The sequence below is a fragment of the Mastigoproctus giganteus genome, chromosome 13 (assembly GCF_048544385.1).
Source record: "Mastigoproctus giganteus isolate SK-2022 chromosome 13, ASM4854438v1, whole genome shotgun sequence".
Lineage (NCBI taxonomy): Eukaryota > Metazoa > Arthropoda > Arachnida > Uropygi > Thelyphonidae > Mastigoproctus > Mastigoproctus giganteus.
The window spans coordinates 27,446,488-27,518,576 of record NC_143587.1 but is presented as its reverse complement, the minus strand read 5'-3'; the positions used below and the strand labels follow the sequence as shown (position 1 = coordinate 27,518,576).

General features: G+C 36.7%; 1 protein-coding gene across 1 annotated transcript; it reads left to right on the top strand.

The window, feature by feature from the left end:
* The first annotated feature begins 15,377 nt into the window (after positions 1–15,377).
* On the top strand, positions 15,378–66,267 carry LOC150075879 (uncharacterized). Its single transcript, XM_090388137.1, has 3 exons — positions 15,378–15,442; positions 30,155–30,319; positions 65,969–66,267. The coding sequence occupies exons 1-3, from the start codon at positions 15,394–15,396 to the stop codon at positions 66,241–66,243; spliced, it is 489 nt and encodes a 162-aa protein (XP_090244263.1). The 5' UTR covers positions 15,378–15,393; the 3' UTR covers positions 66,244–66,267.
* The last annotated feature ends 5,822 nt before the right edge of the window (positions 66,268–72,089 follow it).

The window sequence follows — 72,089 nt, the reverse complement described above, 5'->3', positions numbered from 1 at the left end:
GGGACAATCACCTTTTTTTCTCTGCAAGCAAAATTCCTGTATATCATTGACACAACCTCATGACCTGCTCTTGCAGGCTGTCTGCATTGCTCAGAAAACTTCATATCTCTTACACAATTACTCCCAGGTCTTTTTCATTTTCTACCACCCTAAGTGTAGTACTGCACAGTTGGTATGTTCCTCTGGGGTTACTTCTACCTATATGCAGTACTTTGCATTTGTCAATGTTAAACTTCAGTTTAACATTGAACTCATTAATAACCCTGCCAACCTTTGTATCTTCTGCAAACTTGGACACTAAGCCTGATATACCTTCATCAATATCATTGATAAATATACAAAACAACAGTGGACGCAACACTGAACCTTGTGGGACACTACTAATAACTTTAGTTAATGAAGAGCAACACCCATTGATTACCACCCTCTGTCTTCTCCCACTCAACCATCCTTTTATCCATTGTAGCAACTTACCCTTAATACCATTCTGTTCCAATTTGTACAGTAGCCTTCCATGTGTAACAGTGTCAGAAGCTTTCCTGAAATCCAAGTATATGATATCAAAATTATTTTTTGCATCCAGTTCCTTTGTAACCATATCATAATATCCAATCAAATTTGTCAGACAAGACTTTCCCTTAACAAACCCATGCTGTGTCTGAATTATTGCTGCAGTCTTGTCTATATGATCCTGCAATGCATCTGTAACCACTGACTCCATTATTTTACCCCGAACAGAAGTTAAACTAACTGGTCTGTAATTACTCGTGTCACCCTTCGATCCCCCCACTGTGAATTGGGGATATATTTGCACATCTTCAGTCTGTGGGGACCTCCCCTGAGTCCAAGGATGCTCTCATAATTATGGCTAAGGGTTTGCTTAGTTCCTTTGCCGCCTCCTTTAATATAACTGGATAGATCCCATCCACCCCAGGTGCCTTTCTTATGTTTAACTTCAACAATTTCTCCTCCACTTTGCTCTCAGTTATTATAAAATCATTAAGCACCCTTCTACAATTTGATAACCTTCTGTAATTTTCAATCCTTAATAACTGCTCGTGTGTGAATGTAGATGCAAAATACTCATTTAGTTTTTTTGCTATCCAAGCAGGATCATCAACAGTCGAACCATCGATATCAAGTGTACCAAACTGATTCATCCCCTTCCTTTTAGAGTTTATATAAGTAAAAAAATCCTTGCTGTTTTTCTTAGCATCCTTTGCCAAAGATTTCTCGTAATCTGCTTTCACTTGCCTAAACTCCTTTATGACTTAACTACAGACTAGCTTATATCTGCCATAGGCTTCTGTGTCACCTGATAATTTATATGCATTCCATATGATGTCAGAGTTAATTTTTTTCATCCAGTTCCTTGGTTACTGATCCACTCAAATTGTTCAGACAAGATCACCCCTTAACAAGTTCATGCTGTGACTGCGTTCCTGTCTAGATGGTTCTGCAACTCTATTATTTTCTCTGGAACAGAAGTCAAGCTGTAATTACTCATATCAGCCTTTGTTCCTTTGTGAATTGGATATACAGTGGCAGACAAAAAAACTGCATCACCTTAAAAAATGTAGCATTTGTAGTGAAACGTATAAGATAATTGTTTGATTACAGTAATTTTGTTAATTTTGCGTCAGATAACGCTTTTATTGTATCAGACAGTAATTGCAAGGTATTGCATCAACAATTTCTATAAATACGGCATTGGAATTTTATACACGCTCACTTGTAGCCTGTTTTGCAGAGGTGTTAGCATAGCGCCATATTTTCAGTTGACACCAAGAAAAAAACAAGTGTAGCTGTTGCTCTGTCCCAGGAAGGGCTTTCTGCATGTGCTATCACTGATAAAATAGGCTGCCACCAGTCAGCAGAATCCCGGGTCCTGAAATTAAAGGGGGAAACCAGTGGTGTGAAGAGAAGACCTAGATCAGGCTGTAAGAGAGTGACTACGCATTCTCAAGATCGATATTTGAAAAGGCTATGCCTTCGTAATCGCCATGCTAGTGCTTCTGATCTAAAACTGGACTTTGAGATGGCTTCTGGTGTTGAAACAAGTACACGAACTATCCAAAGACAGCTTTTGGAATGTCGTCTGCATGCCTATCGGCCCAAGAAGAAGCCTTTGTTGACCCAAAAAATGAGGAAGAAGCAACTTGCTTCGGCTAAAACGCATGTTTCATGGACAAAAGACAATGGGGCACCATCTTTTCTGATGAATCGAAATTCAACCTGCATGGCTCGGATGGGAAGTGATATGTCAGAAGATGAAAATCAGAGGCATACCATCCTGAATGCATAACACCAACTGTAAAGTTCCCCGCCGGTCAGATGGTCTGGGGATGCATAACAAGCAAAGGGGGTGGGGCAAATTAAGTTTATTATCGGAATGGTGAATGCAGAAACCTAAATTGCTATCTTGGAGGAGTGCCCGAAACCTGTTATTTGGGATCACCACACAGACGTTTGATACTGCAATTTTCAACAGGAAACAACAGCTGATGATCCGTTCGTCTGTAAAGTGTTGCCTTAGCAATCTTTGGACATAACGGTGAATGTGGGGTGGCACACCATCTTGCATGAATATGGTATCCTGAAGGCACCCACATTTTTGCAGCTCTGGTATTGCGAAATTTGCCAACCATTTCATAATATCACTGTCCAGTGATGGAACAGGTGCAGGGTCCAGTCGGTGTTACCTGTTCAAAAAAATATGGCATGAATGTGGCCGTAAATCCACACCACACTGTCACTTTTGGAGGGGACTTCTTGAATAACTCGAAGGTTTTCTGTTGCCCAAATGCGACAGTTGGGCATATTCACTTGTCCATTTAAGCAGAAGTGAGCTTCATCACTCCAAAGGACGTTCCATGGCCAAGTGATATCCACTGTCATTCGCGCCAGAAACTGAAGTGCGTATGTGAAACGAATATCTGCATCACCATGCTTTAGCTGCTGTAGCATGTGTATCTTGTAAGGATAATACCGCAACACCTGACACATTACTAGCCTTACAGTGGAATACAGCATGTCCACTTCACAAAAAACAGCTGGCACACTTGTGCTACCACATGGAGATTGACTTGATAAATCCACCACAGCCATAGCCACATCTTCAACACGAGAGGAGTCCACTCGTTTTCGAACTCTACCTGGTTGAATACCAAGATGTCCTGTTTCAGATTTTACAATCATTTTGCAGACAGCACTGTTTGTGCTGTGTGCAAAATGATTGTAAAATTTAATAAAATAAAATTGTAAAATAAAATTATTGTAACCTTATGCACTTCTGATGCTGGAATTCTCTGATAGCCGCAGCTGCATCATTGCTGTTCTGATAGTACAGCTTCACTAATAGCACCTTTTCCTGCGAAGTTGTTGGCATTGCTGCTATAGTGCAGGCAAACATCTACTGTATGATTTTGAAGAGACTGCTTTGCTTTTATACAGTACAGTAGAGCTGAGTAGTGGCGCTGTGGCAATAACTTATGATTATGCAAATAACTTAAGTTATTTGCATAATCGTAGCTAAGATAGTTACGTGCCATACAGTGACAAATTTTGTAACTATTTTTTTTTTTCAACAAATGGCGGGCGCATTCTTTATTGTACCTGTTGTCCAAATTTCTCTTCAGTATGAGCCTTAGAACTCGCTCTAGAGCCCTCTATATAGGGATACTTTAATTTTAACAACCCTCTATATGCATATGCACCTATTGTCTTCACCATGTTTGTCTATCTGTCTATCCATCTATATGTAACAGAGGGATGTCCAGTGGATGAATTTTCATGAAATTTTATATTTCAGCTTTTTAAAAATTTTGGTTTTAGCCATTCAAAATTTTATTAAAATCAGACCAATAGAAATCCAGCAATTAACATCTTTTTTCCATACAAGTGAGTACAGAAAGGACAGACAGGATAGAAGTGGGGGTGGGATTTTGCTCTTCAACACGAGAGGAGCACTGCCTTAAATTTAACATGCCTCTTAGTTAAGAGGCATGCTAAATTTAAGGCAGTGCATCTAGTTGACTTGGGTGGCTGGTGCAATGTTGAGTTGAGTCAGTTTGGTGTGACATAAGCACTGGGAAAACAAAAGGTGTTATGAGTATAACAAATACCATACAGAAAAATAGAGTGGGCCAATAAATTGGAATGTGTTATAATGGAGAATTTTATGAGTAACTTTCCAGGCACCTCCGTAGCCAGTATTGTAACAGCAGTGCATAGCACACACTTCTTGATTAGACCAGGGTTCGAGCCCGTGACCACCAAATACAGAGGATGCGGAAAGGTCAGGGAGTGACCACTGCATATCCCTGGAGCAATATGGCCTTAGTTGCTAATGCTCCTAAAATCCATATAACAAACAAAAACGAGTAACGTGGCAATGAAATTGGCAATTGACCAAAGGGTGCTCTTTGCAAGAAAGGCTTCAGTTCTGCAAATTGCCACATCTGTAGAGTAGATGCCTGATTGAGGTGTATAAGGCTTTGAATGGCTTGAGCAAGAGCATTACTGATGGGATTCTTCCTCTTGCTGAGATTACACACCTGGGGAGGCATAAATTCAATTGAGGAAAGACGATTGTAGAATAGATATTCCAGATATTGACTGGAGTTTGTGGGTTGATCATTCACACATGGAAGACATTTGTGGATTTATTGGATGACTGATTTCTACAGCACCATATTAGTGAGCCAACAAAAGAAAGCAATATTCTTGATCTGATTATCAACAGCTATTCTTTGTGCATTAAGAATCTGTAGGGAAAACACCCATTGGATGGCAGTGGACATAGTGTATTTATTTGGGATTTACTTAAAGACATCACTACTGCAAGGGTAAAGGGAAGGGCTTTAGCAATACTGTTCAAAGCTTAGGCCTAAATGGATGTCAGATGAACTGATGAGACCTGTAGTATAGAAGAAAAATGCTGTCAATAAATGCTTTGTCAGTAATATACAGGAATTTTGCTAGCAGTTATAAAGAGGTGATTATCCCATTGTATAAGGCAATGGTCAAGCCACATCTTGAGTACTGTATACAAGTCTGGAGACTTCATTTCAGGAAGAATGTAGAGCTGCTGGAACAAGTACAGAGAAGGGCAATGAAATTGGCAATTGACCAAAGGGTGCTCTTTGCAAGAAAGGCTTCAGTTCTGCCAATTGCCACATCTGTAGAGTAGATGCCTGATTGAGGTGTATAAGGCTTTGAATGGCTTGAGCAAGAGCATTACTGATGGGATTCTTCCTCTTGCTGAGATTACACACCTGGGGAGGCATAAATTCAATTGAGGAAAGACGATTGTAGAATAGATATGCAGAAATTACCCTTTAGCCAGCTGGTGGTTGATTGCTGGAACAAACTTCCTAATCTGCCTTAGCTTGCCTAACCTCCTTTGTGACTTGATTACAGACTAATTTATATCCACTATGGGCTTCTTAATCACCTGATAATTTATATGCATCTCATGCTCTTTTCTTCTCTGCCACTTTTCTCAATAGTTCATCTGATATCCCTTTAAGTTTATGCCTTGAACAGTATTTCTTCATTGGTATGAAAAGCATAGTAGCTTCTTTGATTACTTCTCTGAATGCTTCCTGTTTACAATTTGCTGTTGGTAACATAATCAGTTACTCTCATTGCATAGAATATAAAAATTGTCTGTGATCACCCTTACAAAAGCAAAAGGCTTCCCTTTTCCCTTGACTGTAGTTATGTCTTTAATTAAACTCCACATTAGTACACTGTGATCGCTGCCACCCAGTGGGTCTGCCTGCAGATTCTTAATGCATGTCGAATCACTGCTGCCGACCAGGCTAGCCGGGTAGGTAAAGTGCCTGCCTGGCAATCCAAAGGTCGCGGGTTCAATTCCCGCCTCGGGCTGGATATCACGATGGTGCCGAACCAATCGGTTGGTTGGATATCCCGGCCACAATACACGAAGGAAGCAAGAAAAAACTAGTTCCTTCGTGTATTGATCACATCATACGAAATAAATAAATAAATAAATAAATCGCTGCTGATAACCAGATCAAGAATATTGTTCCTCTTGTTGCCTGTAACATGCTGCTGTAGAAAAGATTCAACCAAGAAATCTAAAAAAGTTTTGCTATTGTGTGAGTAACCAACTCACAAATTCCAGTCACCATCTGCAAAGTTAAAATCCCCCCGTTATATGACATTCTGATTTATTTCACTGGTCCATTATTTCTCTGTATTGCTGTTTGGTATACTTATCACAGTCATTAGGCCTATAACACAGGGTCCTGATCTGGATATCAACATTCTTTTCTCTTTCTTGGTGATCTCTCTCTCTCTCTCTCTCTCTCTCTCTCTCTCTCTCTCTCTCTCTCTCTCTCTCTCTCTCTCTCTCTCTCTCTCTCTCTCTCTCTCTCTCTCAGGGTAACTCAGAATTTTTTTTTTTTTTTGGCCAGTGCAGCATAAGCTTCAGGCTTCCTTGCACCATATGGCTAATAACAATAATAACACACTTCTACACTTAATTTTGTTTTCCCAGTCGTTATATCACACCACGCTGAATCAACATTGCACTCGTCACCCATGTCGACTGGCACTACCTTCGACAATATGCTTCTTAACTAAAAGCATAACCTCTTCCCCCTCCTATCTTGTCTGTCTTTCCTGTATTCATTGTACTCCCCATATTTAAATTCAGCATCACATGTGTGAGTGACACCATGTTTCTGCTATCCCTACAATTTCTAAATCTGATGACTGAATGAGTACTTCAAATTCATCAAATTTCTTTACAGTGCTCCTGGCATCAGTATACATGCCAATTTACATGCACATGTTCTTACTCTTAATTACCTTTACACGGCCCATGCATTCACATGTTCCACAATGACCCACAACAGGACTTGAAATTCCCAACAACTTTCTTTCCATGGTGCTGCATTTTCCAATATCACCTTTGCCTCTGCCTGCAAATCTGGTTAATCTAAAAGTCTGTCCCCCCCCCAATCTAGCAGTTTTCCAACCAACCTATCACTGCCTCGAGAGCATACGCAAATATTCTTGCACCCCCTTCTATTTAATAAATCTGATGACTGAATGAGTACTTCAAATTCATCAAATTTCTTTACAACGCTCCTGGCATCAGTATACATGCCAATTTACATGCACTTGGTCTTACTCTTAATTACCTTTACACGGCCCATGCATTCACATGTTCCACAATGACCCACAACAGGACTTGAAATTCCCAACAACTTGCTTTCCATGGTGCTGCATTTTCCAATATCACCTTTGCTTCTGCCTGCGAATCTGGTTAATCTAAAAGTCTGTTCCCCCCCCCCCCAATCTAGCAGTTTTCCAACCAACCTATCACTGCCTCGAGAGCATACGCAAATATTCTTGCACCCCCTTCTATTTAATTGTGTCTTATCCCATTTAAAGTCTCTCCTGTTAATGAACATAGACCACACTGAAAAAAAATTCTATCCCATGAGCCTTGCACATTCTCTCTAGGGCAGAATTGCAGACACTTTCAAATTCAATCCTAACTCACGACTTTTACCCAACATTGCCCTGTACTTGTTAAGTAAGTCCCCAAATCTCCTACTATTATTAGTGTCAATGTGTACAACATTACCTTTTGTGCTCTTAAAAGATGATATCTGCTCCAATGTCACCTGTTTTTGCCACCAGCAGACATACCTCGGTCCTGTTCCACCTATCCTTCTTGCACAACACATTTCCCATTTCCCTGACAATAACCTCTGGAATCAATGGATTCCGCCTTGGAGATTGCCTCTGTGTTGCCTGATATACAAGTGAGCTGTGGCGTTAAGTTGGACAGCTGAGAGCTTGATGGGGCCCCATTTCAATTCCTTCAAGGGCATCTCCCCCACTCTTCAAACTCTCATCATAATGCTAAGTTGGTACCAATTTCTTCACTCTCTGCACAGAACACATACAAAGACATCCCATTGGCTGTATCATGTCCTGTTCCAGAAGGATCGGTAAACATTGCATAAGCTGCACATTTTTCTAGGCTGTGATTCTAGCAAGATCCAAAGGGAACAATTCTAGAAGAATTGTCCCCTTCAGTTCTCACTAAGCCACGGCATTTCCACTACTTTATGCACGTTACTTTACTGCTCTAGTCTAGGGCATAATTTCCATTTAAATACAATTTAATTGATCAACAATGAAAATTAATCAATTTAATTGATTAATTTACAATACTACATTGAACTAATAGAGTCCTAAACACAGTGATAAGTATTGAGCTATCAATTTTTACATTACATCTTACCAGTGCTTTTTTTGGGACGGTACGCAACGGTACGGCATACCGGCACCTTTATTAACAGTGACATGTGACATTTGGATGCAGAGCACTTCGAAATTTGTAATATTCCGTAAATTTTTTTATGTGTTTACCTAATATTCAAATAAGCTTAAAATTATTTAACTAAATTTGCATTTTTTACTGTCTATTTTTGAGATATTTTCTATATAAAACTGTATAACCATTTTTATAATTCTAAATTACTCAGTTGGACTTCTGTTTAACGAAATCCTTCTATAGCGAATTATTTTGACTTCCCCTTGGATTACATTTAAAACACTTTCCGTTGAGCGAAGAAAATTTTCATATAGCGAACGGATTAGGAGAGAATTAACTCAGTACGCACTGTTCGCATTTCTGGCCTTCAGGAAATGTAGGCAATTAGTGCTGCTGCACGAATTAAGAGAGCTAAAGCATTCTACAACTTATTATTATTATTATTATTATTATTATTATTAGCCACATGGTACAAGGAAGCCTGAGGCTTATGCTGTACCAGCCAAAAAAAATAAATTCCTGAGTTACCCTGTGTGTGTGTGGGTGTGGGTGTGTGTGTGTGGGTGTGTGTGTGTGTTAGAGAGAGAGAGAGAGAGAAGTAGAAAGGCATCACCAAGAAGGAGAAGAATGATGATATCCAGCTCAGGACCCTGGGTTTGCCAAGCCCATACTCACCAGATGTGAGCCCCCGGGGTGGTGGTACCTTGTAAAACCTATCTGACCACCTGTCCCACATAAGGAGTCGTCGCTAGTCAAGAGTGAGCAGATCAAGGTGTATTCCCAGTGGGCTCTGGCCCACCTTCTATTGCAGTGGTGTCAAACCTTTTCCCGTACAGGGGCAATATTCAAAAAAATTCAAAGTTAGATTTCTTTAGTGTGTTACATTTTCCATATTTTGTTGCATGTAAAAGTAAAATTGAAAATATTCTAAAATTTTATTAAGTACAATACACAATTACATTTACTGAATAAAACATTTAATGAGAAAAATTTTTTGATAATTAACAAAATTTAAAATGCTGTTTTAGTTCACTTTCCTCGTAGGTTTGGACACCTTTGTGAATCAAACGTAAGCACCCCGTTTGAGAATTAGAAAAGTGATTTTCTTTTACCCGGACAAATAATCATCTGTTGTTTTGCGGAAGTGCGTTATCCACATTTTTCCGTAAATTTTCCCTATCTCTGTTTACATGGTCACAGTACCTGAATATCCAAATGACACCGACATTTTGGACAGTTTCAATAAAAAAAAAGAAAAGAAAAGAATTCAAATTTAAGAACTAGTGACAATACCGATGACGAGAGAAGGAAAACGAGGACAATGAAGGTATTAATCCATCTAAACATGAAGACGCCTCCGAAGCCAGGTGGGAAGGAGCAGCAGTGCGTAGCACACGCTTCTTGATTAGACCGGGGTTCTAGCCCATCACCACCAAATACGGAGGATGCGGAAAGGTCAGGGAATGACCACCGCATATCCCGGAGCAATATGGTCTTAGTTGCTAATGCTCCTAAAAAAAAAAAAAAAAAAAAAAAATTTGAACATGAATTGTTGGCATTTGGTGAAAGTTAAGTTAGAAAATTGGCAATTGGGTTACAGTTAAATGAAAGAAATGCAATTCGTGGATTTCGGGGACACCTAATTGATAAGAAAAATTCAAATTTAAGAACTAGTGACATAGTGGCGGAATCGATTAGTCCCAGAAGGTTTCAGAATAATTGAGGCATTTGATGAATGCTCTGAGTAAAATACAAATTTCATCAAGTGAATGTGAACGAGGATTGTCACAAATGAATCTGATCACCAGCGCTTCGTTAATGACAAAAACAGTTTGTTCACTATAGGCCCACCGCTGACCCGCTTTGATCTAGCGAAATATGTCAATTCGTGGCTGCTTAGGAAATGTCATTCAGCAACCGACACACAAAGAGGAAGAAAACAAGTTGGCAAGGACAGAAGTCGGCAACCTGCGGCTCGCGAGCCACATATAGCTCTTTTAACATGTAACTGCGGCTCTTTAACTTTACACCTCATATGAAGCATAATTTGAAATAGAGTTAGAGCAGTGGCGTAGCTACCATGTAGGCAGGCAAGGCCATTGCCTCCGGGCCCTTTAGAGGCCCGGCGTCTTTGGCTGTCTCCTCTTTTTGCAATTTTCATTAATTAGGTAGGGGCCTGAACATGTTCTTTGCCTCTGAGCCCGAAAAAGGGTAGCTACGCTACTGAGTTAGAGGACTTAAAAATCAAGGGCATGTGGAGTGCAAGACTGCCTTAAAACTGATATTTTGAAGATTTGGAGAGGCAAAAGGCTGCTCTTGCAATTCTACACAAATCAACGGTGATCAATGACTAAAATGCAGACCAAATTTTGTTCGATGCGTGGAGTAGCTTACCTGACACGTATATAAATTTGAAAATATTTGCATTTGGACTTCTCTTAGTTTTTGGTTTGACGTATTTCTGCGAGCAAATATATTTGAACATGAACTATATTAAAAATAAATCAAGAAACCGTTGTCTGAACGATGCCAGCATGTTTAATTACGACATACTCGCATGATGTTGAGAAACACTTGCTCAAGAAATTCATCAGCAGAAATCACATTAATTTGTACCTAATTGGATGTTTGTTACGTTTTTTCAGTATTAATAAATAATATATCAAAAAAAATTTTTTTTTAATAAACACCTTCCCACTCTATTCCATTGCTTAAAAAACTCTCACTCCCCCTCCCCCCTCCCAGCTTGAGCTGAGGTGTGGCTCTTCGGATTCTCTCTTTTTTTTAATTAGATCAAAAATGGCTCTTCACTCAAAAAAGTTTGCCGACCCTTGGCATAGAGTGTCGGGTGAGAACTTAATAAAAATTTGGAATATTCTACAAAAACTTTATTATGAAATTATTTTTACTTATGTTATATTTACTTATTTTTTTTATATACTTAAATAATAAATTTATGTTTAATAAACTGTTAATACACTTAATTTGTTGTTCTTATTCTAAAAACATTACTACTAAAGTAACGTTATCAGGGGAAAAAAATTTTCAAAGTACTTTTCATATTCTTTTAATTTTCAATTTTTCCTGATAGCAAAGAATGAGTACCGGCACCTATTTTTTTACAAAAAAAAAGCACTGCATCTTACACTATCAAGTATGAAATGTCTTAGCTAAAAATGAAAGAAAATAAGCCTAACAAGTAATTAGAACCTTCAAGCTGCTTATTTATCACAATTGAACTCTACTATTCCACTGCACTACTAGTTGTGTTACAATATTCATGCCGAAACACAGATAAAATAGCTGTACCAATAATTAGTAATTTACAAAATCGTTAGCTTAATTTAAAAATAAACTAGCAAACATGACTTAGACTATTAAACATTTGTCAACCACAATTTAATATCTTAATTAATCAAAAAGATGGTAAAAATTTCCAAAAAACTTATCCATTCCCATGAGCTCAAAAGCTCTGATGCAGTAACAAAGAGTCGACTGGTCTAGCCGGGTGGGTAAAGCGCCTGCCTGGCAACCCAAAGGTCGCGGGTTCGAATCCCGCCTCGGGCTTGGATCAAAGTACTGCAAAAAACCTTGGGAGGTGCACTATGGCCACAGAAGCCGATGCGCCGATAACTACCAAAAAAAAAAAAAAAAAAAAAAAGCAGTAACAAAGAAACTGGGTACAAAAAAAATTCTGATATCATATACTTGGATTTCGGGAAAACCTTTAGATTTGCACATAAAAGACTGCTGTATAAATTGGAGCAGTATGGCATTAAGGAAAAGTTACTGCTATGAATAAAGGGATGGTTGAATGGGAGAAGACAGTGGTTATTAATGAATTCTGATCTCCATGAACTAATGTTATTAGTAAAGTACATCAAGGTTCAGTGCTGGACTCGTTTTCTATAATTATTAATGATATTAATGAAGATACATGAGGCTTAACATCTAAGTTGGCACATGCACAAAGGTTGAAAAGTGGTTAATGAAAATAATTGAGGTAAGCTATGGAAACAAGGATTAGAAAAATTAGGCAGATGGGCTGAGAAATAGCAATTGAAGTTGAACAATGACAAATGCAAGGTACTGCATAGTTGCAGTAATTCCAAATTAACATGACAACTATGTAGTGCTACATTCAGGATAGCGAAAAATGAAAAAGACCTTGGGGTAATTGTGCAGTCAGATATGAAGTTCTCTAAGCAGTGCAGACAACCTGCTAGGAAGCAAGTGGTGTTTTGTCAGTGATATACAGGAACTTTGCTAGCAAGGATAAGGAGGTAACTATCTCATTGCAAAAGGCAATGGTTAAGCCACATCTTGAGTGCTGCATACAGGCAGGAGGCCTCATTTAAGAAGGATGTAGATCTGGTGGAATGGGTGCAGAGAAGGGAAATGAGATTGGTGAGGAGAGAGAAGGGTGGTGTTACTAAGAAAGGCTTCAGTTCTGCAAATTGCATTATCTGGAGACTAGGCACCTGTGAGGTGAGGTGATCTGATTGAGGTGTTTAAGGCTTTGAGTGGATTGAACAAGCTCACTGCTGATGGGATTCTTCCTCTTGTTCAGACTACACATGAGGGGGCATAAATTCAAATTGAGGAAGGATGGTTGCAAGATATATTTGCAAAGGTTTGCCTTCAGCCATTAGGCAGTTCATTTTTGGAACAAACTTCCATCTGGTGTTGTAAGTGGGTAGTTTGAATAAATTCAATGAACTTGACAAATTATTGGAGGGAAAGTACAGGTGATGTTGAGATTTTTTTTTTATTTTTATTTTTATTTTTTTTAAAATTTTTGGCTGATACTTTATAAGCTTTATTTTTTTTCATCATATAAGCTTGCTTTTTTGCACCACTACTAATACTGAGTAACAATTAATTACTGCTAATACTAATTTAAGTAACGATGTTGTTAGTAGTATTAACATTCCATGTCATGGAACGTTAACACTACTAATTCAGTGGAGCAATGAATGAATATCATATTTTGTTTTAAGTTGGGAAAATCTGGAACAGAAATGTATGAAACGTTAAAAACTCTCTGGTAATGAAACATGAAGTTGTTCCAGCGCATTTGAATGGTTTAAGTGATTCAAAGATGGACTTTTGCAACTCTGTCCTCATTTTCAAGAGTTTGATGAATGTCAACCACCCAAAATGGCGACAGAGTTGTAAAAGTTTGGGAAATTGTGGCAAGAGATGATCAACATGATGGCTGATGAGTTGGATATAAAGATATGAGGATAATTCCCTCAACATAGATCATTGAGGGGGCTTCCATCCGTGTATTGATAATATCTGCGATTTGTCAAAGTTTTCATGAAAAGTTAGCATAAAGTTAGGTCTGTGCAAAATTTGTGCCACACAGCCTGCTGGATGAGTAGAAGCAACGAATAGTGACATCTTGTGAAGACTTCATCCAGATGTTAAGACCATCCTAATTTCCTTGATTGTATTGTCAATAGAGATGAATGTTAGGTGTTTCATTATGACACAGACATTAAGCGTCAGAGCATTTGGATTTCAAAGGTATCCCCATACCCAAAAAGTTTCATTTACAGAAGTGCAGGATCAAGATGATGCTGATCATGTTTTTCAACAAACAGGGTGTAATTCACAAGGAATTTGTACCTGAAGGGTAGACAGCATTGACTGTCACCCCTTCAGGTACAAAATTTTTGAATCAGTAATCAGTCTTTGAAGCACCTGTACATTCTATGTACAAGTGCTACAAAGACTGTTGAAGTGTATTTCCCTGGGTGAGACTGCAATTTTGAAATAAAGGCATTCTGGATCATAATGCCACCTCCCATTCCATGCTTGTTGGGAAGACACTTCTGAGGAAATATGACATTGTACTGATCAACCATCCACCTTCCCAATCGCGCACTATCAGACTTCTTCATTTTTCCCAAGGTGAAAACTGCCCACAAAGGAAGGAGATTTTAGGATGTTGAAGAAATAAATAAAAACTTAACCACCGAACTGAACATCATCTTTTTGTTTGGAAGTCTTTTTTGGCTCTTTTCAGAAGCTTTTAGAGCTGCGTAATAAGTGCATTCATTCAGGTGCATTACTTTGAATAAAGATAAAACCATTTGTGAGCTCCTTCATTTTGTTTTCTTTCTATTGCACTAGTTCAGGAACTTTACTGTCACACCTCATATTATTTGTTTCAGTTTCATCAATTTCTGGATCTGAAATTGAGAGAATCTCTTCAGGCTCGCTTTAAGCCCTCATCATTTTGAATATTATTGTCTGAAGCTTGAACATACTAAAAAAAAAACTATCATATATATAAAATTGAGTAATATTATTTTAAACACAGCTAACAGGTGGCAGTACATCTCTATAGAGTTTCAGGTGATTCTGTATGTGCACAGATCTAATTTGTTGATACTGCACTGAATGAACCTTCAAAACATATATATGTGAGACCAGCAAGTTTCAAAACATATTTCAAAAAGGAAATATGTTGTGCAAGTGTCACAATGGAGGGGACCTAGCAATGGAGCTAAGTTTGTCTCTGTTACTGGGTCCCAAGACAGAAATTGAATGTAGAAATGTTTACAGATTTCAATTAAAAAATAGTGTACATACGAAAACTGTTAAATATGTGAGACCAGCTGTCACAATGGAGAGGACCTAGCAACAGAGCTAAGTTTGTCTGTTGCTGGGTCCCCAAGACAGAAATTGAATATAGAAATGCATGCAGATTTCAAATTCAGTCTGTTTTTAATCAAAGCCAGTATATATGTCTGGCTAATATCAAACAAATGCAAAATATTTTGTATTTTTAGTGTTATTTCTGCATGTGCTTGAACCTACTAAATTTAATTTGTGAGACTTATTTTACTTGATATAAAATATTCATAGCTGATTATTCTTATTTAACAAGCAAATTGGCTGACTTTTTATAATTCTAGATCTCAGGGTTTGTTGAAAACCATCCAAAAAAGCATGGTCTTCCATCCAGTAGTCCACGATTAGCCACATCAAATTTTGACAGCTGCGAAGAAAGTGAATCACAGCAATTAATTGCAAGGTCAGACCCAAACCACTTATCTATGGATGCCACAGAATCAACATCATGTGTTCCAGAAGATAGTAAACAAGGTAAATAAAATGCTGTTTTTAACTTTTGTTTGTAACATCTTAAAATTAAAATGGCAGTCGAACGCAGAATCACCCCAACCGAAAGCAACATGATAGGAATGAAGAGAAGATTCTGAAAATGTATTTGTTTTTTATATCAGTGAAGGGGAAACACATTTCACCATAATAGCGTAAAAATCGGTATAATCACAAATGCATCGGTATAATCACAAATGCAATTAGATCAAGTTTACTGCCAGTTTATAACAGATTCCACTATCAGAAACGCAACTGGAAATTGTTTTTGTTTTATGGTAGTAACCCCTAGAAATGTGCTTTAGTAAAATGTGAGGTGTTAATAGTGTATCTCTACCTTTACAGTGTTGTTTATTCAGTTGCTGCACGCCCGCAGCTTTGTTTATGTGTATGAAGCGTGCCTCCTCATTTTGTAATTGTGCTTTATTCCCTAAAAATGAGTAAAATACTTAAACATTGTGAAAAGGAAGCATCCTGGCGAAGACACTGCAGATTCAGAGAGAAAAAGAAAAGCAATATTGATAAACAGAGGCCGACTGGGTCAAAAATTCTTATCCAGGAAAATTTGTAGTGGCCTCATACTAGCATTTATGGCCAAAATCACACCGGCCTCCGACCCACCGTGGTTTCCCTTGTAAGGCTTATGGCCAGTCCGCCTCTGTCGATAGAGGAAAAATATGAAATTGTGAAACGCTTTGAGCGAAATGAAAGACCATGTGATATTGCACGTGTTACAGGCCTAAATGAGGCAATGCCGAGAATTACAAAGAATGCAGAGAAAATAAAAACAACTTTCATAGCATGAACAACTCAAAGTGTAATTAAAATCCATTAGATTAAGACACAAAGAATTGGAAGAGATGGAACGGCTGTCATCTGTTTGGATAGAAAATCAAACAAAAAACAAGTTTGCTTACAATAGAAGCAAAAGCAGTAGCAATATTTTATTACGTAATAGTCGTAATAAAATACATAAGTATTTTATTACGATTATTTATTGTGTTTGGTAATGTTTTGGTTACAAATGTGTTCAATCTTGGGTGGTCGGCACCTAAACCTATTTTTCGCATAGTGCCTGTTGTTTATATTGCACAAGGGTTTCTAGGAACACAACTATTGTGCTATACGAAGACTGACTATTTCTAATTATTATATTTCTTGTTCTGGACAGTTTTTTGGATCTGTGTATGTAATTAATATTGGGTATGAGGCTTTTCACTTGTACCTTATAAGCTGATATTATTTGTATTTGGCATTAGTGTTACATTAATATGTATACCTGCCAGCTTTTCTGGTTTTGCTGGCATATTTTTGGTGTTTACATGCCTTTGTAGTTTTCAGGTGTATGTCGCTTGCTGAGTCTAGCCTTATTTGAAGTTCTGTATCTACCAGATGAACATTGTTTTAACTAGAACTGAATAACAGTGTATATCTTGGTTTCTCCTTTTCCTTTTTAATTACATGTTCAGGTTGAAATTGCTCTAGATTTAGTCATTTGTAATTAACATGCATGATATCATTCATGCAAACACAAAGTTCAGTAAGCAGTATCAGTGTATTATTCACATGCATTACATTTCGCATATGTGCATGTATCAAGGCAAGTAAGGTTTAGTTTCTAGATTAGGGTTTTTTCAAAATTTGTTTTTTTCATCAAATAGCTAAATGAGAAGAGCTTGCAATTTTTCAAGGTGTGTCTGAAACGTTTTAGGACTACATTCATAAAAAATAAATCTTAAGCAAAAAATTTATTATCATTTAATCTTCAAAGTACATGCCTTGCAACTCAATACACTTCTTCGCACAGCTTTGTATGGCTTCCAGATGGCTCTGTGGGACTGATCTTGTGGAACTGTTTATTTCTCTCATCATGCTGGTTTGGAACTCTGAAACGCTGTCAAAATGGGCCCGCTTCAGCCTGGATTTTTGGAAACAGAAAATAATCAGCAGTAGCCAAATCTAGAGAATATGTGGATGGTGAAGCCATCCTCTGTAACACCGTTCTGTGAGAGAAACTGCTTGACAATGGTTGCATTGTAGTGAAGCAAGAACTACTCACCTGATTGGCCATGTCTGGCCTAAAACACTGAATTCTTTTCAACTGTCTGTTCATTACTCCTCTGTAAAATTCAGTGTTGACTGTTTGCCCTTCCGGTACAAATTTTTTGTGCACAATTCCTTGACAATCATAAAAATCACCAACAATGTTGATGATTTTTTTCAGACTTTTGAAGCAGGAGTTTCTTTGGCCTTACAGATTTTCTCCAACCCATGTAGGTGGTTGTCTTCTTGTTTCTGTTTAATAGCACTAGAATTCATCACCAGTTGTAATTTTTTTTAAGTCTGGATCACTTAGATCTGCCGTTTCGTTCAAATCTTGACATGCAGCAACTCACTGCTCCTTCCATTCTGCCATCAACGCATGCGGTATGAAGTGCAAGCACACTTTCCTTTTTTAAAATCTTTGACAACAATCAAATGCATGGTATCCTTGCTGATGTAAAGCTGGTTGACTATCATTTGGAGGGACAGGCAACGATCTTCCATTAAACAGCTGCTGAACTTTTTTGATGGCTAAGTCCATATGAGACTGGGATGGGCGACCACTCTGCACATTGTCCTGAATATCTTCCCATGTTCACAGAACCACTTCTACCAGTGAAAAATGTTGGATCGTGATAGTGTTTCATGTCCATAAGCTGCACTCACCATAGCTACTATTTCATTTGCACTTTTTCCAGCTTTAAAACAAAATTTTATCATTACTCTTTGCTTGGTCCTTGAATCCATGACTATGTGATTTACTGTGCCTACTTAAACTTGAGTTCCTAGTAGAACACCTTTGTGCACAATGATGAAACTTGGCACAGAGCCAGTTCAGACTTGATAGTGAATAGTTTCAACAGTGGCTGATGTATGGCATCAATAGTATCGTTTAAAAAAATTAGTCCTAAAACTTTTCAGACACACCTTGTAAATCCGGTTCTTTTCTAATGAGCATTCATTAGAATGTTAACTGTTAAGCTTTTAATTGCTTTCTAATACTTTTCTGTCTTTGTTTCAAAAGTTAAAAGTATCTTTAGAAGTTAACATTTCCTTTCCTATAAAAAATGCATTTCCAACATCCATTAAAAAAATAACATTAGAAGAACAACAAGTGTTATTTCTCTTATTCAGTTAACTTTCATTGACTTTTGAGCACAAATGTTAGCAATATTTTCTTTTATAAAGAAAAACAAGATTTTACTTGTTTCTACTTTACTGTTTCTAATAGTTTTTAGAAACAAACGACAGATCTGCCTTTGCAAAAAAAAAAAAAAAAAAAAAAAATAATATATATATATATATATATATATATATATATATATATATATATAGCTTCTTTTAGACTGCAATGCTGCATTTTATGCTAAGTGACTTATTAAATTCAACTATATTTAGCTAACTTGAAACCAGGACTACCCATGGGATTTTGTCAGTGATATACAGCAATTTTTCCAGCAGGTATAAGGAGGTGATTATCTCATTGTATAAAGCAGTGGTTAGGCTACATCTTGAGTACTTCATACAGATTTTGGAATCATCATTTTAGGAAGGACGTTGATCTGTTGGAACAGATCAACTTTGCCATTGCAGAGAAGGGCAAAGTGATTAGCGAGGGAAACAAAAAGGTACTCTACTAAGAAAGGCTACTAAGTTCTAAAAATTTGCAAGGAGATCAGATTGAAGTGTTTACAGTTCTGAATAGACTGAGTAAGCTAAGCTGATGGCATCCCTGCTCTTACTCAGACAGCACGAGGAGGCATAAATTTAAATTGAGGAAGGATGGATGTGTGGACATTTGCTTTCAGACAGTGGGTAGTTGATTGTTGGAACACTCTTCCATCTAGTGTTGCAGAAGTGGGTAGTTTAAATAAATTTAAGGAGGAACCCTAGACAAATTATTAGAGGGGTAGGACAGGTGATGTGGGAAGGTTTTTTTGCTGATGCTGTATAAGTTTGCTTTCTTGCATCATTTCCCACTACTGACTTCTTTGCTTTATACTGGATGTTTCAATTAAAAGCCACTGGGTCTATCTTTCTTATATTTAGGTTTAAATCATTTATCATTTGGACATATTTGAGGAATTTTTGAAATTCGTGTTACCATTTTACAATTTATAAATTAAAATTTTGCTAATCAGCTGCTTTTTCTCAGTCGTAAAGTTGTTGCCCATCTCAGTTTAATCTAAAACATCATACTTTTGATTTTTGTTTTTTTTAACGAAAACCACAAACCCGAAAGGAATTAGAACTTCCTCCGTAGCTGAGTGGTCAGGAGCAGGAGTGCAGTAGCACACGCTCTTTGAGTAGACCGGGGTTCAAGCCTCTTACTGCTAAATACGGTCGATCTGCCAACCCGCACTGGACCAGCATGGCAGATTATGGTCCATTTCCCTCAGCATGAATTGTTGAGGAGGCTTTCATCCTGCAGTGGGTTGATAAGGGCTGAAGTTTTTTTTAGTACGTAGTACCGTATGTGCATTGAAGGTTGAGCAGATGAAAGAAGAGACTTGTTGACATTAGACTTTGAATTTCTTTTGATTGTAATTTTCAGAAAATACACATGAAGGTAGATTGTTTCAAAAAAACAGAATCTGAAGGGACAAATGAGGAAGAAGAAAAGCTGATTCTTTGAAGTTGGACAATAAATTGATGCTGACTGTTTGCAGCACGGGTTCAGAGTGGTTTGGATGAGAATGAGTTTATGAAATTAAACTCATTCTCATTGGGTATATGAGATGCCAATTTAGAAGAGTAGTGCCCATTGAAGTATCTATAAAAAAAAGCATTCATCAGAAACAACATTTAGACACAGAGAGTGGATCGACTTTATAAGAGATGGGTCATTAATTCCAGTTTACAATTAATCAGTCTAAAAGCCTGAGAGAGGTTTTGGGGCATCACCTCATGTGGGAACAATATTTCATGATAGAGCAGATATGAGATTTGTACAGAGTGAATAGTTGTTTAGAAGAAGAGTAAAGTTAAAAGCAAAAAAGAAACCTAGTTTTTGGATGCAGAGGAAGCAGTATTAGTGATGTGCTCATGCCAAGAGAGTTTAAAAGTTAAGATAATTCCTAGTAGAGATACATATGTGTTGTCTAGAAATCTGAGTGTTATTGAAGATGAGCAGCAGACTCTTGCTTTTTTGCAAAAGTTATGAACTCTAAAATCATTAAGGAAAATTACCTCACTATTAGGAAAGATAGACTGGAAAATATACGTTTTAAAGAAAGGAAGTCGAAAAGTTCAAACTGATTAGCTGAGTTGGGTATATGCATGATTACCACCCGTGAAGTTAAAGGAATCATTGAATCTTAGTTGCCCTAATCATTATAGAATAATTAGGATAACTGAGATGAGTAGTGGTTAAGGCAACTGATAACTGTGATTGTGTCAGAAAAAGTGGGGATTGGCTGATTGTAGGTGAAAATAATTTAGATTTCAACTGACACCATGCACGTTTGTGAACTGAATGAGGAAGTGTAGGAGAGTTAGAACTTTTTGCAGATAAGTTTGTTCTATTAGTTTGAGTATTCATGATGCATTCAATAGATAAAGTTAAACTAAGTCAAAGGGGGAAGATATAAATGAGTTAATGAAATTTTCAGATATAAGGGCTTCCATAGACTCAGTTTATTCTACATTATATTAACATTCAAGAATAAATATGAATAAATCTATATGAATGCCAATAAATTACGAATGATAACTTAAGATAATTTTAAACTCAAAATTTGTTCCTCACCATCAGCCCACAAGTAATTCAATACCCCATTATCATAGTTGAAGACCCCAACCTGAACCCAGAAATATCAAACTCCATCTAACCTCTAGCGATGGAAGACATTATGTCAGAAAAAAAAATGCGGGTTAAAAATATGTTAGAATATAATTAAAATGCAATGAAAAATAAAAATATTAAAATCTACTAAAATTTTTTTAGTCATTTTTTTTTTTAACATAGCAGGAATGTACCCAGCACCTTGATGTAATGCAGATTCAAGAATGCCTCAATCATAACTTGAAGTCCTATCACCAGCTGATCCAACTGCCTCCTCTAGAGATAATAGTAGGTTCAGTCTGCTAGACTATCTAGCCTCAGGCCTGTGAAACCATTTGAAATGTAAGGAATATTGAAATTTGCCATGATGCCCATCATAACATCAAAAGACATAGTAATGGAGGCATGTGATGCAAGAAAGCAAGCGTGAGCTTATTTAGAGTCAGCCAAAAAAAAAAAAAAAAAAAAAATTCGCACATCCATTCCCTCAGTTTGTCCAGTTCCACCTTGAATTTATTTAAGCTATCAACTTCCACAACAACAGATGGAAGTTTTATCCAGCAATTAACCACCCGCTGGCTAAAGGCAAATTTCCATGCATTTATTCTACAACTGTCTTTCCTCAATTTGAATTTATGCTTGCTTAGGTTTGTAATCTGATCAAGTGGAAGTATCCCATCGGAATTGAGCCTGCTCAAACCATTCAATGCCTTATACACCTCGTTCAGATCACCTCGCAGGTGCCTAGTCTCCAGACGCTGCAATTTGCAGAACTTAAGTCTTACTGCTACTATATCTCTCAGACTGTCCTAATCTGGGAGTTATAGTAGCAGCAGGAGAGGCATATGATGCAAGAAAGCAAGCATATGTAACATCAGCCAAAACCATTTCACACAACCATTCCCTCTGAAAGTTTGTCCAGTTCCTCCTTGAAAAATTTATTTGAGCTATCAACTTCCACAACCGACAGACAGATGGAAGTTTGTTCCAGCAATCAACTACCTGCTGGCTAAAAAGCAAATTTCTGCACATCTATTCTATAACTGCTTTCCTCAATTGAAATTTATGCCCCTCAGGTTCATAATCTGAGCAAGAGGAAAAATCCCATCAGAATTCAGCCTGCTCAGCCCATTCAATGAGATCACCTTACAGGTGCCCGGTCTACAGATGCTGCAATTTGCAGAACTGAAGCCTTTCTTGGTATAGCATCCCTTCATTCCCCTAACCAATCTTGTAGCCCTTCTCTGTACTCGCTCAAGCAACTCTACATCCTTTCTAAAATGAGGCCTCCAGATCTGTATGCAGTACTCAAGGTGTGGCCTGACCATTGCCTTATACAAAGGGATAACCTCCTTTTCCCTACTAGCAAAATTCCTGTATATCATTGACAATACCCCATGACCTGCTCTGGCAGCCTGCCTGCACTGCTCAGAAAACTTCATATCAGACTTCACAATTGTGCCCAGGTCTTTTTCATTCTCTACCACCCTAAGTGTAGTACCACACAGTTGGTACATTTCTCTGGGATTACTTATACCCATATGCAGTGCTTTGCATTTGTCTATGTTAAATTTCAGTTGCCACACTTCTCAGCCCATCTGCCCAACTTTTCTACATCCTGTTGCAGTAGCACACTGCCATTACTGTCATTAACAATCCTGCCAACCTTTGTATCATCTGCAAATATCAACATTAAGCCTAATATATCTTCATCAATATCATTGATAAATATAGAAAACAACAGTGGGCAAAACATCGAACCCTAATAACATTATGCCACAAACAACAACAGCAGCAGCAGCATTCATTATTCATTACCACTCTCTGTCTTCTCCCACTCAACCACCCTTTTATCCATTGTAGCAAACTACCCTTAATACCATACTGCTCAAATTTGTACAGTAGTCTTCCATGAGCAACAGTATCAAAAGCTTTCCTGAAATCTACGTATACGATATCAAAATTATTTTTCGCATCCAGTTCCTTTGTAACCCATAGTATCCAGTCAAATTTGTCAGACAAGACTTTCCTTAACAAACCCATGCTGTGTCTTAATTATTACTGCAGTCTTGTCAATATGACCCTGCAATGCTTCTTTAACCAGTAACTCCATTATTTTCCCCGCAACAGAAGTAATTACAGACTAATGGGTCTGTAATTACTTGTGTCACCCTTTGATCCCCTCACTTTGTGAATTGGAGATACTTTTGCACATATCCAGTCCATGGGAACGTCCCCTGAGTCAAAGGATGCTCTCATAATTATGGCTAAGGGTTTGCTTATTTCCTTTGCTGCCTCCTTTAATATAACTGGATAGATCTCATCCACCACAGGTGCCTCTCTTATGTTTAACTTCAACAATTTCTCCTCCACTTTGTTCTCAGATATTACAAAATCATTAAGCACCATGTTACAGTTTGATAAACTTCTGGCATTTTCCTCCCTTAATAACTGCTCGTGTGTGATGACCAATCTGATTCATCTACTTACTTCTAGAGTTTATATAAGTAAAGAAGTCCTTGCTGTTTTTCTTAGCATCCTTTGCCAAAGATCTCTCGTAATCTGCCTTCATTTGCCTAAACTCCTTTGTGACTTGATTACATATTAGCTTATATCTGCCATAGGCTTCTGTGTCGCCTGATAATTTATATGCATCCCATGCATTTTTCTTCTCTGCCACGAGTCATATTTGTTTATCTGATATCCATTTAGGCTTAAACCTTGAACAGTATTTCTTTATCGGTATGAAAAGCCCAGTTAACTTCCACGGTTAGTTCCTTGAATGCTTCACCACCAAATACGGAGGATGCAGAAAGGTCAGGGAATAACCACCGCATATCCCGGAGCAAAATGGCCTTAGTTGCTAATACTCCTAAAAACCAAATAACAAACAACAAACAAATCTTGAATGCTTCCCACGTAGAATTTGCTATTGGTAACATTATCAGTTTGTCCCACTGTACAGAATTTAAAAACTGTTTGAGACCACTGTAGTCACCTTTACGGAAGTAATAGCCCTTCCCTTGATGTTAATTATATCTTTAAGTAAATTCCACATCAGTACACTGTGATCACTGCCACCTAGTGATTCCTTTATCTGCAAATTCTTAATGCAAAAATAATCACTGCTGATAACCAAATCAAGACTATTACACTCTCTGGTTGCCTCTCAAAAATGATTCATACTTCATGATTGAAGAGATGAGGATTGCTGGAGCCTTTCTTTGGAGGCTAAGCATGGGTTTTTCCACTGCAGTAAGTAAAATGGTGGTAGTGCACTGGATAATGATAGTTATGAAAAAGAGGAGCAGCATTCCTTTGTGACATGGAGACCAAACAGATCCCAGTCCCCCTGATATCAATTCATATTTGGGTAGTCTGTATGATAGGCGTGTTTTTTTTTTTTGTATAATCTGTTATGTATGGTGACTCCCAGTTGCTACTCCATCTCTGCTGTATAATTCTGTTTTGAGTACAGGGCACTTTAAAGACCAGCATGTATGTTATGTCATATCTATGTGAATATTGTATGTTGTTCACTGGCCACTTATCTACCAGGAAGTAATGATCACAAGAAGAAAGATTACTGGTAACCACTCTTGCCACAAGGTATAGTGAGTCAATCTACACATGCATATTCCTCTTGAACACCAAAATGGACAAGGGAATCAAAAATTGCAATATCCAGATGAGTGAAGGAAGTGCACACTTGTTGTTGCCAGCAAATATCCCACCCCAAAGGGTTTGCCACAAAGAAATTCACACAATGACACTCACATCGACAGGGAGTAATACTCTTGATCTCGTTATCAGCAGTGATTATTCATGCATTAAGAATTTGCAAAAAAAGGAACCGCTAGGTGGCAGTGATCACAGTGTACTGATGTGGGATTTACTTAAAGATATAATTACCATTGGGGGTAAAGGGGAGGGTTTTTGCTTCTGTAAAGGTGACTGTAGTGGTCTCAGATAGTTTTAATATACTGTACAGTGGGACAAACTGATGATGTTACCAATAGCAAATTCTAAGTAGGAATTTGCTATTGGTAACATCATCAGTTCAAAGAAGTGATCGTGGAAGCTACTAGGTTTTTCATACCGATAAAGAAATATTGTTCAAGATTTAGGCCTAAATGGATGTCAGATGAACTAATGTGACTCGTGGCAGAGAAGAAAAATGCATGAGATACTTATAAATTATCAGGCGGCACAGAAGCCTATGGCAGATATAAGCTAGTCTGTAATCAATCACAAAGGGGATTAGGCAAGCGAAGGCAGATTACGAGAAATCTTTGGCAAAGGATGCTAAGAAAAACAGCAAGGACTTCTTTACTTATATAGACTCTAGAAGTGAGGGGATGAATCAGATTGGTTCACTTGATATCGATGGTTTGACTGTTGATGATCCTGCTCAGATAACTGATAATCTGAATGAGGATTGTGCATCTACAATCACACATGAGCAGTTATTAAGGGAGGAAAATGCCAGAAGTTTATCAAACTGTAACAGGGTGCATAATGATTTTGTAATAACTGAGAGCAAAGTGGAGGAGAAATTGTTGAAGTTAAACATAAGAGAGGCACCTGTGGTGGATGAGATCTATCCAATTATATTAAAGGAGGCGGCAAAGGAAATAAGCAAACCCTTAGCCATAATTATGAAAGGATTCTTTGACTCAGGGGACATTCCCATGGACTGGATATGTGCAAAGTATCTCCAATTCACAAAGTGAGGGGATCAAAGGGTGACACAAGTAATTACAGACCCATTAGTCTGTAATTACTTCTGTTGCGGGGAAAATAATGGAGTTACTGGTTAAAGAAGCATTGCAGGGTCATCTTGACAAGACTGCAGTAATAATTAAGACACAGCATGGGTTTGTTAAGGAAAGTCTTGTCTGACAAATTTGACTGGATACTATGGGTTACAAAGGAACTGGATGCAAAAAATAATTTTGATATCGTATACGTAGATTTCAGGAAAGCTTTTGATACTGTTGCTCATGGAAGACTGCTGTACAAATTTGAGCAGTATGGTATTAAGGGTAGTTTGCTACAATGGATAAAAGGGTGCTTGAGTGGGAGAAGACAGAGAGTGGTAATGAATAATGGATGCTGCTGTTTGTGGCATAATGTTATTAGGGTTCGATGTTTTGCCCACTGTTGTTTTCTATATTTATCAATGATATTGATGAAGATATATTAGGCTTAATGTCGATATTTACAGATGATACAAAGGTTGGCAGGGTTGTTAATGACAGTAATGGCAGTGTGCTACTGCAACAGCATGTAGAAAAGTTGGGCAGATGGGCCGAGAAGTGGCAACTGAAATTTAACATAGACAAATGCAAAGCACTGCATATGGGTATAAGTAATCCCAGAGAAATGTACCAACTGTGTGGTACTACACTTAGGGTGGTAGAAAATGAAAAAGACCTGGGCATAATTGTGAAGTCTGATATGAAGTTTTCTGAGCAGTGCAGGCAGGCTGCCAGAGCAGGTCATGGGGTATTGTCAATGATATACAGGAATTTTGCTAGTAGGGAAAAGGAGGTTATCCCTTTGTATAAGGCAATGGTCAGGCCACACCTTGAGTACTGCATGCAGATCTGGAGGCCTCATTTTAGGAAGGATGTAGAGTTGCTTGAGTGAGCACAGAGAAGTGTTACAAGATTGTTGAGGGGAATGAAGATGTGCTCTTACAGAGAAAGGCTTAAGTTCTGCAAATTGCAGCAGCTGGAGACTAGGCATCTGCGAGGTGATCTCATTGAGGTGTATAAGGCCTTGAATGGATTGAGTAGGCTCAATTCTGATGGGATTTTTCTTCTTGCTCAGATTAAAAACCTGAGGGTCATAAATTCAAATTGAGGAAAGCAGTTGTAGAATAGATGTGCAGAAATTTGCTTTTAGCCAGCAGGTAGTTTATTGCTAGAACAAACTTCCATCTGTCGTTGTGGAAGTTGATAGCTTAAATAAATTCAAGCCTGAACTAGACAAACTCTTGAAGTGAATTGATGTGTGAAATGGGAAGGGTTTTTTTTTTTTTTTTTTTGGCTGATGCTAAATAATCTTGCTTTCTTGCATCATATGCCTCTACTAAATCTAATGCTAAGTTATGAAGTTTATTGAATAAAGAACAGCAAATTTCACCCTTTTATTGCACAGATTCTTAAAGACAAATGCAATCATCAATATGATACTTTCTTAATATTTCCCATTATAAAATGGCGGGGTTTTTTTTTTTTTTTTTGTATAATGTGCCAGACCCTAAGAATTCTGGATTGTAAAGTTCCTAATTAATTTTATAGAGTTTCATGTAAAACTAAAATAATAAAAAAAATTCATAGGAAAGAGCCAAACAAGGCAAAAGTTAGTTTTTAAATATGCATTATAATATAACAGAGAAAAATGTGTCAAATAGCAAAGAATTGTTAAAGTAGGCAAAAGAATTGAAAGTGTCAAGTTGAAGAGCAATACTGTGGGTGTGGATGTCATAAATCAAAGAGGCGCCTCCGTAGCCAGGTGGGAAGGAGCAGCGGTGCGTTAGCACACGCTTCTTGATTAGACCGGGGTTCGAGCCCGTCACCACCAAATATGGAGGATGCGGAAAGGTCAGAGAATGACCACCGCATATCCCGTAGCAATATGGCCTTAGTTGCTAATGCTCCTAAAAACCAAAATAACAACAACAACATAAATCAAAGAATGCAAAGTTAGAAAGGGGACGACTAATATTAGACATGGTGAAATTAAACAAAAATATAGGTTGGGTGTCCCAGAAAGAATCTGCCAAACCACTAGTTGATTTCCTGAGTGATTTTAAGCAAAGTAGTTCATATAAACATTCATCTGATTCTGAGCAGTTACAGAGCTATAGCTTTTTGAATTTTTAAAATGACTGGAATTTTTAGTGTAAAAAATAATAAAATTGAATTATAAAGTAAGCACAAATTTACCTAGTAAAATGTTTATTCATACTAGGTGACTGCTTTTTTATTTTATTATGTTTATTTTTTGAGTTGGAACTCCACAGCCATTATTAAAATTCAAAGAGCAGTAGCTCCTTAAGCCATTTAGATTCAGACCCATGGTAATATGCACTTAATATGACTCAAAGAACTCTGAAGTTTGGCAGATTCCTCCTAGGATACTCTGTATAACAGAGAATTAATATAACAATACAAACAAACAAACAAACATGAAGTACAGTCATCTTGCTATAACATGCCACATTTGTTCCTAAAAAAACAGCAAATAGTAAAAATGCTTGCTATGCCACGCATATTTTCATATAATGACCAGTTTGTATGAAATCTGTGAATTATCAATATTTACCCCATTTTCAAAATAATTTTAATCAGTGCATATTAGGCTAAAATTGGTAAATAACATTACAACTCTATGGTTATATAAATAAAAATTTATTGAAATGAAACATACATAAGCAATATTGTTTAATTCTTGATGGCTAATTTGTCAAATGGTAGAAGGGTGTGGAGAAATCTTATATTAGGCTTCTGTTTTTTTTTTTTTTTTTTTTTTTTTTGACCTGGCTGTGTTGGACAAGTGTGCCAAAAACAGTGGTGAGCCACTTGACAAGTGCCCAATATTCTTTTTAATTTTTGGAAAATGGTTTGTGTTTTTAGAATTCTGCTTCAGCAGTGACAACATTTCATCTTTTTTTAATGGATTGCACTATTTTTTAAGTTTTAATAAAAAAATATAAAACATACTTGTGTTTTTTTACACCTTTTATTTTCAAAAAAATAACAAAAAATATTTTTTGTTCTTTTTTTGAACTGAAAATTGCAAAAAAAAATAATAAATAAATAAAACAAAAAATATAAATATCGGTCTCTTTATTGTCTTCATTTTAAAAAATCACTAAGTGCAAAAAATTTCAAATATGCACACACATTTCTGCTTATTATGCATATAAATATTAAAAAATTTAAAAACTCATATCATTAGTATTAGCATTAGTAGAGGCATATGATGTAAGAAAGCAAGCTTATGCAGCATCACCCAAAAAAAAAAAAAAAAACACTATATATATTCATTATTCTTAGTTACTTCTGTTTCAGGTTTGTTTCAAAATTTATTTCAGTTTTGGTTGCTTCACAACATAAGAAATTTGAAACTATGCATTTTGTACTCTGCACTATAATGGCCATCTTGAAAGAATATCGGGCTTTGTTTTCTCACTGTGAAGGCAATAATAAATAAACCTTTTAAAAACAACTAAGTAAGACAGATGTTTGTTGAACTGGCGGGAGAAGAAAAACAAGTAAACTAAAATTGTAAACAAATGCTTGTCCAGTGGTCACCTGACAGATGACCTCCACTGTCCATATGAAAACAATAAAAAAACACTCTTCACTTTATTGTGCTCTTGTGCTTGATTACTCAGCTACATTGGATGCACTGGGTTCTCCATCATGGTAATGTTGAAAACATGCCCTTTATTCATTGGATCTAGCCCCTGCACTTTTATCTCATCTATAAAATGAAAGTAATGAAGGGTCAGCATTCCAGGCCAGTCTTTACTGAACTGAAATGTCTCATGGAATTGTGTACAAAGGTACACACTGCTAGGAGAAGTGTGCTTAAAGAAGTCACAAAATAATTGCAGAACTGTTTCAACCATGGTATGGCAACTGGCAGAAGTGTATGGTTACTAGAGATAATAAACCTTTATCAAGAGTTCCATTTATTTTCAATATATTACATATGTGGCCTATGCCACTTGATTAATGCTCATTGAATACATACACACAGCAAGAATTACTACTGCTCTATGAATAACCATCATATTTATATTAAATATATATACCAAATGTTTATTTTTATTTAATTTTGTCATACTTTAGAAATTATCAAGTTCATTGACCAAGAATTGTCAGAAGATTCATCAGGTTTGACAGCAGATTCAGTGAACTCTCATTCTCAAGAAATATTATATTCAGAGTCACTAACAATTCAGTCTCTGACAATCCAGCCAGAGTCCTCATCAGTAAGGCAATCATCAGCATCAGGTGAGTACCCTATCATGACATATCAAATAGTAGAATTGTGAAGAGAATCTACATGTAAATGAGTAATTATATTTTGCTGTTATCCTGTAATTGGACATTTTCAGAATTGTATACAGGTAACCCTCGAATAACATGGTAGTTTGATTCCTACAAAATCTTGTATAATGCGAAACCATGTTATATGGGACTAAGAACCAGTACAAAAAGGGGTGTTACATTCCAAAAGTTAACAAAGTACACCATTTTTTTTAATAACTATCAGAAACTTAATTTTTATGGTAGTAATAGCTTAATATTTTAACTTTATTTTTATAATAGTAGTAACTTAAATAGCAATAACTGAACAAATGTCTTACCTTACAAACTGTGATACGTATATGTCAGATAATGTACGTTCATTTAATTTTCTTCCTCTTCATCACTGCTAAGCACAATCTTTTCTGCAGCATCTAGATTTTGTGTACCTTCTTCTCTCTTAAAAGTCAAGAACTGCACGCTTCTAAGTCACAATTTTTTATGGTCTCAAACAAGCACAAGTTCAATAGGAAATTTTAAACTGCAAAGAATTATTTACAATAAAACAATGTAGATAAAACACATGATGATAAAAACGCTAAAACACCGTAGCTTTCAGAGGTATCCGCCTCCTTTTTCAACAGTAGTTGAAAAAGGAGGCGGATAATAGTTGTTGTAGAAGTTCAAAACTGTTGAAAAAGGAGGCAGATGCCTCTGAAAGCTACGGTGTTTTAGCACTTTTATCATCCTGTGTTTTATCTATAAGTTCAATAGGACAGAACATAACCCAGGAATCTCCCAAAAAAATACAGTGGATCCCCCACTTTAAAGATATAAAGTACAAATTTAACTTATTACCTTACCAATTAACAAAGTTAAATGATACCTGAAATTCGGAAGAATATTTTCCAGTTAGCAAAATAAAAATAAATTTATGCTCACATACGTAGCTTAATTAATACGTACTGTGATATGTACATACTAACTAATTGATATTTCTGTTCACTGACTTTATTTTTTTATTGTAAAATTTAAAACAGTAAAAATGATAAGCATTTAATAACAAAGAACACTGCACACACAAGTTGCAACAAACACAATACGCACAATAAACACATACGGAGTAATGAGTTTCTGAAAATTTATTTATGTTTTTTATATGATTGAATATTTCGTGGAAGGGGAAACACGTTTAGCCATAATGTGAAAACCCACAGAATTCCAGCTATCGGTACTGTCGCAAATGCAAGAAGATAGAGTTTACTACCCGTTTATAATTGATTACACTAATAGAAAAGACTAATAAACCTGTAACTGCAAATTGTTTTTATTGTTTTATGGTAATGACCTCCAGAAATGTGCTTTAGAACAATATCACAAAGACAATAATGACTAGCGAGTCAACAGCATGGTTTTCCCAGCACAAAACCTCAAAAATACTGTGGTATGTGAGATTTCCCTCAATTCTCAAACCGTGTCATACAAGTACCGTGTTGTGCGATTGCCACAATTTATCAGGTTGTGTTAGAACAAAACTATGTTGTAGAAGTACCATTGTTATGCAGAGGTTGCCTGTAATTGATCAATAGGGTATAGTAGTGTTAAAATAATTATAAAGTTGATATTACCATATATTTCCCCCCTCCACAAATCCCAATCAATAATAACCACAGAGACCATGCAACTCTGCAGGTGCTGCATGTCAAGGAGGTACTTTAACTGCCCTGTTGTTCTCTGTATTGATGCTAATAATTTGATCCTCTACAGTATAGTTGTTTTGCCATTTGTTACTCGTTTGGATAGGTCTGGGTTCGAGTTCTGTTGATGACTGAAGGAAGTACAGTTTACCCCCCTATTAGTTCCAGGTTCTTTAGCATGCATACCACACAAATTAACTGGTGAATATGCACTTGCAGACATAATGCACAGTGATGTAATATGACCAGAGTTGTTAAGTCACTTGAAAACCAACAATAGCAGCAGCAGCTGATGATTTGACGGTATGATCAGTTTCTCATTCTTCTGATGAAGTTATCTGTAGCAACTAAAGGATTAATGGTTGTTTGAAAATAATTTATGAATATTTAGCTATCTTTGGCCCTGTTTTTAATCAATCTAAATCACCACCTTTCCATTTTTCCCACTTATGGAAAATTTGGTTGTCCTGAATGTCTATTGACGTCAATTGCAGACTTCCAAAATTAAAGCAGTAAAGATTTTCTAGCTGCTTAAACAAAACCTAATTCAAGTCTCAGACCAAATAATTATTATTAAGTACATTAAATCATTTTTCATTTTCGTTAAATTTTTCATTCTCAAGGTGAATGAAAAAATACCTAAGAGTAATTTTTCAGTCTTGTATGAATTTCTCTGAGCAATGCAAACAGGATACTAGAATAGCTTGTGGGGCTTTGTCAATGATATACAGTATTTTTTGCCAGCAGGGACAAATAGGTGATCATCCCATTCTTTAAGGTAATGGTTATGTTGCATACTTATTTGGGAGCTTTGTTTTAGAAAGATCTGTTGAAACAGATGCAGGGAAAAGTAACAAGATTAGTAGGGGGCACAAAAGGATAATTTTACCAAGAAAAACCTACCTAGTTACTGTAAAATTGTACTGTCCGGAAAGCCTAATTGAAGTGTTTAAATCTCTAAATGGATTGAGTAAACAACACATACAGGGGAACATAAATTTAAATTGGAAAAGGATGGTTGAACAATAGATGTGCAGAAATTTCTTTTGATCCACAGAGTAATTTGATTGTTGAAATAAATTTCCACCTGGTATCGTGGAGGTAGCAGTTTGAATAAATTTAAAGGAATGAACAAATTATTAGCAGGTATGGACAAATGAAGTTAGCATTTTTTTTCTTTATGTACACTTGTGTTCAAAGAAAATGCATCACCTAGGAATTTCACATTTACTAACCCTTTTTCGCAATAGTATGTTACATTAATGACTAGTGAATATGGTTACATCACAAATAAAAATATAAACAAAAGATATTTATTAATAGTTAAGGCAAAGCTAAGTAATATTTGACAGGTACTCACTAATGAGTATGTTACATCACAAATAAAAATATAAACAAGATATTTATTAATAGTTAAGGCAAAGCTAAGTAACATTTGACAGGTGCTCTCAAAATATTCCAAAATGAGCATTTGCAACCATTATACAACAGTTTTGGTAAACACTACAATTATGACTGAAATGTAATCAGAAGCCCCTCAATTTGCTGCAGTTTATCATTTTAAATGGAAAACAAAATGAAAAGTTCACCAGGTGCAAACTAATATTTAGTTGAACCGACACTGGCCCTGATCATAGCAGCACACCGTTGAGGCATTGACAAGATCAATTTCTGAAGATAGTCAGCTGATAGTTCATGGTTCCAAACACGAATTATGGTTTCCTGAAGTTCACAAAGGGTTTTTGGTTTCTTTCTGGCAACTGCAGATTTCACACGATGCCAACAGTTCTCTATAGGATTCAGGTCTGGGCTGTCTCCTGGCCAGCTAACAGTTGTAATGGACCATTCTTCCAACCATTTTTTCACCTGTAACAAATGTAAACACATTACTGTTGAACCTCTAATGCAGAAATTAAGCTAAAGTAACTACAGAAGTGCCTACTTAAACTTTTCGCCTGATAACAAGAAACAGAGTTGTCCTGAAAAATGCAGTTACTTGGTAGGTTGAAATGGTCTCTAATGGTTGGCAGCAATTTGCCTTCCAATAAGGCCAGGTATCCATTGGCATTTATGGGGTTCGAGCTTTTTATAAACTGCAGGTGACCTACACCACGATACGAAATGCACCCCCATATCATTTGGCTGGTAGGGAATTTCACTGTAGACACCATAATCTGGATGGTATTCTTCACCAAGTCTACGGTGAATCGTTTGTCTCCCATCAGCAGGTTGAATTTCTTTTCATCCGAGAAAATAACTGACTTTCACTGCTCAGCGGTCCATTTGACATGCTCCTTACACCAAATTAATCGGGCCTTTTTAATTTTTTTGTGTGAGGATGGGCTTCTTAGGATGACAGGCTTCAAGTCCATTTTTGAAGAGGCATCTTCTGACTGTTACTGCACTTGCTACTACTCCTGTATGTTCTTCCCATTCTCTTTTCAGCTCAGACAAAGAAGCTTTACGCTTTTTAAGGCACAAGTGCTTCAAAATGCAGTCCTGTTTTGGCGTAGAGATTCATTTGGATCTGGTTCTTTTTTTTTCCTATCAGCAGAACCAGTATTTTTGAGTTTAAAAGAAATCTCACTGTTGGCTGATTACAAGACACTCTATAAGTAATATGACAGGAAGAACATCCTTCCTCATGTAAAGCAACGATAACACTCTTTCTTCGTTGCATCAACTGCACGTAATTCACCATCCTGACACAAGCAAGGAATGACTGCAACTCATGCAGAGCGGGCTTATGTAGCTGAAAGTAACAGCTGATGCAATATTATGTTATCACCTATGGCAGTGGTTTTCAACCTTTTTTTAATAATGGCACCCCTAAGTAATTTATTTTATTTTGCAGCACCCCTACTCAATTTTCTGCCTGTTAGATCTGATTCTCTCTCTCTGTATATATATGTATAATATTAAAAATATATATATGTTATATGATATTTATTACAATAATATAATTATAAAAATTACATTCCATAATACAAATTATATATATACAGTATATAATTTTATTCTTTATACAGAGGTACTAAGTAAACATCAATTATAGATCAGCACAAAATTAAAAAGATACATTACACCTTTTTATAATGAAATAAACACATAAATTAAAAAATAATAATAAGTTTAAGTAACTTAAACTCAAATTGCGTGGCACCCCTGGAATGTTGTTGCGGCACCAGTTGAAAACCACTGACCTATGGTGTCGATCTTATCTGATGCAATCTATAAGAAATATTGCCATACTTGCGTTATTCGGACGACAGTTACAATTTTAAGGGGTGATGCACTTTCTTTGGAAACATATTCCTAATGCATAATGACGTAAGAAGAAGCATATACAGCTACATATTCCTGATGCACTTTCAGGAATATGTAGCTGTATATGCTTCTTCTTACGTCATTATGCATTGCTAAAACTGAATTATTTATTCCACTTGTAATGATGTATGGGTCAGTCAGTTTGGTCTACTGCATATGCATAATTACATATACCACCAAATTAAAATTATGTAATTTTGAGTCTATTTATAATAGTCATTTTAATATCTTAAAATGGACTAATATTGAGCTGGATAATACTAAAGTGGGATTTAAGTTCCCCTGGTAGCAGACCACCTTGTGCAGTGGGTCCTTGACTTACGACGACATTGGCATCCGATATACGTTCCATACAATCTCTTATTTTAAGGACCATGATATTTGCAGGAACCGATGGCTTTCCGATATAGTTGGAATGATACACGGTCAGCAATTTCCAGACATGGTGTACGGAATATCACTTGTACAACTGTTCTCAACCAATTAGTCTTTGTTATTGTTCAACAACGTTATGGTTCAGCATGTGGTGCGTGGAACATCGCTCGTATGATTGTTTCAGATCTATGGCAGTCTGAAACTTAACGCTCCATTAACCAGTGGCAGTGCTGTACTCTTTAAAGCCAGCACAGGTTGGTTTGAGTGCTTCAAAAAAAGGGTGAATATCAAAAGTGTTGAAAGGCATGGGGAGGCATCCAGTGCTGATAATAAAAAAAAAAAAAAAAAAAAAAGCAGCTGAGACCTTTAGAATTGAATTTGTTGATCAGGAGGGTTATCTTCACCAGCAGGTTTTTAACACTGACGAAACTGGCTTCTTCTGGAAGCAAATGCCCAGGAGAACGTACATCACTAAGGATGAGGCTAGTTTACCTGGCCTATAAAAGACAGTGAACCTATCTTTCATATAAGCCTATGAAAGATAGGCTCACTGTCTTGTTGGGTGCCAATGCCTCTTGAGATATTAAGCTGAAGCCTTTGCTTGTGTATCACTCTAACACCCCCCCCTTAAATACCTTAGAGTATTTAAACAACAAAAGGTCGACAAAGGCATGCTGGGAGTATTTTGGCACAGTAACAGGGCCTGGGTTACAGGATATGTCTTCAATGAATGGCAGCTTGAAGTTTTCTGTTCTTCAGTGAAGAGTTATCTTGAGAAAAATAAGCTTCCTGTGAAGGCACTGCTCCTGCTGGGTAATGTGCTAGGCCATGATCCCAAACTTGTTCAATCTCTTGAGGCACAATTTGACTTTGTTCAAGTCAAATTTTTGCCACCCAACACTATTCCTCTTCTTCAACCAATGGACCAGCAAGTGATTGCAAACTTCAAGAAAATCTACACGCCGAAAATGTTCACAAGTTTCTTTGCAGCAACCTCTGGTGAAAATGTTGTCACGCTCAAAAAGTTTTGGAGGTTGAAGTTCAACATGCTGGACTGTGTGAGGCTGATTGTAAGTTCTTGGAATAATGTTTCCACAAGGTGCTTAAATTCAGCCTCGAAAAACATCTGGCCTTTAATTATCCATAACGTTGACGGATTTGAAGATGATGGTGCCTTGACAAATAGTATTATCACTCTTGGTAAATCAATGGGACTGGAGGTTGGCGAAGAGGATGTGGAGGACCTTATTATTGTTATTAGCCATATGGTGCAAGGAAGCCTAAGGCACCAGCCAAAAAAAATTTAAGTTACCCTCAGACAGACAGAGCTAGAGAGAGAGAGAAGTAGAAGGGAATCACCAAGAAAGAGAAGAATGATGATATCCAGCTCAAGACCCTGGGTGTGCCAAACCCATACTCGCCAGATGTGAGCTCCTGTATTGACGTCATGGGTGTGAGCTAACAATAGAGGAGCTACTAAGTATAACATATAAGAAATACCTATTTTATGTGTTGTTGGGGAACAAATCACAGAGAATCAATGTATTATTGGTTTCAACTTGCAATATTTTCAACATACTATGGGTTTTGTGGAACGAATTACCATCGGATGTTGGGGCTCCACTGTATAGTATTTTAAATTATGCCCTCTCTCTCAAAAATAATATTTGTTGATGCTATAAAAATGATAACTTCATTGTTTCAAACATTGAAACATTGAAGTTATCAATTTGGAAAAAAATTAGAATATGGATTTTGCCAAAAGGTATTAGTAGAATTATTAGTTGTGCAGTGGCATTAAAAACTATACTTGTTACTACTACACTAGAATTAAGCTTCTTAATCAATATTCCTCTAACAGTGTATTAAAATTTATCTTAGCTGATCCTAGTTGAATTTATCCTGTTGATCTTAGATTATATATTTATGATACTAAATACTTCAAAGAAATGGCAGATCAAATTCCTTATTCCAAGTGGTGACTAATTTTACCTCCATGTCTGCATGTACAGCTTTGCTTTCTTATTCTTTTTGCCAATTGAGATTAATTTATACAGGATAATTTGAAGGGTAATGTACAGTTCAACATGAAGTTTTCCAAGCAGTGCAGACAAGCTGCTAGGACATCTTATGGGGTTTTTCAGTTTTGCCAGCAGGGACAAAGAAGTGATTATCCAATTGTATAAGACAGTGGTTAGACCACATCTTGAATACTACATACAATTCTCAAAGATTCATTTTAAGAAGGATGTAGATGTCTTCGAACAGTTGCGGAGAAGAGCAACCAGATTAGTCAAAGACATAAAAAGGGTACTCTTACTACAAAAGATTTCAGTCCTGCAAATTGCAGTGCTTGAAAACTAAGCACCTGAGAGGAGACCTGATTGAAAGTGTTTAAATGGATTGGATAAACTAAATGCTGATTGTCTTGCCCTTTCTTGGGCAACACACACATAAGGGGACATAAACTTAAATTGAAAAAGGATGGCTGCAGGATAGATGTGCAAAAATTTTCTTTCAGCCAGTGAGTAATTGATCACTGGAAAAAAACTGCCATCTGGTGTTGTGGAAGTGGGTAGTTTGAAAAAATTAAAAAATTTAAGGAAAAATTAGACAAATTATTAGAGTAGGATGGGCAGATGAGTTGGGTAGTGTGTTTTTTTTTTTTTTTTTTTTTGTTGATGGCATATGAGCTTGATTCATGCATCACTTGCTGCTGCTACTAAAATTCGTGTCACTCAAAATGAAATTGCTAATTTCTTTTATAGGTGACCCCCGCTTAACGCTGATAATTCGTTCCAGAAAAACAGAGTGCTAAATGAATCCGCTCTAAGCGAGTGCCGCATTCCCATAAGGTAACATGTATTTGTGAGTTGCGGTCGGTGCCATAGGATATTTCCTAATCAATAATAAACGGTGGTGAAAAGATGCACAAATGTCGGTCAAAATATTTTATATTCAAATATTTGTACATATAAAATATTCTGCATTACATATGTATATAATTATGTGGTAACTATTTACGTATCAGAATTAAACTTAAAATTCCAATTAAAATCATGAATTTAATTGATCTAAATTGATTTTACTTGATGAATTTAATCATGAAAAATGTGTCGATGTTTGGCCTTCTTCCTGGTAAATTAAAAGGGGTTTTAATTTAAAATCCCCCGCAGCGTTTCCATCATAAAGTCAACCGATCCTTCGCTGCTTTGCAACCTGGCATGTTTTTTTCTTCTTTCAATACGAAACTTCTTTTAGGCATTCGTTTCCAAAAAATTCCTGCTTCATCTATGTTAAAAACTTGTTGAGAAGCATAACACATAATACCCCTCTTCAATAATTTTACAAGTTCTTTTTTGAAATTTTGGGGTTCTTGATCTGCACTTGCAGCTTCTCCCTGGATTTTAAATCTATTCAACCAGCCCTTACAAGTTTTAAATGGTTCCACTTTTTTTTTTTCTTTTTTCTTTTAGGTGAGCTTTCTTCAGATCATCATATAGGCTAATCTCTTTTTTTTTTTTTTTTTTTTAATATTTAACTTAACTGAATTCTGCATTGGATGTTATCTTCAATAAAATTAGTTAAGGTCTCTCTGCCGTTTGAGTCCTAATAGCCGGCCTAGCCCTAGTTGCTTGCAGTGGAACAACTGTCTTTCCTGCTGATAAAATTAATTGTTTATTTTTGTAATTGTTCTTACAGTTAAACCTGCCAGTCCCAAATTATGGCACACATTCGCTTGTCATTGACCGGAATCTCAAAATGTCTAATTTAATTTTCAAATTCAGTCTTTTTCTTGCATTTGTAGTCTTCATACTGCATCCAGACGTTGCTTTTTCATTCTTATCTGCCATTATTAACTCTTTGAATATGTAACTGCGTTGGTTGCATTAATTATGATACAATGTTCGAGTAAACTGTCCATTACGCACGATGTCTAATACTGTACTGAGTGATGACTAGACTTCAGATAAATGCATATAATGCAAATATTATAAGCAATATACTTGATCATTTTTTAAAATGTTGATCTCGGAATTACGTAACAAGTCACTGTACTGCAATTAAATTAGTGCGCGAGAAAATTTAACTGAGCGTGGGAAAAGTTTTAATGCTGTTTTGCTATTCATTTTCAAGCTGTCAACTCCATCAGATGAAACGTTTTTGTTAAATATGCCAAAAATGCAATCTGCATGCTGGTAAAAGAGGTTATAGTGATTTGTGGCAGCATTATAGTCAGATACCGATTTATAATATAAGAACAATGTTATAGTCAGATACTGGTTTATAATATAAGAACAGCATTATAGCGAATCAGCGTGAAGCGAACTGTGTTATAACGAGGGCCTGCTGTATTTTGGTAACCACAGGCAGTTTGTATAAAATCATATCAGTGGCAACACTGTGTACCTCCACAGGCAGAACAAGTGGTTGTTAGGTGATATTTACACTGACTTGTCCATACCAGTTTTTTCACGACAAAGCCATCATGACATATTTCCTGTTTGAATTTATGTTTATAGTCAAGCAGTACTTTTTATCCAAGATCATGTGTGAACTGCAAAGGTGAATTTAAAAAAAAAACATTTAAAATTCACCACTATCAAATAAATCAACAATTTCATGATTAGTAACCTGTTTTCATGGAGCAGGTAGTGTTTGTGACAAGAAATTAGCTGAATGCCTTCGTTGGTCACCAGAGAACAACTTGGTGTTAATCAAAGTTATTACTGTCTCCCAAAATATTGCTGAGAAGATTTACACCAGAACCAGAGAACTTGGTCACCAGAGAACAACTTGGTGTTAATCAAAGTTATTACTGTCTCCCAAAATATTGCTGAGAAGATTTACATTATAAATGTTTCACTGCAGTACACATAGGGCTTGATTCCTATCATATTCATGTAATGCACAAACTTAAAAGAACTGGATAAAGAAAAAGATTGCATTATTGTTGCTGGTTTTATACTTTTATTGATTCGAGTGGAATTAACATTTTGGACCATGTTTTTTTTTGCTGACAAAGCTTGGTTCCACACGAATGATTACATCAATTCATGTGGAACCAGGAATTAGGTAAAATATCAGGATATAGAGTAATGAAAATCCTCGTGTTTTTCATGAAATGTCCAAAAAAATTAGGATGCGGTGTGCTGTTTCATGTTGCTGAGTGATTACATCTCTCTTCTTTGAGAACACAGTTGATGGAAACTTATACTGGGATTTAATACACCAATTCGTTGCACTATGCGGTAAATGTTATTGTTGGTTTCAGCAAGATGGGTTACTTGTTACACATCCTCCGAAACAAGCAATGCTGAAGGACTTTTTCAGTGATTGCTGTATTTCTAAAAATTCGTGGCACCCAGGAACCCTTGATAAACTAACAATGTTATGTTAGCAGTTAATTATTTGTGGAGGCAAAGTGTAAAAGTAATCCACACACGTTGAAGGAACTGAAAGCCAATTTACACAAAATGAAATTATGAACATAGGTGTTCAAACATTACAAAAGGTATCATTAAATATTATTAAAAAAAAGTCTCTGCATGTATTCAAGAAGAAGGTGGACATTTTCAATATTTATTGTAATTTTTTATTGTTATTTATCATCATTATAGATATTATTATTACTTGGTTGCATAATCCACTAGTAAAATAATTAATTAATAAATTTTAATTACTGATATTTGAGCTGTGTGAATTTTGAATCACACAGTTAGTAAAATGTACGAGCCACTTTGTATTATATTGATACAGTAGACTCTTGCATAATAACCATGGTCCATTCTGTAACAACAGTCATCATGCCAATTGGTCGCTATGCTATGTAGGTATAAGAATTACATGTTAAAGCCATTATCATCATCATCTGTGTCCGGAATCCCAGAATGGAACCTTTTTACTCCTAAAAACATATATTTCATAACATTTAAACCTTTGATTTTTTTTTATAGATAAATCTGTTCTAATCACAATGAAGCAAACTAGATACAGAAAAGAAACATGATAAATAAAGGGATAATTTAGGCATAAAAATAATAAAATAACATTACAGGAGTAAGTTCTTACTTTGGCTTTGAAAGGTCTTTCTTAATAGAGCTTGATTTGAGAATTTCTGGGTGCTGATATTATTATTATTATTGGTGGTGGTAGTAGTGGCATATGATACAAAAAAGCAAGTGTATAAAGCATTAGCCAAAAAAAAAAAAAAAAAAAAAAAACCTCCCATGTCACCTGTTCATCTGCACCAATAATTTATCTAGTTCTTCCTTGAATTTATTCAAACTGCGCACTTCCACAACACCAGATGGAAGTTTGTTCCAACAATCAATGACCTGCATGGCTGAAGGCAAACCTCCACACATCTCTCCTATTACCATCTTTCCTCAGTTTGAATTTATGCCCCCTCATATGTGTAGACTGAGCAAGAGGAAGAATGTCATCAGCATTGAGTTTGTTCAATCCATTAAAAGTCTTAAACACCTTAATCAGGTCACCTCGCAGGTGCGTACTCTCCAGATGCTGCAATATGCAGAACTGAAACCTTTTTCAGTTCTGCATCTCATTGCCCGTCTTTGCATCTGTTCCAGCAGATCTACATCCTTCCTAAAATGAGACCTCCAGACCTGTATGCAGTACTCAACATGTGATATAACTGATGGGATAATCACCCCCTTACCTTATGATATACATGAACTTTTCTAAGAAAAGTTCATGTATATCATAGAAACAATCCAATTAGCTGTTCTGGCTAACGTCTTCTCTGCTCAGAGAACTTGAGTGCACAATCATCCCCCCCCCCTGGTCTTTTTCATTTCCGACTACATGAGTGTTGTACCACACAGTTGATATGTTAATCTGGGATTATTCCTACCCATATACAAACTTCAACTGCCATTTCTCAGCCCATCTGCCTAATTTTTCTAGAACTAGAACTTGTTGTAGTAGCTTACTTTGATTATTGTCATTAACCACTTACCAACCTTTGTGCATATACAAACTTAGACTTTAAGTCTCATATACAGTAATACCCCGAATTTACGCGATAGGTGGGTCCGACGAAAATCGCGTAAGTCGAATTCGCGTAAGTCGGGGTAGAACTTTGCATATAAATACATATAAATTTTGCTTAATTGGGACCAAGGACTAACAAAAACACTAGTTTAGAAGAAAAATATTAATAAAATTGCAGTTCTTTATACATATTAATACAAAATATGTATTATAAAAACAAATGACTTACGTAAAAAAGTTATTTCGATGTCGCTGGCTTCATAAAATCTAACAAATTCGTCTGACGACACAGCGCCTTCTTTTTTTCACGCAGAATTTCTTCGTAGCAAGCTAATAATTTTTTTATTCCTTGCTTTGTAGCTATAACGCGTTCTTCGTTGGAGTCTATGTTTTCTAAAATTTTTAAGCCCTTTTCAATTTTCAACCTGTCAGGTTTGCAATTGTCATGTGCTTTTTGCCATTGCTTCATTTAGGCCTGTAGCACGTGCAATATCACATGGTCTTTCATTTCGCTCAAAGCGTTTCACAATTTCATATTTTTTCTCTATCGACAGAGGCGGACTGGCCATAAGCCTTACCGGGGAAACTCCGGTGGGCCAGTGTGATTTTTGCCATAAACCATAGTATGAGGCCACTATAAATTTTCCCCGGTAAGAATTTTTGATCCAGTCCGCCTCTGTTTATCGATAATTGCTTTTCTTTTTCTCTCTGAATCTGCAGTGTCTTCACCAGTACGCTTCCTTTTCACACCTTTTAAGTATTTTACTCATTTTTAGGGAATAAAGCACAATTACAAAACGAGGAGGCACGCTTGATACGCATAAACAAAGCTGCGCGCATGTAGCAACTGAATAAACAACACCATAAAGGCAGAGATACGCTATTAACACCTCACATTTCTAGGGGTTACTACCATAAAACAATAAAAATCCAGTTGCGTTTCTGCTAGTGAAATCTGTTATAAACTCGATCTAATTGCATTTGCGATTATACCGATAGCTGGAATTGTGTTGGTTTTTACGTTATTATGGTGAAATGTGTTTCCCCTTCACTGATATAAAAAACATAAAAGCAGCAAAGTTGAATTTTGTTCATCTTTCGCTCTCATTCTCCGCCGTCGCACCGTATATCGATAACATATGAAAAACGACCTTGAAGATAGTGGGCGGCAGCGTTGCCAAACGAAAAAATCAAGAACCGCGTAACTCCGAATTCGCGTAAGTCGGGGTATTACTGTACTTTCATTAATATCATTAATAAATATAGAAAACAACAATGGACTGAACACTGAACCCTGAACTCCATTAATAACATTAGTTCATGAGGTGTTCCATTAATAACCAGTCTTCTCCCACTCAACCGTCCCATTATCCATTGCAGTAACTTGGGGCACCTCCGTAGCCAGGTGGGAAGGAGCAGCAGTGCGTAGCACACGCTTCTTGATTAGACCAGGGTTCGAGCCCGTCACCACCAAATATGGAGGATATTTGGTGGTGACGACCACCAAATATCCTCCATATATTTCTCATATATGAATGTAGATGCAGAATACTTATTCAGTTTGTTGGCATCCTGAGACGGATCAACAGTTAGACTATGTGTGCGAGTTGTGGCATACAGTGTCCATTTATATTAATTTAGTTTTAAATAGTTATACTTAACTCTATAGAATTCTGTCAGGTCTCCAGGCAGGTGTATCGAGGGTGTCCTCAGGGGTCTATCTTGAGGCCCCTTATCTGGAACACTGTCCTTCAGGAGTGAAAAATAATTCCCTATGCCGATGAGGTAACCATTTTGATCAGTGGTCACTCTCGTGCAGCTATCAAAGTCTCTGCTAATGCTGTTCTTGCAAATCTTTATGGTTGGACTCTAGACAACAAACTATCTATTAGTGTTTCAAAGACTAATGATGATTTTTGGCTCTAAATTAAATATTCAACACCCACCACAAGTCAAAGTTAACAATGTTCGACCTAATTGCCACGGAAACCAAATATGGTTTCCGTGACAATTGGGTGTGATTGTGGACTGTAGATTAAATTTTTTCTCACACCTTAATCATGTAACTGCCAAAATTAGAAAATTTACTGGTGCCATCGTGAAGGTCTCCAGAACTGATTGAAGTCTCTTGTGTCGGGCCATGCAAGTTTACTACAATGCCATCTTCCTCCCTATGGCAACTTATGCCACTAGTGCATAATTCCACAGGGCAAAAATAGTTAAATTTCAAGCAAAACTAGCTAGTTTACAGAGAACTATGCTCCTTAGTATGCTAAACATATGCAGAACCATATCTACACTGGCATTACAAGTTATCACTAGCACGTTACCCTTGGATCTATATCTAATATATAGAGGTCTCTGCTTTCTCATTAAGAGACAGATTCCAACTGAATTTTTGAATATCACCATCGATCCTCAAACAGAAGTTAAGCATGAAAGAGCTAGGTGTTGGAACGAACTTTTAAATATATGGCAGAGATGTTGGAACACCACATCTCTGGATATTGTCACTAAAGAATTTTTTCCTGTAGTTACCTTCATGCCAAGCAAGAAAATTAAAACATGGTTCTCTATGGATCTGTGCACTTCTTATTTATTAACAGGACATAGAACTCTAAATGAGAAATTATACAAATTTAGGTTATCCCAAACTGATCTCTGTGCTTGTGGCAGAATTGAAAATTGGAAACATATCCTCTATGAGTGTCAACACAATGACATAAGAGATGGTTTATCTAAGTCAATTGAAAATTTTTCTCCTGGTCAAGAGTCTTAGTTCAGAATGTTAATGCTTTTCATGTGCTCCAACTGTTTACTCATGATGTCCTTGCTAGAAGATTATCTCTAAATTCTGACATAAATAGTGCAACTTCTGTTCCCGTGGACACTTCAACTACAACTTAAACTGTTCCTACAACAATTATGGCTTCATTGACCACTGCTGCATCTACTTTATCATCAGAAATCAGTGCATTACTTTAAACTGTGTAAACTCGGGCTACAACAACAATTACACTTGGTATGAGTTCTTCTGTACCACCCTCCCTATCTTCTATCTTCTGTGGAGGGATAATTTCCTACCACAAAATACACTGTTAAGAGAGACACTCAGCTTGGCTCCATGGCTACAGAGAAACATTTATGTTGAGGAAAAATTTATGTATCGATATATTCTCAGTGATCTATTTAGAGTACAGTATACTGTGGTCCCTACTCACATGTTGTTCCCCTCCTTTGTATATATTTACACGTATGACTGTGTATATACAGTAATACCCCGACTTACGCTACCCCGACTTACGCGAACTCGGAGTTACGCGGTTCTTGATTTTTTTGTTTGGCAACGCTGCCGCCCACTATCTTCAAGGTCGTTTTTCATATGTTATCGATATACGGTGCGACGGCGGAGAATGAGAGCGAAAGATGAACAAAATTCAACTTTGCTGCTTTTATGTTTTTTATATCAGTGAAGGGGAAACACATTTCACCATAATAACGTAAAAACCAACACAATTCCAGCTATCGGTATAATCGCAAATGCAATTAGATCGAGTTTATAACAGATTTCACTAGCAGAAACGCAACTGGATTTTTATTGTTTTATGGTAGTAACCCCTAGAAATGTGAGGTGTTAATAGTGTATCTCTGCCTTTATGGTGTTGTTTATTCAGTTGCTACATGCGCGCAGCTTTGTTTATGCGTATCAAGCGTGCCTCCTCGTTTTGTAATTGTGCTTTATTCCCTAAAAATGAGTAAAATACTTAATTAAAAGGTGTGAAAAGGAAGCGTCCTGGTGAAGACACTGCAGATTCAGAGAGAAAAAGAAAAGCAATTATCGATAAACAGAGGCGGACTGGATCAAAAATTCTTACCCGGGAAAATTTATAGTGGCCTCATACTATGGTTTATGGCCAAAATCACACTGGCCCACCGAGGTTTCTCCGGTAAGGCTTATGGCCAGTCCGCCTCTGTCGATAGAGAAAAAATATGAAATTGTGAAACGCTTTGAGCGAAATGAAAGACCATGTGATATTGCACGTGCTACAGGCCTAAATGAAGCAATGGCGAAAAGCACATGACAATTGCAAACTTGACAGGTTGAAAATTGAAAAGGGCTCAATTGTAAAGGGCTTAAAATTTTTAGAAAACATAGACTCCAACGAAGAACGCGTTATAGCTACAAAGCAAGGAATAAAAAAATTATTAGCTTGCTACGAAGAAATTCTGCGTGAAAAAAAAGAACGCGCTGTGTCGTCAGACGAATTTGTTAGATCCATCGACATCGAAATAACTTTTTAACGTAAGTCATTTGTTTTTTAATACATATTTTGTATTAATATGTATAAAGAACTGCAATTTTATTAATATTTTTCTTCTAAACTAGTGTTTTTGTTAGTCCTTGGTCCCAATTAAGCAAAATTTATATGTATTTATATGCAAAGTTGTACCCCGACTTACGCGAATTCGACTTACGCGATTTTCGTCGGACCCACCTATCGCGTAACTTTGGGGTATTACTGTACTTAGTTGTATATGTATTATATGTGATATATGTGTTTTGTTCAATAATGGTTTAATAGCAAGTCCTCCAAAGTTCTGAGGACTTTTATGAGATGTAAGCCTGTGGGACATGTTTTGTTCCATGGGTACAAGGTCAATATTTATGTAGCTGTATATTAAGAGCTTAGTGTTTAAACTACACTGAGGCCAATAAATCTTATAATGCCCTTCTGGGATGATACTGAATCCTGTTAACAATTATGATAACTGGCCCTTTTGCTGTCTATTACCTTGCATTGGTGTATGTACCCATGATCTAGGAATGTGAACTGTTAATTTATATGGTCCTCGAATCTTGGGGCTCTACCATTATGTATACCTTTATGCTCTATTATGTACACCTTTATGTCTGCCATTATGCTTATCTTTTGTGCTCGTATGTTTAGACAAACTAGCTTCTTGCTTATAAGTTTGTCCACACTAATTAGTTAAATGTTCTTGCCTAGTTACTATGTATATTCTATGGTTGTTGTTTTTTTTTTCCTTGCTAGTTGATTTTCTCCCTGCGGCCAGCTTTGCTCTGCTCCTTGGCTCGCACTTTTCACGCATACTAACTTCTCTTGCCTGGTCTTTGACAAGGCGCTGTATCCATAAAGTGAAACAAGGTGGAGATGAACTAACATTTCAGGAGCCGCTTAAAAAATATACATATATATATAACAGTTAGATTATTGACATCAAGGTGACCAATGTGATTCAGCTTCCTTCTACTGTTAACATAAGGAAAGTAGACTTTGCTACTTTTCTTTGCATTCTTTACATTCTTTTCCAGAGACTTCTCATAATCTGCTTTAGCTTTCTAACCTCCTTTGTGGCTTGATTGCAGACTAGTTTATGTTCAATAGGCTTCTTAATCACCTAATAATTTATACGCATCCCATGCATTTTTCTTCTCTGCCATTATCTCGTTAGTTCATCTGATATCCACTTAGGCCCAAGCTTTGAACAGTATTTCTTATATGCTATGAACAGCATACTATACTATGATTATTAACTCACTGTTAAGGTTATCAACATCGAATTCCCATTTAGAATTTGCTGTTGGTAACCTTATTTGGTTCAACTGTGTTGAATTTGAAAACTGTCTGAGATCACTCTTTTCTCCTTTATGAAAACAGAATCCCTTCCTTTTACTATTCATATATTTTACTATGCGATGCAGAGTGGAACGGAAATAAAAATAACAAGATGCAGCTAAAATAGGTTTAATGTCAAAATACAAAGAGTAAACAGTAATACAAAAGCTTTCGGGTAGTATATTGGCCTTCATCGGTTTTTAACGGTTAATCGAAAAGTCTAGAAATACAGAACCTATGTGCATGCGATGGCAGTCATGTATGGTGAACTGCATGTAGTAACAATTAGCTGTTAGAAGGCAAAGCTTGTGGCTGTGACGTATGGTAACGTTGCGATTGCCAATGTTTGTCAGCCATAAGGATGGTTGCTACAGTAATAGGATGGACACGACACCCTCTTGTTTCTGTTAAAGGAAGTATCAAAGCATGAGATGTGCAGTGACTCCAACCAGGCACAGTGCCGGTAATAGCGGGACTGATCAATAACTATGACATCGTGGCATGGGTCAATGTCATGTTCGGTCGACCAGTAGTGCTCAGCAATGGCTGTGGTCTACGTCCGCTAAACAAATGGCTCTTTTGTGTTCTGAAACACAATTGCTGAGTCTTCTGCCAGTTCCCCCGACGTAGCAACTAGTGCAGTCATGGCAAGAAATTCGGTAGACTAGTCCACTCTGCAGCAAGGTGGGAACTGATGTTTTTACCTTGGAGATGGGGGATCACAACTTCCTGCCCAGCAGTTGTAAGCACTTTATCCCATGAGATTTTAAGACCCTAAAATCCTGCTGTGATAGGTTCAGGTAGTATGGGAAGACTTGTGGAATTTGCAGAATCTCAAGGACTGTCAGTAACGAACACTTTTTTGAAGAAAAGGGTGAACAGAAAGTGGACATGGAAGAGTCCAAATGGATTAGGCGCCTCCGTAGCCAGGTGGGAAGGAGCAGCAGTGCGTAGCACATGCTTCTTGATTAGACTGGGGTTCGAGCCCATCACCACCAAATACGGGGGATGCGGGAAGGTCAGGAAATGACCACCGCATATCCCGGAGCAATATGGCCTTAGTTGCTAATGCTCCTAAAAACCAAATAACAAAAACAAACAACCAAATGGATTAACAACTGATGAAATCGACTTCATCCTCACTAACAGAAGATATATTGTGAATGATGTTACCGTCCTGAATAAGGTAAATGTTGGAAGTGATCACAGAATGGTAAGATGTACACTTGATATAGATGTAGGAAAGGAAAAAACTGACTCGAGTAAATAATACAAAGGTCTTTGAGATGACAGAGGAGGAGAAAAAGCAGTATGTACTGGAACTTAAGAACAAGTTTGAGCTTCTGCAGACTGCTCAGGACCAAGATATCGACGAGGAATATTACAACTTTCTGAAAGTGATAAAGCCCAAGAAACCTATAGGGAAACAGAAATCCAAAGAAGAAAAAATTAGTCAAGAAACACTTGTCGTGATGAACCGAAGACGACAAATGAAGAGCAAGAAAAACACTGACAGGAAGAAAATTGAGTATACTGAGTTATGCAAAGCCATTAGAAAGAGACTCAGAGAGGACATAAGAAGATTTAACACAAGAAAAGTAGAACAAGCATTAAGGGAAAACAAAGGATTTAAATCAGCAGCCATGAGCAGTAATACAGAAAGACAAATGATACTGAAACTGAAGAATAGCAATAGTGTACTTATAAACAGCAGAGAAGGCATAATTCAAATAGCAGAAGACTACTATAGAGAATTATACAAGGAGCAAGGGAATGATACCAGCAGTGGGGAAGATGGATTGCAATGTAGCAACACATACGACATACCCGATATTCTTCCTGATGAGGTAGAACATGCATTGAAGAAAATGAAGAATCAGAAAGCCCCGGGGGAAGATGAAGTTACTGTAGAGTTGTTAAAATTGGGAGGAAGAGACATAACACAAAAACTGGCAAGGCTCTTCACAAAGTGCATTAGAAAAGGTGTGATGCCTAAGCAGTGGAATAATGCAATCATAGTTTTGCTGCATAAGAAAGGAGATAAATCAGAAATTGGAAATTATAGACCAATTAGTTTGTTATCCCACATCTACAAGTTGTTCACAAGTGTCATTACTAATAGATTAGAAAGAATACTTGATGAGAATCAACCGAAAGAGCAAGCTGGCTTTAGGACAGGATTCTCAACTATGGATCACCTTCACGTAATATCACAGCTAATGGAGAAAGCAAATGAATATAAAACACCATTATGCCTGTCATTTGTGGATTATGAAAAGGCATTTGACTCCATACAGCATAAGGTTGTTATTGTTATTTGGTTTTTAGGAGCATTAGCGACTAAGGCCATGTTGCTCCGGGATATGCGGTGGTCATTCTCTGACCTTTCCGCATCCTCCATATTTGGTCCACAGCATAAGGCAATGTTTCGGGCACTGGAAAGACAAGGCATAGATACCCCATATATTATGATTTTGAAGAAAATATATGAGAGTGCTACCTCCTTTATTAGACTAGACAAAGACAGTAGGAAATTTAAAATCGAGAAAGGAGTTCGACAAGGAGACACAATATCTCCGAAGCTGTTTACTGCTGCCTTTTGAGGATGCTTTCAGAAGATTAGACTGGTCGCAGAAAGGAGTCAATGTGAATGAAGAGTACCTAAACCATTTACGATTTGCAGATGACATTGTGGTCATAAGCCACGATCCCAAAGAATTAGAGGAAAATCTTAATCAGTTATGCACAGTTAGTAAGGATTTTGGACTAAAGATGAATATGGCTAAAACAAAAGTAATGATGAACAAGTATGCCGCGGAAAGGGAAATAATGATTGAAGGAGCAGTAATTGAAAAGGTGGAGTCATATACTTATCTGGGACAAGTTAGTAGCTGTAATAATGATAAATGGCTGGAAGTCAAGAGAAGAATAAATTTTGGATGGATAGCATTCAGGAAATATAGTCACATACTGAAGAGCAATATCCCAGTTTGTCTGAAACGTAAAATAATGAATCGATGTATACTCCCCACCATGACTTATGGAAGTGAAACTTGGGCACTCACCAAAAGAATGGAAGAGAAGCTGAGAACTACACAGCGAAGAATGGAACGAATTATATTGGGAATCAGACTGTTAGATAAGAAGAGAAACACATGGATTAGGCAGCAAACTCAAGTAAAGGACATTCTTATCAAAACTAAAGAACTAAAATGGTCTTAGGCAGGACACATAGCTCGAAGACATGATGACAGATGGACTAAGAAAATAACAGAATGGTACCCAAGAGAAGCTAGAAGAAAACCTGGAAGACAAAGGCGGAGATGGATAGATGAAATTCATGAGTTTTTGGGTAGTAAATGGACGGCCAGTGCTCAAAACAGAAGGAACTGGAAAGCTGCTGGAGAGGCCTTCATCCTGCAGTGGATTGAAAATGGCTGATGATGATGAGTATGGGATAAAGGGGGCTGCAGCAGAGTCATTACCGTGAACGGGCCTGTAGGTTGCACCTGCCTAGGGTACTGATGGGGTAGCCACACATCTCAAGATCTGTCTTGACCCTAGCACTCTCAGTACATCCCTCATCCGCAGAACTATAGTGGGTCCGGGCATAGGTTAACAGGGCTCATGCAGTGCCAAGAAGATGGCTGCATTTATGTGCTGACCGGTAGTTTGTAAATTGGCCAGCTTACGTTGGCTTGCGATAGACTGTTGTCCTCAAATGCGTGCCCTCACATCGGACAAGGGTATCCAAGTATGGGAGGGTACTGTCTGACTCTAGCTCGATGGTGAATTTAATGAAAGGCGACAGAGAGTTAAGATGGCCCAAGAGTCAGTTGCCTGATTCACGGGGAATAACCACAAATACATCATCCAGCGACACCAAAAGGTAATGGGATCTGGTAGACCTGTAAATGCGTGACCCTCCAATTCCTCCATTGTGATGTTTACCATGACTGAAGTAACCGGGGAACCTATGGCCATACCGTTTATCTGCTCATAAATGTACTTGCCGAACACGATGGCCCCACCAGTCAAGTACTGTCTAAGGGCGGTGGAAACGTCCCCTGAAGTTAGTGAGGTCCTACTGTTCAGGGTCTGGTTGCTATCCAAAAGTTCCTTGGCACATGTGATGGATAGTTCAACAGGGATGGAAGTAAAAAGAGACACCACATCAAACGAGGCCATGATTTGATTATCCGAGATGGATAGGGCATGGATCCGATCTATAAATTCACCACTGTTGGAAACAGTGTTGGCCTTCTTGCCCACTAGGGGAGAGAGTAGGCCCGAGACGAACTTAGACAACTCATAACTCGGTGAACCACAACAGGAGACAATGGGTCTTAATGGTACTCCTTCTTTGTGGACTTTTGGTAGTCTGTAAAATTGTGGAATCTGGCAGCCAGAGGCACAGAGGCACCAGCGACAGATTCGATGATTTTTCCCTTCTTAAAAACAACCATTGACAAGGACGTTTACCTTTGACTCCCATTGTTCCAGGGGCTTGATTGGAGAGACGACCACTGGTTGGTAGACAGAGGTGTCTTGTAGGAGCAACAGGACTTTCACTTCATAGTCAGAACGATTTAAAACAACTGTTCAATGCCCTTTGTTAGCCGGAAGGACGACGATGGAAGTATCCTGTTTCAATGCATTGAGAGCAGAGATCTGTTGGCAAGTGAGATTGTAGGTAGCAGGGCACGCATGATGTAAGATCGTTGTAGTTTTTAGGCGAATCTTTTCGCCACCTCTTCAGGGATGCATGTCAATGATGCTTCAACACCCAAGGCAATATCAGTGATTGGTGGACTTTTACCCTTAACTGTAGGTATATCTTTAAGTAAATTTCATGTCAGTACACTTGACATGAAAAAATTTGCATTTTTTCATGAATGTAAATTCAAATTCATGTAAATACAAATTCATGAAAAAATGCAAATGGACAACATCCTTAAATCATAAAAACATCCTTTTCTTCAAAACCTCATCATCAGTAATAATCACCACGTAATTCTCTAATATATACGAAAAACATATCATTTCAACGCGGAAGAATTCCCCCAACCTCAGCCCCCCCCCCCCCCCACCCCCGACAATACGTAAAAATCAACCCTCTCATGACTTGCAAACATACCGCCCTACAGCAATATTGACATCACGCCATAACAAACAATAGACACATCTGCGCACTAAAAACCGATCGGTCAATAAAACAAACAGAGAACGGGACTAACCCCCTTTTTCTGACAGACCACCACAGGACAACTGACTGTAAGTAAAAACCTCCTCACTTATCCAGATACTCACCCGTTGGGCTTTGTATCACCTATACCAGTTTGCTGATTCCGATTCTAAGATTAAAAATATTTCTAAAATTATAATTAGATTATCTAAAATCAATATAAATAAAGTTTACCAAAATTAATTAATCAAAGATTATCTAAAATCAATTAATTAAATTTATCCAAAATTAAGTAATTATGTACAAAAGTATCACTAAAAAGGCAAAAGTGATAAAGGGATGACAGAAATGGGTAGGTATGAGACATTCCTTTAATCTGGCTATCGACCCGCTCAAAGCCCCCGACGAAATAGCGGGTAGATGACCAGGTAAAAGAATGTTAGTTAACATTGATTTATTTGTTGTTTATTTGATGTTTGTTTGAAATACAAAATATTAACTTCATCTATTATTATCATTATTATTATTATTATTATTATTACTATTTACCATTACATGTACAGACCCCCAGGAAGAAGTTAGACTGCACAGGCTAACTGGATCTCCTGTTCCCGGTACACCTAAATACCCATACAGATAGTAGATAAATAACAGTAAAAGAAAAATCGACCAAACCGAAGCAATTTAATCAATTAACCAGTAATACAGCAAAATTTATTCAATTAGCCAGTATATATATATATAAAAAACTTGTAGTTCAAATTGTAGATCCTAATTATGAATTCAAATTGTTGTTCATGAAAAAAAAGCAAATTTATGTACAACCCAGCAACATATATTAATTTATATGGTGTTATAATACAAAAATGACAAAAAATAAAATAAAATTTTACGAAAATGTTTGTGTAAAACTAAATTGAACATAAAGAATATGAGGTTTTAAGATCGTTTTATCTTTTTTGAAAAAATCAGAAGTGTTCTGTTGAGTTAAGGTCCTATTGAATTTCATTTCATAACTTCATTCTTCATTTCTTTTAAAAGGTAAAAGTATTTATCAAATTCCTTATCATAATTAGCAAATTTAGTAGGCGTTTTGAGACAGCTTCTGACTTTATGTAATTTAACTTTTGATTTCCTACATTCTCTTGCGTATCATCCCTTCCCTTACCATATGACACGATAGCTCATTTGCTATAATCTTATCTTATCTTCCTTCACGGATTAGGCAATCTGCCTGTTCCGATCTCAAAGAGGTCTGCTCATCTTTTCTTTGGTCTTCCTCTGTCTCTTTCACCAGCATCATGCTATAATCATTTAAAAAAAAAAAAAAACTAGAAAAATCTCTTCGGTTATTTTACCACATTAAGATTTCAACAGATTCTATGCATTATGCATTATTTAATAACAATGGTATTTAATGTTTTAATTTGCATTTAATTTTTCCTTTAAAATGATTTTACTTCTTTTACAAAATGATTGATAAACCATTCCAAAAAAGTTTGGAATTGTGTCATTAAATTCCCAGTTAGGAAAAACATCTGTTCTGCATAAATAAAATACAGTATTCTTAAACAAAATACACTTTGCCCAGATGTCCCATGAATTTTGACAGGATGATATATGTACGTACATAAAAAAAAAAAAAAAAAAAGGCAGTCTGAATTATAGAACCTAATTTATGAATTAGTGAAGTTTTACTGTATAATATTGATTAAAAAAAACGTACATTGAATCTGATGACCTCTATATTCCTATCCGGTGTACACTGGAGAAGTTAATAGTAGCCACTATGTACTAAAATATTTATACAGAAATAGCTTGTAAGTTACCTTCTCCCCCCCTTCCCCCCCAGACGTGCATGCTTGAACTGAGAGGTTCTTCTGTATTGATAAAAGTTGGAATATGTTTAGGAGCAGCTATAGAAATTTGTGACACCTCTCCTGTTTCCTATAGAGTACAGAGATCTTTTTTATGAGATGCAAGGTTATACACACCAATTACACATTTATTTTATAGTAGTTTTTTTTTTTTTTTTGTAGAACAGAGCAGATGTCTTAGTATTAGTATTAGTAACGGCCGCATGGTGCAAGAAAGCCTATGGCTTATGCTGCACCTGCCAAAAAAAAAAAAAAAAAAAAAATCCTAACAAAACAATGATAAAAACAAAAAATAAATAACTTAATAATTAATAAATAAAATAAAATAAAATAAAAAATAAATAAAAAGGAAATTAAACCTATCATCCTATGCGCTTCCCTTACCCGAAAGTACTATCCAGATGACCTTTGAATTTCCCCAAACTGTTGGCCTCTACCACCCATGAAGGCAACTTATTCCAGTAATTTTTATAACTCGCTGGCTAAAATAAAACTTCCTGCAGTCCAATCTAAACATTTCCCCCCGTAACTTGAATTTATGTCCCCTAGTTCTAGCATCATTTATAATCTTGAAAATTTTGTCCTCATTCATTTTACTGATGCCTCTCAGAGCCTTAAACACCTCAATCAAATCTCCTCTAAGGTGTCTAGTTTCCAAACTCTGAAACCCACATATTCGAAGTCTTTCTTCATAAGGATGCCGTTTTGCCGATCTCACCAGGCGAGTTACCCTTCTTTGCACCCTTTCAAGAAGCTCGATGTCTTTCTTTAGGTGCGGTCTCCATATTTGAACACAGTATTCCAAGTGTGGTCTAACATAAGCCTTATATAATGGGATTATCACGTCCCTATCTCTACTTGCAAAAGTTCGATAGATCATCGATAGGACACCATGGGCCTTCCTTGCAACCTGTTTACAATGCTCAGAGAATTTCATGTCTGACCGTATCGTAACACCCAAGTCCCTTTCCTCCAGTACTGGGTTTAGTTGAACTCCACCAAGTGAATAAGTTTTTTTGGGATTACTGTTTCCCAGGTGTAATACCTTACACTTTGTTGGATTAAAGCACAGCTGCCATTTTTCTGACCATTCCTGAAGTCTATCTAGGTCTCTCTGAAGAAGCTCAGCTTGACAGTGATCATTAACTACTCTACCAATTTTAACATCATCTGCAAATTTAGACATCACGCCCTCTATCCCTTCATCAATGTCGTTTATGAAAATTAAAAACAAACAATCTTCTTGGCATTTATATATGTGAAGAATACTGATCCTTGGGGAACCCCACTTCTTACTTCTTACATCAACCCAATCTGAGGAATAGCCATTTATCACAACCCTCTGCCTCCTGCCCTGAAGCCATCCTTCTATCCATCTAAGGATTTTCCCAGTGATTCCAACTTGTTCCAGCTTATAAAGCAACCGCTCATGTGGGACTGAGTCAAAAGCTCTGCTGAAATCTAAATAAACAATGTCGAAATTATTCCCTAAATCCAGCTCGTGAGTGACCCTTTCGAAATAGCGAACCAGATTTGTTAAACATGATTTTCCCTTTACAAAACCATGCTGAGTATCCTTGAGAATTTCAATTCGATCCAAATGATCCTGAATTCCACCCTTGATCATTGCCTCCATGATTTTCCCTACTACTGAAGTCAGATTGACAGGTCGATAATTTCCAGCTTCACTTTTAGAGCCACCCTTATGTATGGGAGATACATTTGCACTTTTCCAATCCAAGGGAATCTCCCCAGAGTCTAGTGATGCTCGCATAATTAGCCTCAATGGTTCAATGCACTCGCTTGCCGCCTCTCTTAAGATTATAGGGTATATTCCATTAACTCCAGGAGCCTTACTGGTCTGTAGGCCCGAAAGTTTTTTCATTAAATAATCTTGCGAAATTTCAATATCATTAATTACATATTTTTTAACTTCGCTTCCACAATTTCCCATTGCCACGAAAGGCTTTTCATTTGTAAATACCGATGCAAAATAACTGTTGAGTTCATCTGCAACAGCAGCTGGTGTATTTATTACTATCCCCTTTCCCTTACGTAAAGGTCCGATTTGGTTTGTCCTGCTCTTCTTGGCATTTATATATGTGAAGAATTCTTTATCCCCCCCCCTCTCTTTGCTCTGTTTGCTAGTGATTTCTCATAAACTGCCTTTGCTTGTTGAACCTTTGCTGTGGCTCTATTACACATCATCTTGTAGCTGTTATAGGCTTCAGTACTTTTTATTGCTCTGTAACCTTTCCATGCTACCTTTTTCTGCTCAAGTAATGTGGCAACTTCACTATTCCACCAACTTGGAACCCTTCTCGTGGAGTATTTTTTTAATGGTATATACGCATTCAAGGCATCTGTGATTAATGTTTTAAAAGCGTACCACAGTTCAATTGTATTCATTCTCTGTGTGATATCTAGCCAGTTAATAGAGGCCATGTAGTACTTTAAGGCATCGTAATTTCCTTTTCTGAAATTAAAACCCATTCCTTTGCCTTTTACTTCTGCTACCTCTCTCGTCATCATCCACCGTAGAACTCCGTGATCACTTCCTGCTACTGGTTCCTCTACTGTCAGCCCTGTTATGTCATCTGATTCATGTGTGATGATGAGGTCTAGGATATTCTTTTCTCTAGTACTTTCCCTGACATGGTGATACAAATAACAGTCATCTAGTTGATTTAAAAATTTTGTTCCCCATGTCGAGTTTCCTTCCCATTTACTCCAATCAATTAGAGGCAAATTGAAATCACCCATAATAAGGCATTGACGCTTACTTGCCCATTCCATTTGCATGTAGAGGCTTTTGTCATAATCTTCACAATCACCTGGTCTGTAGATTACTCCTACTCGCATTATACCTTTGTTTCCAACTATCTCACACCATACAGTCTTATTCATATCAAATGTGCACAAGGCATATGTTATTTTAAAAAAATCTTTTACTCCTTTGGGAACAATATTTTAAACTCTTTGAGGAGACCTGAACTCAATTCCCATTGTGATGGGAGAAACTTTTAAGGTTGTGTGTGTGTGTGTGTGTGTGTGTGTGTGTGTGTGTGTGTGTGTGTGTGTGTGTGTGTGTGTGTGTGTGTGTGTGTGTGTGTGTGTTTTGCATGTTGGTCAGTTTTTCCTTCAAGAAACTACTCGGGTTTTTAATCTGGCAAAGCAGTCAAAATGATCAAAAATATATGCTATTTATGGTCATATTATACTGATGACTCAACCTTAGTTGCTTTGAAACTTATTTTAAATAAAATTATCCTATGAGATGTTAGTAACAACAGATTGTAATTTAACATGTTCACAAATTTGTCAGTTTAGTCGAGAGGTTCTGGAAATGAACAGGCTGACCTAGCTGTCAAAACTGCTACTGATGCTATACACCAGCAGTTCCCAACCAGGGGTTTCACAAACCCCTGGGGTTTGTGAAAGTGTTCCAGTGGGTTTGAACTAAAAATTCTGTAATGGCATTGTTTAGATTTACATTAGTATATTTTTGTAAACTACAAAATAGTTTAATATTAATTTATGCCGTTTGGTTAAAAATTTATATTTAGTTATGGTTTGGGTCACGCAAGCATGCGCGACAGATGCTTATGGGGAGTTGGGTGCAAACGTGACAATATGTATCGCACCGTTCAGTCACATGTCAGCACTCCGATAAACATTGCTAGTCTCTGCACCGCACGATATCGTTGTTGTTGTTGTTTGGTTTTTAGGAGCATTAGCAACTAAGGCCATATTGCTCCGGGGATATGCGGTGGTCATTTCCTGACCTTTCTGCATCCTCCGTATTTAGTGGTCAAGGGCTCGAACTGCGGTCTAATCAAGAAGCGTGTGCTATGCACTGCTGCTCCTGCCCACCTGTCTACGGAGGCTCCTTGCACGATATCGTGTTGGATAGGAATGTTGTGCAGTATTAAATTGTTTAGTCATAGTATTTTTAAACTTTAAAAATCATTGTGGACCGTTGGTTGAAGACTGGAAGCATGAAGAACAATGATGTTGAAATACAAATTAATGAGAAGCGTGAAAATCAAAATTGTAAGATCACTTTCAAAAAACGCTTAAAATCCCTTCACTCTGCCAAATTTCCCAAATACTGCATAAAGATGTTCAAAATGTTGGCATGAAAATGAATAGTAAAAAGAGGAGATATAGTGAAGATTATATTAAATTTGGTTTTTCATTTCTTGGATTTGAGGACCATCCATGCCCACAATGTCATTTGTGGAGAAGTGCTCGCCAGTAGTAGTTTGAAACCTTCCCTCTTGTCTCATCATTTAGAAACAAAACACAAAAATTGTGTAGAACAGTCAGTTGATTTTTTTAAGTGGAAATTGCAAGCAATCAAAACATCTAATATTGATTTGCATATATCATTCGGAAATTAAGACAGTGAAAAAGCACTTGAGGCATCGTACTTAGTAAGCTATGAAATAGCAAAAGCTAATACTATTGAGGAAAATTTGATTTTCTCATGTGTAAAAGGTATTATCAGGTGTATGTTTGGTGACAATTTGGTAAAGAAATTGGATGTGATACCCTGGTCCAATATCACAGTGTCTTGCTGAATACATGATATGTCTGAAGATGTTGAATCCATTATTATAGAAAGGGTAAAAAAAAAAAAGTACATTTTATGCTTTGCAATTAGATGAGACAACTGACATTTCCAATCTAGCCACTTTAATTGTATTTGCAAGCTACCTGAATGAAGGCAAAGTGGAGGAAAATATGCTAAGTTGTCATCCTTTAACAGTGTACACAACAGGTGAGGACATTTTTAATTAACTTGTAATTTGACGAAAAGCATATTGATTGGTCTTTGTTGTGGAATTTGTACAGATGGAGCAAAATCAATGACAAGAAAATTTGAAAATTCGCATCAAAAATATATGTGCTGTTGTCTTGTGGACACATTGCAGCATTCATAGCATCGAGACAAATGCCTCAACAACATAAAAGTGTACTTGATGATGCTGTCAAAATACTTTACAAAAGCAAGACCAACAAATTCCAGACTATTCATTTCTTTATGTAAAGAAATGGGCAGTGAGCATGTAACTCTTAACACACACGGATATTACATGCCTGTCACAGGGCAAAATAATTACACGTTCCTTTGAATTAAGACAAGAAGTAATTCTTTTCTTCGTGGATGATCCTTTTCATCTCAGTTGGTGTACAACAGAGCAAATATGGCTTCAAAATTTAGTTTGCTTGTCGGATATTTTTTCAAAGATAAATGAACTCAATTTATAATTACGAGGTGCAAATACAACAGTTTTCAGTGTTCAAGACTGAGTGGAAAGCGCAATAAAAAATAAATAAAATTTTGTGAAGACTTTATTGACAACAGTACTGATTGCTTTAGCACTTTACACAAATTTTTAACTAAAATGAACTGGTCATAAGTTTCTTACATTTACGTTGTGCAATATAGTCAAGTTTTTTAATGAGTGAGATTATAGAAAGTAAAAATCGGAGCTATGGGATCCGGCAGTGCTACAGGAGCCAGCCGTTGCATTGGAAAATGTAATATAACCATTATGAAAGCGACATTTCCTTCCATCATGGTTGGAGTGACCTTAATTCAGGTTCTTCCCATCATTTGTAGGAGTCATATCGACAGTAAAAGGAAGAACTTATGGAAAAGAAGAAAGTACATTTAGGAATGGACCTTCTTAAAAGAATTAATGTAAGTTCTACCAATATCTTTTCAGGAAAATTTGATGTTGAACTAAGTTAAGAAATTAATAGTACAAAGGAGGGCATTTACTTAATTGTTAAGTTGATTAAAATTATTATTATTAGCAATAAAGGTTATTAGGATGATAAACCATAGAGATACATTGCAGCTTAAAATGATATAAGAGAATGTTTAAGATAGTATGTTAGAAAGAAGCAATATTTGAAACAGTAATTATTGATAATAAGTTGTACTTACCACCAAGAAGAAAGTTGGAGAAATTTATTGCGACAAAGGACTGAATCAAAAGAAACTGTATTTAACTTTGTGATGAATGAAAAATTTTAGTATTAAATTTGGTGTTTCATTTGAAAAAGAGGAAGACAGAAGCATTGTAAATTTATTGAATGAGATATTATGAAATGCTTATTCATTTGTAAAAATGTGTAAAATTTTGTGTGTTAATAATAGATGTTATGTTGAACATTATTGGTGTCCTTATAATTGTTCATAAGCTATTGATATATATATATATTTTCCCAAAAAAAGGAAAGTAGTAAATGACATTTATAACACAAAGATCTTGGACCGTCTGATCATACAAAGCAGTCAAGTAACTTGTGGGCTGTGGTAAACAGGTTATAAAAGTATATGATGTTCAATCAATATGTTTTCCATACTAATTTTTTTTCATTCTTGAAGACCATTGTTATGTATTGGTACTTAATAATAATTTTATATTATTACGCAATATCACTTATAAACACATAGTACTGGAAATATTTTATAATAAAAATTCATAACTATTATACGATTTCAGAGAATATAGACCGATAAAAAATATTGTGTTGAAAGGGATTCACAAGTCCAAAAAAGTTGGGAGACCCTGCTATACACCAATCCTTTACTACACCTGCATCTGACTAAAAGTACATTATAAAGGAGATGTCTTGAACAATGGCAACACATCTGGCAAAATCAAGCCAATAACAAGCTACTCAGTATAAAAAAGATCTCAAACCATGGAAATCCAGTATATGTGAGAATCGACATGAAGAAGTTGTATTAGCCTGATTATGGATAGGCCACACACACACGCCTGATACATCCTTATCTGCTTGCGACCACTGACCCACCACAGTGCACAAACTGCAACACCCATCCTACAGTCCAGCATATACTCATTGATTGCCCCATTTACGACAGTGAGCAACAAATCATTGTCGGACCACTTTTGTTTTTCATTTTCATAAATGACATCAACTAAGGGATAGAGGCCCCCATAGCCGAGTGGTCAGGAGCGGGTGTGCAGTGGCACACGATCTTTGAGTAGACCGGGATTCAAGCCCATGACTGCTAAATACGGTCGATCTGCCAACCCGCACTGGACCAGCGTGGCAGATTATGGTCCAGTTCCCTCAGCATGAATTGTTGAGGAGGCTTCCATCCTGCAGTGGGTTGATAATGGCTGCAATTTATTTTTTTTATTTAGGGGATAGAAGGGGTGATGTCAAAATTTGCAATGATATAAAGATTGGCAGAGTTGTTAATGGTCAATGCCAAGCGGTGCTTCTTCAGGATGACTTGAATAGACTTCAAAGATAAGCAGAGAAGTGGCAGCTATGTTTTAGTGCTGCTAAATGCAGGGTCTTACACTTGAGAAATGGCAACCCACAAATAAAGTTTTTACTTTATTTGTGGGTTTTTCTACACTGTTTTTAATTCGACTGAATTTTAAAACTACACTGTTTTTAATTGAATTAAAAACAGTGTAGGAGGAAAGGGATCTGAGGGTTACAATATGGGCAGATAGTTTTCTGAAGTGTAAACAGACAGCCAGGAAAGCTCATGGTGTCCTATCAATGATTTATGGAACACTATCCTGAAGAGATAGGGAGGTCATAATACCACTGTATATGCAATTGTAAGACCATATTTGGATACCGTGTTCAAGTATAGGGACTTTATCTGAAAAAAAAAAAAAAAAAAAAAAACATCGAGCTTCTTGAAAAGGTTTAAAGATGGGCTAGAATGGTGAGATTGACAGAAAGACGCTCAAGGCTCTGATTATGTGGGCTACAGAGCTTGGCGACCAAGCAGTTTATAAGGCTGAGAGTGATTAGTAAAATGAATGAAGGTCTCATTGTTCTAATGAATTAGAACTGGATAGAATGACGGGCAGATGGCCCATTATGGCCCCTGCTCATCCTAGCAGACACCATGCCGTGGCTACTCAGCTGACGTGTTGTGGTATGCTGACACTGGCCAGCACCACTTGCCCCCCCCCCAGCCAGCATTGGATAGAGCACCAACACAGGATCCCTTTCCCTATGGTCCTTCATTCCTACCACCTGGGTGGCTCTCTTTTCCCCTTTGCCTGGTGGGTAACCCAACTGCCACCTGTCTACTTTACCCCCAGGGCATGACGGGCATCCATCCCTAGGGGTCCCCTCTTTCAACCAGATGGGCACCTTCACTACTGTCCCCCCCCCTTCTCTCTACCACTATACATGACCTGGTCTTGGCGCATTATAGCCTAAGTTGCTAATGCGCCAATAAAACCCAAATCAAACTCAAACTCAAACTCTCTCTACCAATTTAACCCCCCCCACTTCCTGGCATCCCACTCCTATCTTTTACCTTTTTTTATATATATATATATACACACACCAGGCTCTCCCTGTCTGTAGCCTTGGCTGTCATGGGTTCACACTGCCAGTGCTTTACATTCCCTATTGCCCGGCCTGCTTCCTTGTGGCACTGGACCGTAAACTAGAAGTTTCTGTGTGAAAACCAGGCCCTAGGCTAAGAGACCAGATGAGCAACACAACCCCACACTAATACTACATGAACACTCACTAGCCTACATAAATCTGGCCTTTGCATCAGTTTTGTATTTATCACATTGCCTGATGTGGAGTTGGAGGAACTCCCGGAGCCGCATTATGAATAACACTATACACTATGTTCAAAAGAATTCCAGAACTAGTGGTCATAAATTCAAATTACAGGGCTTGAGGTTTAGATTAGCTTGTAGAAAATTTTTTTTTTAGCCAGCGAGTCACTGATAGCGGGAACAAGTTGCCCTCACAGATAGTTGAAGCAGACAATTTGAATAAATTTGAAAGTCAGCTGGATACTTGTGTATGGAGGGAAGCATATAATTTGTTTTCTTATCCACTTGGTTGGTTTTTAGGGTCCATAGTCTAACGAATGACCCTTATAATGTCACTCAGTTGTCTGTCTGTCACAGCATTGTATCTCTGGAACCACTCAACTTATTGACTTGAAATTTTGCATGGGTTTGTGCATCATGTGAGCCAACATAATGCCACATTGATCATTGTTGGCAAAAATTTGCCTGAGAAATGGGGGGGTTAAATGTAGGGGGGACAAAATGTTGACAACCTATAGCTTATTATACACCATTGAAAAGAGCTCAACGAGTAGATTTAAAGTACAATTTTAAAATATTTTTAAAATTAAAAATGGTGGCGCCAGACAGGAAAATGTGGGTAATTTTTATGTCCCGCTCCCCCTCTATTTACGTCGCTAATGGAACTTAAAATTTAAAAATCACTTTAGCTATGTGTTATTCAATACTTATCAAGGGAAAACTATTCCGATTGAAATCTATCATTTACTTTTTGTGTTAAAATTAAAAAACCGATTTTTTATTGCACTTCGATAGCGCACTTCTTTGTACTAAGTAACTCTCCTTTTGGTGACAAAAAGGTTGCTAAATAGTTAGTTAATAATTCTATAAAGGTCATATATAAATTTTGCAATGAGAAGTATTTTTTTTATTTTTTAACAATTTTCAAAGCTGGAGTTGTCCCGGCAGGGAGGTATTCAATATGTAGTGGTGGGAAGGTGCCTGTGTGGAGTCTTGCATGCCCCTCACCTACCAGTCGCTTCCCCTCCAAGACTTTAATCACTTTTCCAGGAAGAAGTCGGAGTTGCGTTTCCCACCCTTGTCATTCACAACAACTGGAAATACTCAAATAGACGTTTTCATTAGTTCCTCAGTTGTAGGCCAAGCCGGGGTATTAGAAACTTTTTTTTGTTACCATAGAGCCCTCTATTTGAGGTAATTACCCTAACAACCATTCGTGACTACAGACCCTTCATCCTGAGTGCCCGGCACTCAGTAGTTGACCGATTTATTTTTATTTGCCAGTGTAGCAAAAGCCTGTGGCTTTCTTGCATTATATGATGAATGCTATTACTATTAACTCTTTGCCTCATTTTCAGCAGTGAACACTCTGAGTATTGCTGATCTCCTAGCAGATACCTCACATGTGGACAAAATCTTTAACGCACTCTGAACTTCAACCACAGTCCATATTGATGAAAAACAGAGAATTGGACTTTACCATAATTAGGTGCATTATGGCCATGTTGCCCTTGAGCCGTAAAGCCCACAAACAAACAAATTGAGAGGAGTTAATGATAAAAAAAGAAGGTAGTCTGAATTATGAAAGGTATGATACTAATTAGGTTGAACAAACTGTGCAATTATATGACCTCTATATTCCTATTCAGTGTACTGAAAAGTCACTAAATTATGTTTAGTGATTAGGTTATACCGAACAGACGTTTTTAAAAAATTACTATATTATTTTCCATTATCTTTAAAACCTCGTGCCTAATGAATGTATATAATGAATATAATAGGATTACCCAATCATTAAATCTCAGTTTTGTGTTCTGAGAATTTGCCTACGCAGTTCGTTTCCAACTTAATTTTCTTTTCCTTTCACATGAAAATTTATATCAGGTGAATAAATATAATTATTATTATTTTCTCTCATAGGTAGAAACCATCATCAGCTTCATGTTCGTCACAAAAATGCACCACAGTGTAGAGAAGATGATTCAAGCATTGTCAATGCTGGAACGACTTCGTTAATTCGGCCTCTGTGTCCATACTGTAATAGGGTTTTCTACAGTCCAGGAAATCTTAAAAGACATATTGAAATTCATTTCTTAAAACGAAAGAATTATGTATGTTACATATGCCATAAACGGTTTTCGTGGAAGAACACTCTGAACTCCCATCTAAGGCGAGATCATCACATTCAAGTATGAATGAAAAACTGCAACAACAATTGTTTACTCAGGGTTTAGAATGCATATTTAGGGTATGAAATTTTTTCTACTAAATATACATAATTGTTTATCCAGTGAAAATTATACAAACTGCACAATAGACAATATTAATCTTAACAGGGGTTAATCCTTGCATGCTGACTTTTATTGATTAATAAGTGTTGTTTAAAAATTATACTCATTGAAAATATTGAGATATATAGGAAACTGTTAATATCTTAGTACCTTATTTAAAAAGAGATTGGTTATACTTGGTTTTTTATTTAGCAAGAGTGAAAACTTGGTGAAAAGAAAAAAGCAAATTGATTTTAAAAGCTGTGCCATATAAGATTTAGAATGTCAAGCCTTACTGCCTGTAATTAATATTCTATGTGCTTTTATCAATAGCATACTATGTTCAAATTTATTTCACTAGCTATTTTTGATCTCGCATTGCACATACAGGAAAATCTCATTAATTCAAAATTTGGGGAATCAAAAAGTGCTGTGATCATCTGGGATCAGAAAATGAATGGTATTCTGTATATATAGATACAGGGATAGTATTGTCTTAAAAATAATTTTATTTATTATTGCTAGCATATGCTGCAATGCTTTCCAAACTTTTGATACCAGTGCATGCATACCTGCGTGCGTGCGTGCGCGCGCGCTGCATGAATGCTCGCTCGCCAAAAATAATTTGAAATCCTACCCAGAATTTTGTAATTATTTGACATCCCACCTCCTTTTGTTCCTTTAAGTTTTTTGTAAATGCAACAGTATGCCTTTTGTTTTGAATCAAAAACACAGACAACAGTAAGAGGAGGGGAAAAGATGTGCTGTTCTAAACAAAGCTATCTGAAATCAGCTAATTTAGTTATTAGCTTTCAAAGAGAAAGAGCATATTACTCAGTAATTGTATTTTAATCTATCAGTTACATCAATATATGCAGTAAAAGGAAATAAGAGTGAAAAAAAGTGTTGATACGATGAGATGAAAAAATTTAGTAACCTCCTTTGAGACACAACATGATGCATTGGGGTGCTGCAACTTTCACTTTGGAAAAGTCTGATATATGTGGTGGTTTTTTTTTTTTTTTTTTTGATATAACAAATGGGCATTCATATTTTTGGATCGGTTGGGAAATACATAATGAAACTCTGTATATTTAAATACATATAACCTAATAGCTAGAATTATGTTTTTCATCATACGTGGTCACAGAATGGAGTTTCCCTTTTTAACCTAATGGTGGTCATGCCCAACTTGTAACAAACATGTTCACATAGCACTTGACAGATAAGGCACCTCCGTAGCCAGGTGGGCAGGAGCAGCAGTGCGTAGCACACGCTTCTTGATTAGACTGGGGTTCGAGCCCGTGAATCACCAAATATGGAGGATGCGGAAAGGTCAGGGAATGACCACCGCATATCCCCGGAGCAATATGGCTTTAGTTGCTAATGCTCCTAAAAACCAAATAACAGCAACTTGACAGATGCCCAACTTTCTTTTTTATTTCTTGAAAAAGTTAATTTTTTGATTATTTTTTTTTTAATTTTGCTTGGAGATATCAGTGATTGACCTTTTACTAATTTATTGCAATATTTATTAAGTGTATTTTTTTAATGAAAAATTTAAAATTTTAAACTTTTTTTTGATCTTTTATTTTCAATTAATGAACACTTTTTATTAATTGCTGAAAAAAAAAAAAAAACAGTTATAAACAAAATATAAACATGAAACTATTAGTCACTTTCAGTTTCATGTTCATGTATTAAAAATTTTAAATATACTTATAGTGTATTTTAAATATACTATACTATAGGGTGATTAAAAGACATAAATCAGTAATTTTTATTTCAGGTATTATTATTATTAACATAATTATAATTTATTACAATTAATTTTTAAATTGTGCTCCTTCCCAGTTGTAAACATAAACTCTTTTGCCAGGTTTGATGAGACTTGGTTTTTACAGCTATTATCAAAATTTCTGATTCTATATTGTAAACAAAACACTACTGATTATTGAGAAAAAGCTAGCTTACAACAGTGCCAACTCTTGGTTGTCTGGGGATGACAATGCTGCTACTGTAATAGTGGTTAGAATCAAATTCCATCAAGTTGTCAATGATAAATTAACACAATTTTGTTGTATGAATTTTGATTCACACTATTAGTCACTAAAATTTTCAAGTTTATAAAACTGTAGAGGGCAGAAAATTTCAAAATTCATGCCCTTCATGCAAGTTTTGAAACATTTTAACTCAAGAAATCCTGTGTGGAAGTTGTAACAAAAAGGTTGTGTGGCACATGATAGGTGCATTCTACGTATAATTGTAAGTAGTAGTAATGGCAAACGATGCAAGAAAACATGCTTTATATAGCATTAGCCAAAAAAAACCGTTCACCCATTCTGTACCCTCCAAGAATTTGTCTAGTTCTCCCTTGAATTTACTCAACCCATCCACTTCCACAACAACAGATGGAAGCCTGTTCCAACAATCAATCACCTGCTGGCTGAAGGTAAACTTCCACACATCTATCCTGCAACCATCCTTCCTCAACATGAACTTATGTTCCCCTTATGTGTTTAGTCTCAGCAAGTAGAAGAATACCATTAAAATTCAGCTTACTCAGTCCATTCAAGGCTTTAAACACCTCAATCAGCTCTCCCCACAGGTGCCTAATCTCGAGGTGCTGCAATTTGCTAAAGCCTTTCTAGATTAGATCACCCTTTTATTCCCTTCACTAATCTGGTTGCTCTTCACCATGCCCCATTCCAGCAGATCTACATCCTTCCTCAAGTGAAGCCTCCAGACGTGTATACAGTACTCAAGATGTATCCTAACCATGGCCTCACACAAAGGGATAATCACCTCCTTATCCCTGCTGGCAAAGTTTCTGTATATCATTGACAAAATCCCAAGAGCCGTCCTGGCAGCATGTCTACATGGCTCAGAGAATTTCAGGTCTGACTGCACAATTATCCCCAGTTTCTTTTTATTCCCCACCACCCTGAGTGTAGTACCACACAGTTGATAAGTTACTGCTACCCATGTGCTGTACATTGCATTTATCAATGTTAAACTTCAACTGCTGTTTCTCAACTGTCGACCCAATTTTCCTAGACCTTTTGCAGTAGCTCACCCTGATGACTGTCGTTAACCACCCTGCCAACCTTTGTATCATCTGCAAACTTAGATATTAAGCCAGATATATCTTCATCGGTATCATTGATAAATATTGAAAGCAACAATAAACCCAGCACTGAACCCTGGAGAACTCCACTAATAACATTAGTCCACAAAGAGCAGTGCCCATTGATAACCACTCTCTGTCTTCTTCCACTTGACCATCCGTTTATCCAGAGCATTAATTGGCCCTTAATGCCACATTGCTCCAATTTGCATTGCAGTCTATTATGTAAAACAGTATCAAAAGCCTTCCTGAAATCCAAGTATATGATGTCAGAATTATTTTTTGCATCTAGTTCCTGCATCATAGTAACCTATCAGATTGGTTAGACAGGACCATCCATTGACAAATCCATACTGTGATTGCAGTATAATTGCATGCCTGTCCAAATTCCTCCATTACTTCTTTAACCAGTGATTCCGTATTCCTTGGAACAGCAAATATTGCTGAAAATAAAAAAAAAAAAATAAAAAAAATTTGCCTTTTTCTCTCCATTTATGAATTGGGAATAATTTGCACTTCTCCAGTCCATAGGGACCTCCCTCGAATCCAAGGAGGCTCTCATAATTATGGCTAAGGGTTTACTTCCTTTGCCGCCTTCTTTAATATAACTGGATAGATCCTCATGGAAATACATCAATACTTGTGAATATCTGAAATGTGTAGGGGAAAAAAAAAATGTGTGTGTGTGTGTGTGTGTGTGTGTGTGTGTGTGTGTGTGTGTGTGTATATACATACACAGTCAAACTTGGTTATAATAAACATGGAAATAACGAGATCATGGCTGTAATGAGCAAAAAAGCCATAGCAATTTTAATTTATGCATATTCCCATACAATCACTCTCTGTTATAACGAGCGTAGTACCCGGATATAGTGTACAAATTTGGTAACTATGCAGACATTGTTAATTGCCAAAAAACCGAATTCTTGGAATAGACAAAAATGAAACGGGCAACTTAGCTTTTATGACCACCTGTATTGGATTAGCAGCTGGTTTATGACCGTGCACTTTCGGGAACGGGGGGCTATACAATAGTGCATTGGCATTCCTTTTGTCACATTACCCTATTTACAGATTGTCCTGTATTCACTGAATCATAAATTTAATACGGGACTTCTAAGAATTCAGGAAATGGGACTTCTAAGAACTTTGTATGCAGATCACTTTACTGTCATTTTAAAGTAAAATCAGTTAGAAATGAACCCTTCCTTCAAGAAACATGTCTGCTAACAAAAAGTGTCTCTCAATTCGTGAAAAAGTCAAAATTATTCATGAGTTGAATGTGTTAAAAAGGTTACTTAAGGTAAAGAAAGCCAACACGAGAACCACGGGAAACTTACCGGGCAAACTCGTTTCCTGCTAATCAGTACATTGTTATTGACTTCTACTGCCACTACCAATAACATGCACCATCTGTTTACAGAGAATGCAATGCAGGGAGAAAGAAACTGCAGTATCGAGGAAATGAGTTTACCCGCTAAGTTCCTCCAAAGTTTCCTGTAATTCTTGTGTTGACTTTCTTTACCTTTGCCATTTTCTTTGCCCTCTTCAACCTTATTGACATTATGGAAGAATAAACGTGTTTACAATATCGGCACTAGAAAAGAACAAAACTGAAAAATAATAAATAAATAAAAATTAGGAAGTGCGAGGTTACAAACGTCGATGAAGCATTGTTTCAGTGGTTCGCTACACGAAGAAGAGCGGATTTTCAATAGATGGTCCAATCTTGAAGCAGAAAAATTTGTTAAACAATTTGGATGTGATGATTTTGTATGTAAGTTGGCTGGTTCGATTTAAAAACCGAATACAATCATATTAATACAAATAATACATAGGTATATACTAATATTATTTTTTTCTCTCTAATATTTTTTTTTTTTTTTTTTTTTTTGAATCTATCTTTTTATCAAATTATTGAGAATTTAAAAAAAATAGGAGGTATATTTAACTCATCACTAATATAGTGTTAATTGTCTGACAACACCAGGGGTTTTTCCCATCTCCACTGATATAGTGAGTAATGGTTATAATGAGAAAATTTTGTTGGTCCCTTGATGCACGTTATACCCAAGTTTGACTGTGTATATATATATATATATATATATATATATAGAGAGAAGAACCAAGATAAATAAATGGATAGGGACTAATTGAAAAGATAACCTTACATGTAAATCAAGCGATTTCACCTAACCAATTATTAAATAAATTAAATGCCTGATTTTGATTGATTCCTGCAGCTTCTAAGTATATTCTGGTGTTACTAATATTGTGTTATTCTATTATCATTCAGACAGTAGTTGACTGTGCTTCTTGGAAGATTGATTCTAGAAAATCAGTGTGGACCTACCCCAATTCTGCTCTCTAGTACCTTCTATTCTTTTCTGAAAATGTTGAAATACTGCATGTCAAAATTTGTTCCTTGTTTTCTATTGATAGCAAGGTTACCAAAGAGTTTGAAGAAAGCAATTCTTGTAATTTCTTTCTTGTAATTCTAGTCAGTTGCAAGTACAGTTCTTTAAAGTCCCAGAGGTCCACACGATACATGAGAAGCAAGAGGGTACACAAAATTAAAATTAAGTAAATTAATTTTCTCTCTCTGCCATCTCTCATATAGTGGATACTCCATATCACTGGATTG

Excerpts from the sequence above, each read along its gene's own strand:
- LOC150075879 (XM_090388137.1), top strand. The coding sequence starts at position 15,394 with ATGGATGCCACAGAATCAACATCATGTGTTCCAGAAGATAGTAAACAA. Across the intron at positions 15,443-30,154 it reads TCCAGAAGATAGTAAACAAG|AAATTATCAAGTTCATTGAC; the intron begins GTAAATAAAATG and ends GTCATACTTTAG. Across the intron at positions 30,320-65,968 it reads AAGGCAATCATCAGCATCAG|GTAGAAACCATCATCAGCTT; the intron begins GTGAGTACCCTA and ends TTTCTCTCATAG.